Source organism: Lagenorhynchus albirostris, chromosome 2 (genome assembly GCF_949774975.1).
Source record: "Lagenorhynchus albirostris chromosome 2, mLagAlb1.1, whole genome shotgun sequence".
Lineage (NCBI taxonomy): Eukaryota > Metazoa > Chordata > Mammalia > Artiodactyla > Delphinidae > Lagenorhynchus > Lagenorhynchus albirostris.
Window position 1 is genome coordinate 35,743,645 of NC_083096.1, and position 72,089 is coordinate 35,815,733.

At 36.6% G+C, this 72,089-nt stretch overlaps 1 protein-coding gene and 1 pseudogene across 7 annotated transcripts; one reads left to right on the forward strand and one right to left on the reverse strand.

Moving 5' to 3' along the window:
- The first annotated feature begins 24,319 nt into the window (after positions 1 to 24,319).
- On the forward strand, positions 24,320 to 51,718 carry CD55 (CD55 molecule (Cromer blood group)). 7 transcript variants are annotated; one of them, XM_060130387.1, is made up of 10 exons: positions 24,325 to 24,884; positions 25,720 to 25,902; positions 27,315 to 27,506; positions 27,898 to 27,997; positions 29,941 to 30,026; positions 34,062 to 34,250; positions 38,045 to 38,713; positions 42,863 to 42,883; positions 44,331 to 44,371; positions 50,411 to 51,718. In XM_060130387.1, the coding sequence occupies exons 1-10, from the start codon at positions 24,785 to 24,787 to the stop codon at positions 50,423 to 50,425; spliced, it is 1,596 nt and encodes a 531-aa protein (XP_059986370.1). In that variant the 5' UTR covers positions 24,325 to 24,784; the 3' UTR covers positions 50,426 to 51,718. The 7 variants fall into 7 exon arrangements, 5 of the variants coding, with proteins under 5 accessions (XP_059986352.1, XP_059986370.1, XP_059986334.1 ...); XR_009536962.1 differs by having other exon boundaries at positions 24,327 to 24,884; positions 42,863 to 43,702; positions 50,411 to 50,438; XR_009536963.1 differs by lacking the exon at positions 50,411 to 51,718 and having other exon boundaries at positions 24,327 to 24,884; positions 42,863 to 43,702; positions 44,328 to 44,369.
- On the reverse strand, positions 29,086 to 29,733 carry LOC132516422 (DNA-directed RNA polymerase II subunit RPB11-a-like; annotated as a pseudogene).
- Positions 51,719 to 72,089: the final 20,371 nt, after the last annotated feature.

A 72,089-nucleotide genomic window follows, 5' to 3' on the forward strand; every position in this document is an offset into this window, starting at 1 on the left:
ATAGGACACTCCATCCAAAAACAACAGAATACACATTTTTCTCAAGTGCTCATGGAACGTTCTCCAGGATAGATCATATCTTAGGTCACAAATCAAGCCTTGGTAAATTTAAGAAAATTGAAATTGTATCAAGTATCTTTTCTGACCACAACGCCATGAGACTAGATATCAATTACAGGAAAAGATCTGTAAAAAATACAAACACATGGAGGCTAAACAATACACTACTTAATAATGAAGAGATCACTGAAGAAATCAAAGAGGAAATCAAAAAATACCTAGAAACAAATGACAATGGAGACACAACGACCCAAAACCTGTGGGATGCAGCAAAAGCAGTTCTAAGGGGGAAGTTTATAGCATTACAAGCCCACCTTAAGAAGCAGGAAACATCTCGAATAAACAACCTAACCTTGCACCTCAAGCAATTAGAGAAAGAAGAACAAAAAAACCCCAAAGCTAGCAGAAGGAAAGAAATCATAAAAATCAGATCAGAAATAAATGAAAAAGAAATGAAGGAAACAATAGCAAAGATCAATAAAACTAAAAGCTGGTTCTTTGAGAAGATAAACAAAATAGATAAACCACTAGCCAGACTCATCAAGGAAAAAAGGGAGAAGACTCAAATCAATAGAATTAGAAATGAAAAAGGAGAGGTAACAACTGACACTGCAGAGATAAAAGAGATCATGAGAGATTACTACAAGCAACTCTATGCCAATAAAATGGACAATCTGGAAGAAATGGACAAATTCTTAGAAATGCACAAGCTGCCAAGACTGAATCAGGAAGAAATAGAAAATATGAACAGACCAATCACAAGCACTGAAATTGAAACTGTGATTAAAAATCTTCCAACAAAGAAAAGCCCAGGACCAGATGGCTTCACAGGCGAATTCTATCAAACATTTAGAGAAGAGCTAACACCTATCCTTCTCAAACTCTTCCAAAATATAGCAGAGGGAGGAACACTCCCTAACTCCTTCTACGAGGCCACAATCACCTTGATACCAAAACCAGACAAGGATGTCACAAAGAAAGAAAACTACAGGCCAATATCACTGATGAACATAGATGCAAAAATCCTCAACAAAATACTAGCAAACAGAATCCAACAGCACATTAAAAGGATCATACACCATGATCAAGTGGGGTTTATTCCAGGAATGCAAGGATTCTTCAATATACGCAAATCTATCAATGTGATAAACCATATTAACAAATTGAAGGAGAAAAACCATATGATCATCTCAATAGATGCAGAGAAAGCTTTTGACAAAATTCAACACCCATTTATGATAAAAACCCTGCAGAAAGTAGGCATAGAGGGAACTTTCCTCAACATAATAAAGGCCATATATGACAAGCCCACAGCAAACATCATCCTCAATGGTGAAAAACTGAAAGCATTTCCACTAAGATCAGGAACAAGACAAGGTTGTCCACTCTCACCACTATTATTCAACATTGTTTTGGAAGTTTTAGCCACAGCAATCAGAGAAGAAAAGGAAATAAAAGGAATCCAAATTGGAAAAGAAGAAGTAAAGCTGTCACTGTTTGCAGATGACATGATCCTATACATAGAGAACCCTAAAGATGCTACCAGAAAGCTACTAGAGCTAATCAATGAATTTGGTAAAGTGGCAGGATACAAAATTAATGCACAGAAATCTCTGGCATTCCTATATACTAATGATGAAAAATCTGAAAGTGAAATCAAGAAAACACTCCCATTTACCATTGCAACAAAAAGAATAAAATATCTAGGAATAAACCTACCTAAGGAGACAAAAGACCTGTATGCAGAAAATTATAAGACACTGATGAAAGAAATTAAAGATGATATAAATAGATGGAGAGATATACCATGTTCTTGGATTGGAAGAATCAACATTGTGAAAATGACTCTACTACCCAAAGCAATCTATAGATTCAATGCAATCCCTATCAAACTACCACTGGCATTTTTCACAGAACTAGAACAAAAAATTTCACAATTTGTATGGAAACACAAAAGACCCCGAATAGCCAAAGCAATCTTGAGAACGAAAGAAGGAACTGGAGGAATCAGGCTCCCTGACCTCAGACTATACTACAAAGCTACAGTCATCAAGACGGTATGGTACTGGCACAAAAACAGAAAGATAGATCAATGGAACAGGATAGAAAGCCCAGAGATAAACCCATGCACATATGGACACCTTATCTTTGATAAAGGTGGCAGTAATGTACAATGGAGAAAGGACAGCCTCTTCAATAAGTGGTGCTGGGAAAACTGGACAGGTACATGTAAAAGTATGAGATTAGATCACTCCCTAACACCATACACAAAAATAAGCTCAAAATGGATTAAAGACCTAAATGTAAGGCCAGAAACTATCAAACTCTTAGAGGAAAACATAGGCAGAACACTCTATGACATAAATCAAAGCAAGATCCTTTCTGACCCACCTCCTAGAGTAATGGAAATAAAAACAAAAATAAACAAATGGGACCTAATGAAACTTCAAAGCTTTTGCACAGCAAAGGAAACCATAAACAAGACCAAAAGACAACCCTCAGAATGGGAGAAAATATTTGCAAATGAAGCAACCGACAAAGGATTAATCTCCAAAATTTACAAGCAGCTCATGCAGCTCAATAACAAGAAAACAAACAACCCAATCCAAAAATGGGCAGAAGACCTAAATAGACATTTCTCCAAAGAAAATATACAGGCTGCCAACAAACACATGAAAGAATGCTCAACATCATTAATCATTAGAGAAATGCAAATCAAAACTACAATGAGATATCATCTCACACCAGTCAGAATGGCCATCATCAAAAAATCTAGAAACAATAAATGCTGGAGAGGGTGTGGAGAAAAGGGAACCCTCTTGCACTGCTGGTGGGAATGTGAATTGGTTCAGCCACTATGGAGAACAGTATGGAGGTTCCTTAAAAAACTACAAATAGAACTACCATATGACCCAGCAATCCCACTACTGGGCATATACCCTGAGAAAACCAAAATTCAAAAAGAGTCATGTACCAAAATGTTCATTGCAGCTCTATTTACAATAGCCAGGAGATGGAAACAACCTAAGTGCCCGTCATCGGATGAATGGATAAAGAAGATGTGGCACATATATACAATGGAATATTACTCAGCCATAAAAAGAAACGAAATTGAGCTATTTGTAATGAGGTGGATAGACCTAGAGTCTGTCATACAGAGTGAAGTAAGTCAGAAAGAAAAAGACAAATACTGTATGCTAACACATATATATGGAATTTAAGAAAAAAATGTCATGAAGAACCTAGGGGTAAAGCAGGAATAAAGACGCAGACCTCTTAGAGAACAGACTTGAGGTTATGGGGAGGGGGAAGGGTGAGCTGTGACAGGGCGAGAGAGGGTCATGGGCATATACACACTAACAAACGCAGTAAGGTAGATAGCTAGTGGGAAGCAGCCGCATGGCACAGGGATATTGGCTCGGTGCTTTGTGACAGCCTGGAGGGGTGGGATGGGGAGGGTGGGAGGGAGGGAGACGCAACAGGGAAGACATATGGGAACATATGTTTATGTATGACTGATTCACTTTGTTATAAAGCAGAAACTAACACACCATTGTAAAGCAATTATACCCCAATAAAGATGTTAAAAAAAAAAACCCAAAAAAAAAAAAAAAAAGGACACCAAATAATGATCAAGGCATCAATCCAAGAAGAAGATATAACAATTGTAAATATTTATGCACCCAACATAGGAGCACCTCAATACATAAGGCAAATGCTAACAGTCATAAAAGGGGAAATCGACAGTAACACATTCATAGTAGGGGACTTTAACATCCCACTTTCACCAATGGACAGATCATCCAAAATGAAAATAAATAAGGAAACACAAGCTTTAAATGATATGTTAAACAAATGGAATTAATTGATATTTATAGGACATTCCATTCAAAAACAACAGAATACACTTTCTTCTCAAGTGCTCATGGAAAATTCTCCAGGATAGATCATACTTTTGGTCACAAATCAAGCCTTGGTAAATTTAAGAAAATTGAAATCATATCAAGTATCTTTTCTGACCACAATGCTGTGAGACTAGATATCAATTACAGGAAAAAATCTGTATAAAATACAAACACATGGAGGCTAAACAATACACTACTAAATAACCAAGAGATCACTGAAGAAATCAAAGAGGAAATCAAAATACCTAGAAACAAATGACAATGAAAACATGACGACCCAAAACCTATGGGATACAGCAAAAGCAGTTCTAAGAGAGAAGTTTATAGCTATACAATCCGACCTCAAGAAACAAGAAAGAACTTAAGTAAACAACCTTACCTTACATCTGAAGCAATTAGCAAAAGAAGAACAAAAAACTCCCAAAGTTAGCAGAAGGAAAGAAATCATAAAGATCAGAGCCGAAATAAATGGAAAAGAAATGAAGGAAACAATAGCAAAGATCAATAAAACTAAAAGCTCATTCTTTGAGAAGATAAACAAAATGGATAAACCATTAGCCAGACTTATCAAGAAAAAAACGGAGAAGACTCAAATCAATAGAATTAGATATGAAAAAGGAGAAGTAAAAACTGACACTGCAGAAATACAAAGGATCATGAGAGATTGCTACAAGCAACTATATGCCAATGAAATGGACAACATGGAAGAAATGGACACATTCTTAGAAAAGCACAACGTTCTGAGACTGAACCAGGAAGAAAAAGAAAATATAAACAGACAAATCCCAAGCACTGAAATTGAGACTGTGATTGAAAATTTTCCAACAAACAAAAACCCAGGACCAGATGGCTTCACAGGTGAATTCTATCAAACATTTAGAGAAGAGCTAACATTTATCCTTCTCAAACTCTTCCAAAATATAGCAGAGGGAAGAACACTCCCAAACTCATTCTACAAGGTCACCATCACCCTGATACCAAATCCAAACAAAGATGTCAAAGAGAAAGAACGCTACAGGCCAATATCACTGATGAACATAGATGTAAAAATCCTCAACAAACAGAAACACCAGCAAACAGAATCCAACAGCACATTAAAAGGATCATACACCATGATCAAGTGGGGTTTATCCCAGGAATGCAAGGATTCTTCCATATATGCAAATCAATCAACGTGATACACCATATTAACAAATTAAAGGAGAAAAACCATATGATCATCTCAATAGATGCAGAAAAAGCTTTCAAGAAAATTCAGCACCATTTGTGATAAAAACTCTGCTGAAAGTAGGCATAGAGGGAACTTACCTCAACATAATAAAGGCCATGTATGACAAACCCACAACCAACATTTTTCTCAATGGTGAAAAACTGAAACCATTTCCACTAAGATCAGGAACAAGACAAGGTTGTCCACTCTCACCACTATTATTCAACATAGTTTCAGAAGTTTTAGCCATAGCAATCAGAGAAGAAAAAGAAATAAAAGGAATCCAAATCAGAAAAGAAGAAGTAAAGCTGTCACTGTTTGCAGATGACATGATGCTATACATAGGGAATCCTAAAGATGCTACTAGAAAATTACTAGAGCTAACCAATGAATTTGGTAAAGTAGCAAGATACAAAATTAATGCACAGAAATCTCTGGCATTCCTATACATTAATGATGAAAAATCTGAAAGAGAAATGAAAGAAACATTCCCATTTACCATTGCAACAAAAAGAATAAAATACCCAGGAATAAACCTACCTAAGGAGACAAAAGACCTGTATGTAGAAAACAATAAGACACTGATGGAAGAAATTAAAGATGATACAAACAGATGGAGAGATATACCATTTTCTTGCATTGGAAGAGTCAACCATGTAAAACGACTATACTAAACAAAGCAATCTACAGATTCAATGCAATCCCTATCAAACTACCAATGACATTTTTCACAGAACTAGAACAAAATATTTCACAATTTGTATGGAAGAACAAAAGACTCCAAATAGCCAAAGCAATCTTGAGAAAGAAAAACAGAGCTGGAGGAATTAGGCTCCTGGAATTCAGACTATACTACAAAACTACAGTAATCAAGACAGTATGGTACTGGCACAAAAACAGAAATATAGATCAATGGAACAGGATAGAAAGTCTAGAGATAAACCCACGCACATATGGTCACCTTATTTTTGATAAAAGAGGCAAGAATATACAACGGAGAAAAGACAGCCTCATCAATAAGTGGTGCTGGGAAAACTGGACAGCTACATGTAAAAGAATGAAATTAGAACACTCCCTAATGCCATACCCAAAAATAAACTCAAAGTGGATTAAAGACCATAATGTAAGGCCAGACACTATAAAACTCTTAGAGGAAAACATAGGCAGAATGCTCTATGACATAAATCACAGCAAGATCCTTTTTGACCCACCTCTACAGAAATGGAAATAAAGAGAAAAATAAACAAACGGGACCTAATGAAACTTAAAAGCTTTTGCACAGCAAAGGAAAACACAAACAAGACGAAAAGACAACCCTCAGAATGGGAGAAAATATTTGCAAATGAAGCAACTGAGAAAGGATTAATTTCCAAAATTTACAAGCAGCTCATGCAGCTCAATATCAAAAAAACAAAAAAACAATCCAAAAATGGGCAGAAGACCTAAATAGACATTTCTCCAAAGAAGATATACATATTGTCAACAAACACATGAAATGATGCTCAATATCACTAATCATTAGAGAAATGCAAATCAAAAGTGCAATGAGGTATCACCTCACACTGGTCAGAATGGCCATCATCAAAGAATCTACAAACAATAAATGCTGAAGAGGGTGTGGAGAAAAGGAAACCCTCTTCCACTGTTGGTGGGAATGAAAATTGATACAGCCACTGTGTAGAACAGTATGGAGGTTCCTTAGAAAACTAAAAATAAAACTACCATATGACCCAGCAATCCCTCCACTGGTCATGTACCCTGAGAAAACCATAGTTCAAAAAGAGTCATGTACCACAATGTTCATTGCAGCTCTATTTACAATAGCCAGGACATGGAAGCAACCTAAGTGTCCATCAACAGATGAATGGATAAAGAAGATGTGGCACATATATACAATGGAATATTACTTAACCATAAAAAGAAACGAAATTGAGTTATTTGTAGTGAGGTGGATGGACCTAGAATCTGTCATAAAGAGTGAAGTAAGTCAGAAAGAGAAAAACAAATATCGTATGCTAACACATGTATATGGAATCTAAAAAAAAAAAAAGTGTTTCTGAAGAACCTAGGGGCAGAACAGGAATAAAGACGCAGACATAGAGAATGGACTTGAGGACGTGGGGAGGGGGAAGGATAAGCTGGGACATAGTGAGAGAGTGACATGGACATATATACACTACCAAATGTAAAGTAGATAGCTAGTGGGAAGCAGCCACATAGCACAGGGAGATCAGGTTGGTGACCACCTAGAGGGGTGGGGTAGAGAGGGTGAGAGGGAGATGAAAGAGGGAGGAGATATGGTGGTGTATGTATATGTATAGCTGATTCAGTTTGTTGTACAGCAGAAACTAACACCATTGTAAAGCAATTACGCTCCAATAAAGATGTTAAAAAATAAATAAAAAAGAAAAAAAATACTACAGTACTACATGATGGTTGAGTCTGCAAATGGTTGAATCCATGAACCCTACAAGGTCTGTCTGGCCATCGTTAGGGTCTGAGCTGTTATCCTGGGAGAGACAGGAACCTGGTGGTACGTCTGAGCTGAGAGGGTCTGTGCTTGCTATGCTGAGAACATACTTCTACAGAGTCAGGACAGACCAGGAGACCTGAGCGGAAGCAGTCATCCAATCTAGAAATGAAGCCTACTCAGACAAGACTGTAAAGGGTGGAGGTGGGGAGATGGAGTCAGATTTGGGATGTATTTGGATGTAGAGACAACAAAATTTGCTGATAGATTCTACGCAGGATGTGCAAAAAAGTGAAGCATCAAATAAGACTCCCAGGATTTGTGGCCTGATCTGGAAGGATGTGGTTTTCATTAACTACGATGGGGAAAACTGATGTTGGAGGTGGGGTAAAAAATAGGAGCTCGGTTTTTTACCTGGTAGGTTTGAAATGCCCATTAGATCTCCAAGCAGAGTTGTCAATTAGACAATTGGGTAGATATGTTTAGAATTCATGGGAGTGATTCAGACTGGACATATAATTTTAGGAATCATACCAACCATTTAGACTAGATGTCATCAAGGAAGTATGTGTTGATAGAGAAGGGAACAGGTCAAAGGACTGAGCACTAAAGCACTGTCTTTAGGACTGGGGGAAATTGAAAGGAGGCAGCAAAGCCAACTGGGAAGACACAACCAGAGAAATAGAGGAAAAACCAAGAGAATGTGATATCCCAGAGAAGAAAGTACATTAAGAAGAAACAAGTGGTCAACTGTGCCACGTGCTGCTGCCAGTCCCAAGAAATGACCATTAAGAAGTGTGAGCATCATTAATGACCTGGATAAAAGCAGTTTTAGTAAAGCGATGAGGGGAGGGGCAAAATCCTGATTGAAATAAGTTCAAGGAGGAGAAAAATTAGACCCAGAAATTATTTACAAATCTTTTGAAGAGTCCTAAGGGAAATAAAAAATGAGGCAGGGGGGCTTCCCTCGTGGCACAGTGGTTAAGAATCCACCAGCCAATGCAGGGGGACACAGGTTCGATCCCTGGTCTGGGAAGATCCCACATACCGTGGAGCAACTAAGCCCAAGTATGCCACAACTACTGAGCCTGCATGCTGCAACTACTGAGCCCGCATGCTGCAACTACTGAAGCCCACGTGCCTACAGCCCGTGCTCCGCAACAAGAGAATCCTCTGCAATGAGAAGCCCACACACTGCAATGAAGAGTAGCCCCTCCTCGATGCAACTAGAGAAAGCCCGCACAGCCACAAAGACCTAACGCAGCCATAGATAAATAAATAAATAAATAAATAAATAAATAAATAAATAAATAAAAAAAATGGGACAGTGGCTGAAGGGAGAAGTGGGTCCAGAGAGGACTTCTGTTTCTTTGAAAATCAGAGAAATAAGAGTATGTGTGTATGTTTGCAGGAAAGATCCAACTGAGAGAAAAAACTGATGGTGCAGGTGAGAGGTGAGACAATTGCTGGAAGAATGTCCTAGAGTAGGAGAGGTAAAGATGGGATCCAGGGCCTGAGTGGAGTCTTGGAGCCTAGACAACAATACACACTGAGTCCTGGGTCCAGCATGCAGGCCGCAAGTTTGCAACATCGGCACATTATATCTGCTTATCCTGAAAATATACTAGACATTGTGGGTCCTTCACAGCAGAAAAAGCTTTCTTTGGAAACATCACCAACATTCAGATTTTCCTCATTGTAAACATTGCCAAGATAAAGCTTCTGCCCATAATTGGTGGGACTTTGAGGGAATCATGTGCTCTGGAAATAGCTGAATTTGGGTTTGAAATGAATAAATAAAGTTTGAAGTGATTTCAAATTGTATCATCCACACTAGAACTACTTACATTTCTTTTTAATATTTTGGTCTTAGTTCACCAGGAACAGATAGCCACATAATTTCAGCCCCTAGATTAAAACAACTGACATCTCTCCAAGAATCTGATTTGCCTTTTAAGTGCATGTTGATATCATCACAGAAAAAATTCTTAGTTTGGGGACCTCCTCTTGGAAGCTTGGACTTGTCACATATTTGAAATGATAAAAACTTTATAACTGAAATAGTACTTCAGTTAGAAGTAAAAATATTAGTGCTCTGTGCACAGATTGAGCTCCTGTGATCCTTGGCCGCCCTTCCGTATTGGCTGCTTTAGAGAAGGAAGGCTCTCCTTGGGTCAACATGCCCCATTACTTTATCCATGGTGAATAGCACTTTGTCAAATGATTTTATTAAGAAACGTGACTAAAACCTGAAGATTTTCTTTAGTAACTCACGATTGGCTTAGGAGGCCATGTATTGACGCACTTTGCTGCATTTGAGGTAATATTTTGGATAAGAAGAGCCTACTCTCTAAGCCATTTAAAAGGAAACAACTAATCCACAGTTTGCCTTACTTGCTGGATGTTTCTGTCCTAAGGACAAAGAAGATTTTTAAACTCTTGACCCTTTTCTCTATTTTTAATTGATATATCTAGTTTTCTCAAAGTTCCTACCCAGATGCTAAAATAAATATTGGCTGATAAAGATGTTTCTGTTCTTTAAGTGATAATAGCATCACACGAAATAGTTAAGTGGTAAATATATATATATATATATATATACACACACACACACACACACACACACACACACACACACTCACACACACACACTGACTTCTGGTTTAAAATGATGAAAAATGAATATTCATGTTTATTATACTCTTTCCCAAAATGCCACTAAAGTGATAGGAAAGGAATTTTTAAAAATAAATTTATTTATTTATGAATGATTTATTTTTGGCTGCATCGGGTCTTCACTGCTGCGCGCGGGCTTTCTCTAGTTGCCGCGAGCAGGGTCTACTCTTCGTTGCAGTGCGTGGGCTTCTCATTGTGGTGGCTTCTCTTGTTGCGGAGCACGGGCTTTAGGCACGTGGGCTTCAGTAGTTGCAACACGCGGGCTCAGTAATTGTGGCTCACGGGCTCTAGAGCGCAGGCTCAGTAGTTGTGGCACACGGGCTTAGTTGCTCCGCAGCATGTGGGATCTTCCCAGACCTCGGATTGAACCCGTGTCCCCTGCATTGGCAGGTGGAATCTTAACCACTGCACCACCAGGGAAGTCCAGGAAAGGAATTTTTTTTAAGGCAGAAAAACATAAGAGAATGACCATGGGTGAGGATATGCACACGGGTGTCCGAATGGTAACTAATTTAGCAGAGAGTAGGAAGTTAAAACCTAACTGCCTGCAGAGGGAGAAACTGGTCTGTTTATGCTGAAGAACCTCAGAAAAGCTGAGAAACTGGAGGCACCAAGAACCTCTGAAGATGGGGGAAAGAGGGTTTGAACTGAAATTAGGAGAATGGGTTGAAGATATACGTGAAGTATGTAGACCTCCAAGGATCCTTCTCATATCCAGAGCATCCAGGTGACTACCTTGGCAGGAGGAAGCAGGTATTAAGTGGAAAAATCAAGACAGAGTAATTCTCGACTCTAAGATAACAGAAAGCAAAAGAAGAGGGGTAGGAAAGACAAATATTAAGATCCCAGGATGTTAGTAGCCAGGCTTATACCTCTCTGTTCCATCCCAGGCAAGGCTTTGGAGGATTTCTTTCTAGAGAAACAGATAGACCTAAGAGAAAATATTTTCAGACAATAACATATGGGGCTACTTCCTACTGTCAATAACTCTACAGTCAAGCCAACGAGGAAACCAACCTGGACCATACACACACAGAGGGATTTGTACCAACTTTTTGGAGCCTTACTCTTCAATATTAAAGGAAAATTACAAATCATAAGAGAGCTGAGAAGAGCCTCCAGCATGAGAAACAGAGGCCAAAACTAAAAAAAACAGAGACAAAAAAAAAAGGAACTCAGAAGACACATGCAGACAGTGCAAACAGTGGAAGAGTTACCCACCACCAAAACCAAACCAAACCTGCATAATTAATATCATCATCTGTAAAAAAAGATATTATATCTATGAAATGAGAAAAGGATGCTGGTAAAAGCAAAGGAATATTCAGAGACTAAGTAAGAGCTAATGGTAACTGAAAAGATCATAGCAGTAATAAAAGTCCAATAGAAGGACTGAATGATAAAATTGAGGACATCTTTAAGGAAATACAACAAAAGGACAAAGAGATAGAAAAAAAAAGATACAAAGTTTAGAGAACTAATAGGAATCTTAGGACTAATGGTCTAACTAATAGGAGTTTAAGGAAGAGAATACAGAAAAAAAATTATCAAAAGAATAATATAAGAATACTTCCCAAAACTGGAGGATATGAATTTCTAAATTGACTTGTCCAGCAGAGCGAATGAAAAAGTCTAATACAAGGCGTATTGAGATAAAATTTCAGAGTTCCAAGCTCAAAGAGAAGAAAGTATAGCTTTATAGAGAATCAAACTGGGCCAAACATAAAGAATTTGGGGTCAGAATGACATCTAAATTCTGGAAGTTAGTAATCCTGAAAATAGATGACAATAGGGAAATGCCTTTAAAATTCTAAGGAAAAGAAATTTCAACTTAGATTTAAAAAACCTAGACAAACTTTCAGTCAAGTTTGTGGGTAAAACCAAGATTTTTCAAACATTCAAAAAATTTAGAAAGAGAAAATTATCCCCAATGCTCCCCCTCCCCCTTTCAGGAAGCTATGAAAATGAGGAGAAACTCAAGACAAGAAGACAGAGGTGCAGGAAGCAGGAAATCCAATAACAATAATAACAAAAGAGGCAAAGTTAATTCTCAGAATCATGATAAAAGGAAGTCCCAAGATGACAGAGGTACAGATTGGTATAAAATAATGAAATACTACAAAAGTTTGTACTCCGAGAGGAAGAAAAAAATGGAACTCATAGTTTATTTAATGTTTGACCATATTTTAGGGAGTTTTACAGTTCTGTGTAAAGTTAGTTAGAGGTACATAGTTAGAGGTACATAGAAAAGTGAGCAAACAGTAGAATGAGGCAATTATCAATGGAAAGAAATATTTTAAAAAGTAATGCAAAAAGAAAAGTTAATAATAATGTACTACATACGAATCTGTTAATATTTATAGTACTAATATATAAATACTGAATTTTACTTTAAGTAAAGATTGTTATATAACTATATTGAGAGCATGAGGGAGACGGGAAGTATGTGGGGAGAGTAGGGGTGTAAGAGAGTTAAGTTCTAATCTTCCATAAGAAGAAGTCAACAGATAAGGTCTAAAATTGATAAAGAAATAGTAAGACATGAAGAATAGAGTTATGGAGGTATATACCTGAAGATATAGTTAAAAGTGCTGAAAATTGCTACCTTTTAGGAGGATGCTGGGTCAGGGAACTACTGCTTCATGCCCTTAAAAAGTACTGTTTGGATTTTTCTTTTTTTTTTTTTCGGTACGTGGGCCTCTCACTGTTGTGGCCTCTCCTGTTGTGGAGCACAGGCTCTGGACACGCAGGCTCAGCGGCCATGGCTCACGGGCCCAGCCGCTCCGCGGCATGTGGGATCCTCCCGGACCGGGGCACGAACCCGTGTCCCCTGCATCGGCAGGCGGACTCTCAACCACTGCGCCACCAGGGAAGCCTGTTTGGATTTTTAAATTGCAAGTACACACACATATAATCTAAAATTTATATTAAAAGTCACATATAAAGCCATGTAGGGAAAAAGATTTATTGTGAATATTTAGTAAAATAATGGGTGTACAGCACATAATATAGTGTTGATACATCATAGATTATTAATAAATTCCTAAGATTTACCAATTTGTAATATAAAGGTGGTCTCATTAACAGAATAATCAGCAAATACATGTACATCTTTACTCATCATTCTCTAGTAAAACATTGTTTTACTAAGAGCTGTGGAAGATATAAAGAACTATGAAACATAATCCTCACACTAAAATAAGCCATGACAGCTAATATTTAATTGGTGTAAAATGCACACCAAGCATGGTTCCAAGTACTTTAAATTAACTCACTTAATTCTATGAGTTAGATACTATTATTATCTCCATTTTATAGATGAGAAAACTGAGGCCCAGTAAAATGAAGTAACTTATCCGGGTCATGGAGCTCATAAGAGATGGCGCCAGAATTCAAACCCAAGTAGAAGGCTTGAGAGTTGATGCTGTTATCCACTGTGTCAGGCTGCTTTATGTCCTAGTTGAGAAGAACAAACAGAACTAAATGACCTTATGAGATTTAAAAGAGTTCAACATAATGCTAGAAGAGATGTCTCAAATGCATGTAAGCATTATTTTAGGGAAAATACGTGTATTACTGTAAGATTCAGAGGAGAGTGAGAATCCTTCAGGCTAATGGTCAAGGAAGAATTTACTTGGACCAAGCTGGGCAGCGAGGGCATTCCTTGTGAGTAAGTCAGGATGTGGAGGTGGGAACTGGATGCCAGAGGTCAGCAAGGAAGGTGATTTGACCAGGGCATTGCAAGTTTTGTTCATCCACACACGAGACCAGTGAGAACAAGGCAGGAAGGACCTAATGTCAAATTACAAAGGGCCTTGACGGCAGGCTAAGAAAACTGAACTTGATCCTGTGGAAATGGGAAGTCATCACTGAGCAGGTGGGAGTTTAATCTGGACACGGTACCCATGATCAATGGATAGGAGAAGAGGAAGTGGGAAGAACACGGAAGGGCTTATTGTGACAGTCTGGATGAGAGTTTTCAAGATCAGACTGGGGTTAGCGAGAGTGCAAAGAAAGGGCTGGATTCTGGATGGGAAGAACCATCAAGACTTGCCAAAAAATGTTGGATTTTGTCTTCTCTACCAAGGAGAAATTTTTTTCAAACTAGAAAGGATGGAACTGATATGATCAAAATGGAATTAAATTGCAAGAAATTCAAATAAATAAGTTCAAATCACTAGATTCAAACAAGTTACAACCCAACACAATCAAATACTGAGCAATTATGATCTTGAATCAGCAGATAGGATTTCTTTTAAAATGAGAGTAAGGATTTCTAGAATTAATAGTAATGTATGCTCAATAGAGAAAATAAATTAAAATAGAAAGAAGAAAAAAATCAGTAAGCATACTCCACAGATATATCCTTAGTTGACATTTGGGTTTATTTATTTATTTATTTTTAACATCTTTATTGGAGTATAATTGCTTTACAATGGTGTGTTAGTTTCTGCTTTACAACAAAATGAATCAGTTATATACATACATATGTTCCCATATCTCTTCCCTCTTGCGTCTCCCTTCCTCCCACCCACCCTATCCCACCCCTCCAAGCGGTCACAAAGCACCGAGCTGATCTCCCTGTGCTATGCGGCTGCTTCCCACTAGCTATCTACCTTACGTTTGGTAGTGTATATATGTCCATGCCTCTCTCTCGTTTTGTCACAGCTTACCCTTCCCCTCACCATATTCTCAAGTCCATTCTCTAGTAGGTCTCTGTCTTTATTCCTGTCTTACCCCTAGGCTCTTCATGACATTTTTTTTCCTTAAATTCCATATATATGTGTTAGCATATGGTATTTGTCTCTCTCTTTCTGACTTACTTCACTCTGTATGACAGACTCTAGGTCTATCCACCTCATTACAAATTTTTTTTAATCTCTTTTATATATAACTTTGTTTTCATGTTGATACATAGATTGATGATCATAATATGTACAGAATTTATAATTTTTATCTTGCTTGAATAACATTGTAATAAAACATTTCATATTCCGTTACAAATTTATTTGTATATATAACTCAATCACTACATAACGTTCAGTATTGTGGGTATACATACCAAAAGGTATGTAACCAAATATCATTGGATATTTAAGTACTTTAAAAAAGTTTTTTTTTATATAAGTATAGTATCTTTTTGCTTAAAGTCTTTTTTTTCTGAATTGTGAATTACGTCCTTAGGCTAATTTTCCAGATAAACATCTTTAGGAGAAACAAGAGAGTATGAAATGAGCAGCCAGTTTAAACATAACTTCTATTTAGGTGGAGGTGAAAGAGTTAAACTGCAAAACCTTAGTGAGACAACAAAATGACCGTTTGTTTTAACCACACTGCTGCCCCTGAAGGACAACTGATAATGACACATGGGAAATAGCTGATAGAAAACGTCCAAGTAGGCACAACTATGGTCTGATAATTAACATCAGAAGCACACTCTAGTTATGTCTATATTTATGTGTTTTTATATTGCATTTACCTTTACAGGTATTTTCTAAGATAACTGGGAAAATGGACATAGTACGTTCTTAAGTGTGGGTACAGTTATTCTCCTAATTCATCCTACTGTTGTTTAAAAATCCTGAATTCATGGAAACAGTAAAGATTATGGGAAAGAGATATCTGATCCAGTTAGTACCCACTGACACTTAGAGTGAAAATCATGTGCTTGGAGTGGTGCCTGCAGGAGTTGCCGTTTCATTTTGCAGGACATATATTGTGAGGTGTGAGTGGTATGACGGACCAAGTGAAAAATCTGTAGTCAGATGATTTGGGTTCAAGTTTCGCCCTGATCATTACCAGATGTATGACTCTGGACTAGTTAGGTAATCCTTGAAACTCCCTTAGGGGAGGATCATAGCACCTATCTCAAGGAGAGGATGGAGGACTAACTGAGATATCAGTATAGGGCACCCTAGAGGCAACGAGATCCTCCAAGCATCTGAATTGTTGTTGTCATCACATCTGTCCCCCACATTATGCTGGCACAAGGTTTAGTGGGGATTCACTACATGGGAGAGGTCATTGGAGGAGAGCCAGAAACTCTCCTCACTAGCTCTGAGAAATCAAATTAGTGGCTTGTTCTCGCAGCTCCTCAGATGGAACAGTGAGAACAAGCGGGGGTCAAAACTATACAGTTAATGGAATCTTCCTGGTTTCCTTTTGATGGTAAGTCACGCTGGAAGTTCCCACGGATGTTCTGGTAATGGTGAGCCCTCTGATTTGGCCCCGGGCCTCTCAGAATATAGTAAACAACCAGGATTGTACTACCCAAATCAGAAGATGGATCCAACATGCTTATAATTTTTTGTCATGTTGTCAATTTTCTCATATATAATAACTCAGTTTTTTGGAAGTCAGCAAAGGCCACTACTGTTGTTCCTTATAGGCTAAGATTATTGCACAACCAAGGTTAACACTACTTAATTAAAACTGTTCTACTAAATTAGGGGGCAAAAAGGGAAGAGGTACGTTTGATTGTGCTGTCCTCGACATAATGATTTACTTGGTCCTTTGCAGCTAAAGCCCACCAACTCCAGAACTGAAAACTTTGATCTCATTTTATGGTTCTTAATCAACTTTATGGAGGTGCACTTGATATAAGCCAAATGGAAACATTTAAAGGATTCAGTTTGATGAGTTTTGACAAATGCATACATGCATAACCACCACCCTGATCGATATACAGAGCATTTTTGTTGCCGTCAGAAGTTCCCTGTTGCCCTTTTACCAGTCCTCCTACCCCTTCGCACTGCCCACTCTAGACAGCCACTAATTTGATTTCTATCACAGTAAATTGATTTTGTGTGTTCCAGAACCTCACACAAATGGAATCATATGGTATGTACTCTTAGGTGTCTAGCTTCTCTTGGCTCACCATGTTTTTGAGGTTCATTCATGTTGTTGTTCGTACCACTAATTTGTTCCTTTTCAATATTGAGTAGATATGGAAGTACCAGTGTATGCAGGCACTACAATTTGTTTATCCATTCCGCTGTTGATGGACATTTGAACTGTTTCCAGTTGTGGCTAATTAGGAATAAAGCTGCTAAGAACATTTATGTGCAAGTCTTCTGTAGACTTATTTTTATTTTCCCTGGGTCAATACTTAGAATTGGAATTGCAGGGTCATAAGGTATCTGTTTTACTTTATAAGAAGCGACCAAAGTGTTTCCCAAAGTGGTTGTACTATTTTACATACTCAGTAACAGTGTATGAGAATTCCAGGTGTTCTTATCCTCACCAATGAAAGGTCTTTTTAAACTTTAGTCATTCTAATGGGTGTTTAGTAGTAGCTTATTGCCTTGTTGCTTTTCATTTCCTTGATGAATAATGATGTTGAGCTTTTCTTCCCCCGTGCTTATTTTGGCCATTCCAATACCTTTTTTTTTTTTTTTTGTAAAATGTCTTCAAGTGATGAAAGCAATAGATGGCGAGGCACCTAAATCTGGGTGGATAAAGATACCATTCTTTGAATGAAGCAGGTTTGAAGTAGAAAGAGAGGTGATTGATCAAATATAAAACTGAGCTCACTTCCATATAGTTCTCAAATAAATTCAAAATCTTCTTTATAGTTCTTTTATCCTGGAAAATTCTTTCCTCTCTTTTCTACCTAGTGAAGTTCTAATCTGATACAGAGGTCAGGGAAGGTTTACCTAAACTATGAATTACGAGGGGGGAACGGCCAAAGGTTGAAATAATGTTTTCAGTCCTAATCTTACTTAATATATCTGCAGTACTTATTAAACAAGTCAACAAATTCCAGGGTCATAAAGAAGATAGACTGGTAAATACAACTTAACGACAATTTATTCAGTGCCTACTCTGTGCATGGAATTGCACTAGGGAATAAAAGATAAAATGGTAAATTAGATCTTATACTTGCCCTCAGTAAGTTCAAATCTCCTTGCAGTTTAGACTGGTCCTACAATTAGCCCATATGTGGCAGAACAGACTAAGAAAGTACCAGCAGGGAGAGGCCAAGTGCTTCGAACCACAAGGATTAATGTGTAGGAGAGGGGAAGAAAGGATACCATGGAAGTCTTAGAGGAGGTGGTAATAGATGGAGACCTTGAGGAAAGAGCATTTTCAACAGTGATTGCAGTTAATGCTTGTTTGAGGTAAATTGCCTTCTTTATAGCAAACTATTTGGCTTTATATGAGAAAATACAATTTATCCCAAGGAAATGCTCATCTTTAGGTAATTGGGTTTTATTTGACAACTAAAAGAGAAGTGGTAGGAAACTATTTACCCACTAATGAATACTTCTGAGAAATATCAAGGAACAGTTAGCTCTAATTATATACCAACAACTATAAAGTAATGTGTAGTGGAAGTAGCATAATTTTTTTTTTTTTTTTTTTTTTTTTTTGCGGTACACGGGCCTCTTACTGTTGTGGCCTCTCCCGTTGCGGAGCACAGGCTCCGGACGCGCAGGCTCAGCTGCCATGGCTCACGGGCCCAGCCGCTCAGCGACATGTGGGATCTTCCGGGACCAGGGCACAAACCCGTGTCCCCGGCATCGGCAGGCGGACTCTCAACCACTGTGCCACCAGGGAAGCCCAGAAGTAGTATAATTTTAAAGCTACTTAGACCTGGATTCAAATCTTGGCTTTGCCGTCTGTATCCTTTGGTCTGATCATTTTCTCCTCTGAGCCTCAGTTTTATCATGTGAAAATGGACATAATAGTAGTTTACTCATGGCACTGCTGTGATGGTTAAGCAGTTAGGTTAAGCCTCAAACTAAGAGTAGCACATGTTATGTGATCCTTAAATACAAATTTCTTTCTTCTCTTCTCACCCTTGTGCAATTCCAATGAGCTCAGATTGTAGTTCTACTTTTTAATTTGCAAGATCATAAATCAAGGCAAACAAAACACAGATGCGACTACAGGGGAGGAAGGGAAGGAGGACAATGTTTAAACAAATCTGGATCTTTGTAGATGACGTAATCTTTGCCAAAGAAGAAATTCTACTGGGTGGGGAAAGAATAAGGAGAATAACTGAATGATCTCAACACTATTAGCATCTCCTTTATATTTCTTTTATAGATTTTTCAAATTCTCTGTCATGACATGCTCTTTTTTATAAATTACATGAAAAGTGGGCACATCCTGGTATATGAAGTGTTCATTCGTGCCTGTCATCGCCATCAATTGTTGCCAATATTTATTGAGTATTTATTGTGGGTCAAACAATATATCAAATGCTTTACATACATCATCTCATTTGTCCATCACAAAAACCCTATGAGGTAGGCAACATTATCACACCTGAGTTATAAATGAGCAATTTGTGTCACAGAGTGGTTGGATACCAGCCCACACAGAAAGTAAGGGAGCAATAGAGTCAGTATTTGAGACTAAGTCAGTATGACTTCCAAGCCTGCCCACTCAGTCTTTGTGCTATGTTGTCCTCCATCACACACTCATACATACACGCTAATACACATACACATATACTCACACACACATGAACATACATACCTACACATGGATGTGCATACACCCACCACACTCACACATCCACATCCTCTCAGATGCACAGCCACACACACATTAATACACATAAATACATGCACATAGACATACACTCAAACACACACACACCACACACAAGTTTCTGGCTCCTGCCACCACCTCCACTTTGGCAAAAATTCATGCTGTCTCACAAAATTAGGGCTCGGCAAAGAAACATTTGCTTATGTGGGTCAAGCATCACGCTTCCATTTGGCTGCTGAGCCCTTCCTCACACACAAGGAAGCCAGAGGAAGGGCAGGATGCCATTGTGCCAGGTGAAAATGTCTCACGGTATTAGGTCACTTTTACTGGGTATTGCTAAACCTGCACCCAGTGGAAAAAAAGAAAGCTATATCTGATGTAGTAGACTGATGCCTTGATTAGTGAATTCCTGGAGAATAAACTCCCTTTATAAGAAATGGGAGTCTGCTCATTTGTTTTCACTTACTTTTTAAGAATACACTTTACTTATTCTGTACAGCACAGCTGCTCTGGTTTGCAGCTGCATGACAAAATACCTCAATAAAAAGGTTTTGTTGGCCATTTTAAGACTGATTGGGGATAATTCTAGGCTGAGTTATGAAGGCAAATATGAAACAGACTGATTTTCTAGAATTGAGGCACTGAAAGACATTGAAAGACTGGGGTACTTTGGTACTAGGTCTGACGTCATGGTCAGGGAGGTTTCCCAGAGGAGGTGATGCTGAGCAGTGTAACAGGAGTTAAGATCCTAAGCCCCAGCTCCACCCCTCATAAGCCAAGTGATTTGAGGCTAGTTACTTCCCTAAACACCAACTGTCTCACTTATAACTGCGGTGATAATATTTGGCTCATGGTTTTGTGTCTCTAGGCTTTCAGGAAATTACGTTCTCCTCTTCCCTTTCCACTATGGTCTCCTTCCACTTTATTATTTGTACTCTAATGTGGGGGGTGGCAGGGAGGGGGGGTAGCAAGGCTCACTCCTCTGGCCTTTGAGCTTCTGTTTACACTCCTTCCCTTGGTTACCTCGCCTTCAAGCCAAGTCTCATCCACGCTTCAGCCTAATCTCTCCTACATTTTCATCTCATGCTGTACATCTCCAAATGGACACCCTGCCCAGGCATTTTGTATTCAACAAGTGCTCAGCCAAATTTTTATTTCTTCCCTAAATTACCTCTTGACTTTGGAATAGAAAATTCTTTCAAATAGGGCCTCTAGTCTCACAGACACCAAACCACTGAGCCGGCTTTAATGCTTTTTTCCCTTGTTCCTTATCAGTCACCAAATTCTGAGTTCTTCCATTGAAATGTATTTGGTCGGAACAAACATAGAAACTCAAATGGCTATAATAATTGTGTCAGGGGATTTTAAGGGAACAAGATTGTGTCCTTAATATAGATTTATTAATTTAAAATTAAAGACGTTTCTGTCCTCCAATCTGAAGTCACTGGACCATTGCATAGTTAGCTAAATTGAGTCTTTACTCACAGTCATCCCCACTGCAACATCTTATACACAACTGCCAAATTAACCTCATACTTCCTGCTTAAAATCTTCAACTGGCCTCCAATGCTTCTGAATAGCATAAAATGTGGAAGCCTTCTGTTTAAGGCTCTCTCAAGTCTGTTGCCAGCCTATCTTTCAGCCTCTTTTTCCATGAGTCCAATTCAGTTCCCCAAGCTCTCCCTAAAGGAAACTCCTTACTATTTGTGGAATCAAATGAGATATTCCTGACCCCAAACCTTTGCTCATACCATTCTTATCTTTTCTCATATTTTCCCTATTGCACTGATATTCATTTTTCATATTTAGCTGAATCACTAGGCCGTTAGCCTCTTCCACCCCAATTGCCATGTTCCTTTTTCTCTTTTCTGAACCCCCATACTACGTTGATTGTGGCATGTTCACAGTATTTATCGTGTAAAACCTCTCTCCTAGGTTACAGATTCTGGAACACAAATATTGGCACCTTTTTAGTGTGCTTCTGAGTACTAAGTGGCCCTCAATTTATTAAAAACCTTTGATGTAGTCATTGGATGCTTCCTGGGACAGCGGTGGGAGCCGTGTTTTCTAACCTCTGCCAAAATCATAGATCTATTTTCTATTTTGTTGAATGTTTTTCAATTTAGTTATATAAACACTGTTTTGGAATTGGAGAGCTCTATAGAGACTATTTTAGTCCCAAACTCTTTCTTAATCAATGGGTACATGAGTCCCTGAGAATACATAGCTGGTTTTTGGTAGATCAAGTATGAAGGCTCAGCACCACTGCTGACACCAGATGCAGCTGGGTCTCAGATCACCTCCCCAAATTGCCTAATTCAGTGTCCTCCACACAGAAGAAACCTTTGCTGACTGATTCCAACAAAAAGGATGTAGTGTGGTAGGGTAAGATAGGTAAGTGTACTTTTGGGAATCAGACAAACTGGATTTAGATTCTGGCCTCGTCACTTAGTAGCTGCACAGATGTGGGTAAATTGTTTGCCTACACAGCTTGTTTCCTCATCTATAAAATGTGGACAGTTGTCTCCACTTCATGAAGTTGTATTGGAAAAATTGTATATAATGTATATGAAGTGACTGGAACACAACAACTTGAGGCCAAAACAATCTTCAGTAAATTATGAGTTTGCATATTTAATTTTTCTTAATCATGTATAGATTTTTGTCATAGAACCTTTTTCTAAATTGAATAAATGGATACTGGATTTCTTTTTTTTTCTTTTTGCAACATTCTGAGGAAATGTTGAAATTTCCTGGGAGTGGTATTACTAAAAGTGTTACTAAAGAGTCCACCCAGTTATTTCTCATAAAAGTTCCTTTAAATAATGTATTATCAACTAAGTAGTTTGGAAGGTAAATGCTTAGAGCATTTAGTGTGGCTAAGCTGGGTGAGAGACATTTTTTTTTTTTTTTTGCAGACCTCATCGTTTTCTTAGGATAACAAGCTATTATATTCACTTAATAAAAACTTAGAGAGCTCTAAGTTAAGTCTTAAGCCTCAAAGTGAAGTCTTCTAACAGTTCCATAACTGGACTTGACCTTCAACTATTTTTTATGATGCCACCTTGCCTTTCACACGAATTCTATGAGCTCTAGCAGGAATGTACATTACCTGCCTATGATGATGTGGCAGAAGGGAGTGGTAGTTAAGGTCATGGGAGGCTCTTTGGAAGAATAAATGAAGACCTAGTATTACTTCTAAAACACTGCTGGGCCCTGATATACTTTGTGTTTTTATGTCAAATATGGGAGTAAAAATAAGGTGTTTTAATATCAAATATGAAGATCATATTAGATGGTTTTAAAAGCACCTCCCCTACCCCCCTTCTAAACTCTAGAATGTTTTAATACTGATAGGTCATGAAAGCCTATAGGAGTTCCTTTCCTGGAATCTGTACAGGACTGGAACGCACTGGGTGACACAAAGTTCCATTCAGTACAGTAAGCATGAGTTAGAGAAAACGCTGTTGTCAAAACTGTTGTTTTCCTCCTTATAAAGCTCATACAAACCAATAAAGAGTGATCAGAAAGCATTTTGGAAAGGATAGGGGTCATGGTTTCCACAGCTGGTCTGTGGAACAAGGCATAATTCCAAGTCAGGGATTCCATTTAATTAGGTAAAGTGTTTGAAGGGCATAGGAAACCTAGGCTAGGACTCTGCTAACCAGATCAGGTAAATTACTTAAGGGAAACATATACTTTGAGTTACTCTCCTTGAAGATGAGTCAGTGGCCTTCTCATCAGTGTCCTTTAGTGTTTTTGACAGAGACAGTCCTGGGCTGGGTGGATCTTCACTCTGACCAGCACCATATAGCTCTGTGGTTCTCAACCTGGCTGCAAAGTAGAATTACCTGGAGCGCTTTAAATAATCCTGATGCCCGGTCCTATCTCCAGAGATTGTAATTTAACTTGTCAGGTGTAGCTTGAACATCTGGATTTTAAAAACACCCCCCGCCCCCGACAAACCCCATGCGATTCTAAGGTGTGGCCAGCCTGGCAAACCCCTGGCATATACTTAAGGTCTTCTAACAAACCTTCCTCTTAAAATCCACCATACTACCATTTAGCTTTCTGGCGCTCAGTTTTTGTTTTGTCACCTTTCTCCCGGCCCGACACACACGCATACTCCACAGGATGGTGACTTTCTATCTGCAGTCACACTACAATAGTCCCTAAGTTGAATTCAAGAGGTGTCCTTGGTATATAAGGAAAACCCTGGAGAGGAATGCGATTCTCATGCAAACACGGTAAAAACAATGTTCACTCCCTGTTGTGTTTCTTGACCTGTTTTCTGGGGTGGTTTCCCACTTGCTGTTTTCATATTACAGAGTTTCCTAGGAGACAACACACTGTGGTTTTTATTCTCCCATCCTCTTGTTGGCATTTGACAGACCTCCTAGTTGAAGACACCATGTCCCTGGGTGGGTCCTATTTCTCAGCTCCGGGAGCAAACTCAAAATCCAACGCACATACAGCTAAGCTTTGTAGCACTCAAGTGCGCTTAATTTCCACTTAAACTAATTCAGACTCCCGGGGAGCAAAGCCTGCGCCTCTTAACCATTCCGCTCTCTCTTCAGTTCCCCCATTTTTTTGTTTACTTAAGAAAGCAGATATTTACATTTCCACTTGGCGACTCATTGCAGCTCCCCCCGCCCCACCAGCGTCCAGCGCCGGAGAGCTCCTCTCCTTGCCCAGGATCCCTCTTTCCTCTGCTTGGGTCCCCAGAGGCCACTGACGATGGAGCCCCCGCCCTTACCCAGCCCAGCACCTGGTGTGAGCAAAGCCCTTCTCCACCCATCTCTTTCGGAGATTCAGAGCCCTGGCCCCGCCCAAGGCGCTAATTTAACTCAAATTGAAGAACTACCGGGCGCTGCTCCTACTTCCAGCTCCTGGCTCGAGCCTGCTTGGTCTTAACTTCAGAGACCGCGGAGCCCCAACGCCGGATCCCCGTCCCCGCTCGCCATGAGGCCCGCGCGGCGGAGCGCCCCAGTTGTGCTGTGCCTACTGGGCGGGCTGGCCCCGCCGCTTCTGCTGCTGCTCCTGCGTCCTCCGGCTGCTTCGGGTGAGTGGGGGTCGGGGACCCCCCAGGGACCCCCCACCCCACCCTACCCCTCAGGCTAAACCTTTAGGCAGTGTGGGAGGGGCAGGGCCCGTCTCTACAACAACCGGAAAGTCGGCGGACCAGGGTCGCTGAGGAATGTCGGCATCCCTAATTGTTCCCGTAATCCTCTACCTCTATCAGCGCTCCTACTGGCACGATCTCTGGGGACGGGAAGAGGCTCTCCGCTGCTAGCCGGCAGTTAGGAAGCTTGCTGCGCTGGACCGCAGCTGGCAGGGTTTTAGGAGTGAGGCGTGGAGGGTACAGGGAGCAAACACCCGGAAGCCAAAAGGTAGGGCTCGAATAGAGCGAATCCTCAGCATCTCCTTAAGGGTGGAAGGCCAAATAGTTGACCACTCTCACCTCTCAACAGGGTCCAGTCGTGTACAGACTTGGCGCTACAAGTTTGCGCTGTCATCTCCTCCAGGTGTAACGTTCCAAGGGGGCGTCTGTCTTTATTGTGTGCCTAGCAACAGTATGTATGTGAAAGTCTAAAGCACTATATATATATTATATATGTACATATGTGTATATATATATATGTGTGCGTGTGTATATATATATATATATGTATGTATATATTAGATAACGAAGGGCAGGAATTTATTTTCGACTATTTTAGTTTTGAATTAATTGACACAGGAAGCCTAGCAAGTTCTCGGTATGTCAGCTGAGCATTGGATGGGAATGTTATGTGGGCATAGAAAGCCATTGCTGCTTCCCTTATTCGTCTTGGGAAAGGAATGCTGCAATGAATTGAAAAGTTGTATTTCCTTCAGTTCTGTTTTTTCCTCCCTAGGTGACTGCAGCCTTCCCCCAGATGTACCTAATGCCCAACCAGCTTTGGGAGCTCTTACAAGTTTTCCCGAACAAAGCACAGTAACATACAAATGCAACAAAGGCTTTGTAAAAGTTCCTGGCAAGGCAGACTCAGTGGTCTGTCTGAATAATAAATGGTCAGAGCTTGCAGAATTTTGTAATCGTAAGTTTTTCATTTCATTTTAGAAAAGTTATGGGAATGGAATGTTTCTTAAGTTTAATTTTATCCCTGTTTGGAGTGACTGGTAATCGATAGTTTTCTAGCATTATTAATCGCCAGGGTATACCTGTTGGCACTCCACAATCTAGCTAATTGACAGCATTGCTTTCTGGAATAGGTCCTGCACTTCATTAACGGGTTTTTTCCCCCTTAACACTGTAACTCTTGAACTGAGTAATAGCAAAAATAAACAATAGGTACTGTTTAGGGAGTAAATTATATATAACTACATTTGGCAATTACCTTGAGACACATAACAGAGATCCTCTGTTTTCTTAAATTTCATTTTGTAAAGTAGGACTTACCCAATACAACTCTGTAGTGATATTTTTAAAAATTCTCAATTTTTATCTCAAAATCTATCATTATAGGCATAGCCCTAGATTAGCTTTGACATATACAAGTAAAGATAAAGGTAAGACTTGATTCCTGCCTTTGAACAACTTGGAGCAATGGAAGCTACAGTAAAGATAGAAACTGCCACAAGTATTTTTTGAAATTAGGTGTGAGATCACCTTTAACTTTTTATCTATCCATGATACAAAGCAGGAGGTTGAAGTACATAAGTCTTTGCACATGTATCATGTTTTAGAGTTTATAACTCCTCTGCATATAGTACTTCATCTAATCCTTCCGACAACTCCCTGAGGTTAGTTAGGGACTTATCCACATTTTACAGTTGAGAAAGCAGCCCCCAGTTAAACAACTTCCTTGAGATCAGGAGCTCCCTTATGCAGGAGAGCCAGGGTGGAAACTTGAGTCTTTTGACTATAAATCCAGTGCCCCTTCCACTATACCGTGCCACTATAAATTCACATTTGCCTGGATGTTTACAGTTTGTAAATACTTTTAGGTCCACCATTGGCTCATCTGATCCTTGTCCCCATAGGTTGTTCTGAGGATTAAATGAGTTTATATGTGTAAAACATTTAGAAGCACTCAATAAATATTAGCTATTATTGTTAACTATTATCGTTGTCCAGGACACTAGCCCAGGGATCTGGAAATACCAGTTATCATCTACCCCTGTGCTACATGGGGCAGGATAAGGGAACTGGCATTGAGTCAGTTCCAGAACTATGCCAGGCAACTTAAATGAGTTATATTTTCTAAATTGTGGGCATAGTGACTTCTATGTACCAAATCTACTTCACAGGCCTCTAGTAACTAGGAAATGAAAATTTATATGTGAATACGCTTGATACACTGTCAATGCCATAGTGACATTAATATAAATACCAAATATGTACAAAGAAGTATAGAAAAAGGAGTGATAAAGGACCAGATAATTAAACATAGGTTATAAAATAAAGTGATATTAATTTTTTTGTTGTTGCTTTTGTTAATACTTTTAGGTAGCTGTGATGTTCCAACCAGGCTACTTTTTGCATCTCTCAAAAAGTCTTATACCAAACAGAATTATTTCCCAGAAGGTTCCACTGTAGAATATGATTGCCGTTTGGGCTACATGAGGGACCATTCTCTCTCAGGAAAACTAACTTGCCTTCAGAATTTTACGTGGTCCAAACCTGATGAATTTTGTAAAAGTGAGTATAATTTTTAAAGAGTATTCTTAATCATATGGTGTTTGGGGAAAATAGTGTTTCTTCCTTCACTCATAGTGGAACTCTATGTGTACATGTTATTATTTAGAATGATTCTTAAATGAACCATTGGAACCATTTTATTTTAAATTAGGGAAACTAAATACCTGTGAGCTAGAAATATTACTTTACTCACTGATTTCTCATTTAATTAGTTTAAGGTTACCTAAAATCAAATAGTGTATAGTCTAAATATGTTGCTTTCTTGAAACTGATAAAATGAAGGTACGATTTAAATAGTCTAAGGATAAGTAATATCAATGGTTCAGATGATGAATTTGCATAGATGTGCCTGATAATTTAATTTAAAAAATCAATTTGTATTCTCTTCTAGAAAAATCATGTGCTAACCCTAGAGAAATAAAAAATGGTTATGTCAGTATAACACATGACCTATTATTTGGATCGCCCATCCATTTTTCATGTAATACAGGGTAAGTTTGGGTATATGAAACACTATATTTAACAAATGGAAAAACAAATTAGGATTTAAGATGGAAGCTTTTAGATTTGTAGCCAGTGTTTACAAGCTAGTAGCAATAAAACCACCCCTCTGTTCAAAGATCCTTTATCATGAACTCATCACAGTTAAATTTAGTAAAATGGGGCAAGAAAGGAAGATTTCTTATAATACCACCAAAATTCTCTCAATGGTTAGATTTCAGTACATATGTGATTCACTATAAAATTTTAAGTGTGATATGTATAGGAAAATACTTGTGATAAGTTGATGATCCTTGGAGAAATTAAATCCTTTCAGTGTTAAATATGAAACCATTCTTTACCTAAATAATGAATTTGCATTTGTTTTTTCTATATACGAACAATCTGTTATAAAATATCATGGGTTAAAAACAATTATTCCTAGTGTGAAAATATCATTCTGACCTAAGATCTTTTATAAGTTCTCTATGCAGGGAAAAGGAACTTACTCACTGAGTATTGTCAGTGTCTCAGGTGCTGCTAAAACCTTTATACTCATTCTCTCAGTTAATATCTGCAAATTGAATTATGATATTTTATTCTCTGTGTGTATCCCTGTTCTTTATAAAACTATCATTATCACTTGTCTCCTGTACTAAACATAGATGTTTGGATCACTAATATCATTAATATTAAATCTGGGGGTACTTTGAACCCTTTAAATAGAAGTACATTGTATTATTCTATGGTGTCTGTAGTGATCTTTTAGAACTCAGAAATATAAAATATTTAAGCATCTGTATCTTTTAAAAATGTTTTAAAACACTTTACTATTTTCTAACATGTGCCCTACCCAAATCAAAAATATTTTGCCTGTCTTATACTTTTTTCTTTTTTTTTTCGGTGAATATTTTTATTAAACTCTACTATGTAAGAGAAGCCTGGGGAGAGCTGCTGGGAGGCAGGCCTGGCAGCTGAGTCTTCTAGAGCAGAGACTCCTGGAAGCACATGGGTTTTCAGTTTCCTTCTGCTTGAGACGCTGCCTGGCAGCCCCAGGTTCCCAGGTTTTGTCCAGAATGAGTTTGTTCCTGCCACCTCCTCAGACAGAAATCTGGGTCTCTGGACCAGTCCTGAAATGAGGCCCCTGCGTGGCTTTGGAACAGGTCCGCAACCTCCACTGAACTGATGGTCCATTTGCTTTGAAGTCACAGCTGGGTCTTTTCCTGCCACATTTTATTAGGAAGATAAAACTATGTACAGGACACGTTGGTGTCGGGGGTGAGGGGCTCACTGGAATTTCTACAAGGAGGCCCACGGCTGGAAGAAGTTCTCTTGTCCACCTGGTGCCTGGAAAACGGCCGGGTGCGGCCCAGTACTCAATTCCTTCTTGCTTGTCTTTGATGGCCACCCAGAATCGCTCTTCCAGCAGGGAGAGCTCACTAATGAGGTCTGTGATGGCATTGGTGAAGGCCTCCTGGGGGCTGTAGTCCCTCTGCATGCGGATGATGATCTTGTGTTCCAAGGTGGGGGGGAGGGGTGTGCTTTGTAGCCAGCAAACAGCCCCTGTGGGTCCATCAGCAGCTGCGATTTAATGATGTTTCCTAGAGTGGTCTGCCTTGTTGACGGTGAACAAACAGGCATTGGGTACCTTGGTGTCCTTGTTAATGGTGATCTTCTTTTTGCCCTCAAAGAGCGAGAAGGACTCGAAGGTGGGAGGGGCGTTCATCCTAGCGTCGCAGCCGCCTCCAAAGCCGCCCTTTTTTATTCTTTAATGTCACCCTTTTAGATATAATTTTTTCTTTTCCTTTAAACTGCCACATGGACTTTTATCAACTATTGTTTTGTCTCTATCTACTGGTGTCATAAATATTTTAAGATGATAATCTGGAGAATTTAAGGGAAGTCAAATATATGTGAATGGAACTTAATTTTTTTTCTTCCCTTATTGTTTTAGGTACAAATTAGTTGGTACAACTTCTAGTTACTGTTCTCTTGCGGGAAATACTGTGGAGTGGAGTGATCCGTTTCCAGAATGCCAAGGTAAGACTGAAAAATTCTAAGCACTCAGGTGTGGGACTGAATAATTAATAATAAATTGCTTCCCGCTCTTTAAGAATAACCCACAGTATGTATCTGTAGTACCCTCACCTTCCAATGTGTGTGTGTTTTATGTAATATAAAGATCTCTATTAGTAATGCTTCTTAATTTATTAACTGTGCGGATAAAGGATTAAAAACAAACTAAGGTTTATATTGTTCTTGGTCATCTTACCATTCCTTCTAAGAATCAAGTAAAATAGATATGTTTTTTTCCCCCATAATTTTTAATTTTATGGATTAAAATGCCATTGATCAGAGGGTCTGTATGACTTGATCCTGTATGCCAAAATAAGTGGCAAAAGAAAGCATTTAACCCAGATCTCTTGATTTCAAACCCATAAGTCTTCTAACGCCTAGTGTTACCTATGTGTTCCTTTAAGGATTATTAACTGAGGTAGTTATGTAGAAGTGTTTTAAAGTGTGGTATATTATTTTATCATTAGAGAAATAACCTTACATAATAAAGAAGAAGTATGGTTTCTGTACTTGAAAATCTTATCTTCTCAAGGGGGGAATAGGACACAGAGATAATTTCCTAAATGGATATATCAAGTTAAATGTATGTGCATTAGAGACATATGTCTCCTGAAAATTGAGAGGAATAAATATATGTAATATTCTAAAAAGTTGGCTTTATTTCTCTCATTGTCATTAAAATTATTGCTAAGTGCAAGTTTTGGGGGTTTTTAGGAGCAGGAGACTAGAGCAGATGCAGTGTAATTTATCAAGCATTTATTGACTGACACTCTATGGTAGGGAATGTGTGGGGTCAACTGATATGAAGACAAATAAAATGAAGCCTTGCCAACCAGGAGTTTACTCCAGCCACACCCATGTGGCGCCCTGCCCTCCCATAGCTACTATTTCTCCCTTTTTCTCATTATTATTTTCAAATATCCATCACTACTACCCACCATCACCTTTCCTATTTCCACCATCCATTAAGGGATGCTGTAAATGATACTGAACCACATATGGAAAGCAAGCAGGGGCTGGACCATATCTTTTTCTAACACAGGCAACAACTTGTCACAAAGCCTGAACAAGTGGTTTCCCAGTTGAGGCCAATATCTTTACAAGCAGTTGCTGTCATGAGTGTCACAAATGTGGACAGCAAGCACGTATTCCAGCATAGTAGAGCTTTTGCACTGCAAACCTACTCTCTTTTCGTGCTTGCCCATGGCTAGGCCAGGTCCTACTCTCTGTCTGGTATCTTCAACTCTGTGGTGAACATCCTGATGTTCATATTTTCCTCTTTGATTCTTTTATCTGTCTCTGCAACTCAGCAAGCACTGACATCTGAACCCTGCAGGAAAGAGCCCTTTGTCCTCAGCAACCCCAGTATCTTCAATTATCCCTATTAAAGCCCTACTTCTCCTAGGGTTGATTTTCCACATAACTTTTCTGTTTTGACAGTACCAAAAACATCAAGTGGAAAGTATAAATTCTTAAGCAATGAGCTGTTTTACCGCAAGTATGCAGCCCTGGCCTCTATCAACACATGAGACAGCATTGATGTCCATGTGTGGATGTGGATATGGAGGTGTGGATATACAGAACGAATGAACAATGGACATATTCAAAAATTATCCTTGGTTATAAATCAATCAAGAGTGATAGTTGTTTACCTCTGAACAAAGCCCCAGTATCAGAAAGATCTGTTTTCTTCTCTCTCTGCCAGTATTTTCTTTTTTAAAAATAATTTTAGTAGACTGCTAGTACATGCTAGCCTGGAATCAATCCCTGCTAGATAATATCTGTCGTCCCGGGCCCCTCTCTTTATCTTCTCACTTCTAATCACTAAATCATTTTCCTTTACTCCTTAATCTATTTCCCAAACCTGTCTTTTTTTTTTTTTTTTGCGGTACGCGGGCCTCTCACTGTTGTGGCCTCTCCCATTGTGGAGCACAGGCATCCGGACGCGCAGGCTCAGCGGCCATGGCTCACGGGCCCAGCCGCTCCGCGGCATGTGGGATCTTCCTGGACCGGGGCACGAACCCACGTCCCCTGCATCGGCAGGTGGATTCTCAACCACTGCGCCACCAGGGAAGCCCTCAAACTTGTCTTTTATCTTCCACCTATGACACTTTTAATACAGTTTATTATCCCTTGTCTGGACTATTGCGATAAGGGTCACCCCTAACATTTTCAGGGTCCAGGACAAGGGTATAAATGGAAGTCGCTTGGCCTAAGACACAGACTTTCTCAAGTCAGCGCCCCCTTCTTGCACTGTGAGGGGTCTCTGATGTGTGTAAATGGATAGCTCGGCCTACACACCCAAGTCACGTCCCCTGTAACCCTTATCCCTACTCCATTGAACTTTGGCCTAAAGGTGAACACATCCACAGTATAGACCACCCTCAAGAATATGGACCAGGCGAAGACTTGAAAGGGGTGTTGGCACAGGGAGTTCTGGCTGCCAGTTCCTGGAGCATGATTTAGAATGGGGTGGGGGAAGCGCTCTCATTGAACATACCCCCTCAGCCCTGCAGATTCCCCATCTAGTAGAGAGAGGCACAGCCAGAGGAGGGCCAGAGCATGGCCTTTTAAGCTGTGGGAGCTAAGGCAGGAGTCTCATTTGCTTGAGTTCACAAGTGATACTGATTGCAGTGGCCTCCAGCCTCCATTCTTACACTCCATTAATGTTTCATCTATACTCTACCTAGTGATCCATCTAAAACACGAATGTGACTTGTCTCTTTCCTTCTTAAAGCTTATTAGTGTCTCCTCATTGTGTACAAAGTCTAAACTCCTCCATACAGTGTTCAAGGCTAGACATGATCTACCTGCTTCTCCATGCTTATGTCTTGCCCTCATCCTTTGCAAACTTCTGTAGTTGTCCAGATACCTCAGACTTCTTCATGCCCTCCCATCATTCCTTGTGACACTGCCTCTGCCTGGAATGTCCTTCAGCCCGTTTTTTGCTTAGTTTTTTTTTTTTTTCCTCTTAAGGGTCTGCTCTTGTAGTTCTCCTAGAAGCTTTCCCTGACCCCCCAGGCTGGTTAACTGTCCCTCTTCTCTGTTTCCACACCACTGTGCATGCTTTTGTGATAATCCTCACCATTTTGTATTGAAATGATCTCTTTGAATGTCTTTTTCCACTGTATTTTAAGACAGAGGAACTGTATCTTATTCGGTTTTTCGCTTCTATTTATAGAACAATGCCCGGTATGTATTAGGTGCTCAGAAAATGTTGGAACTGAACTGATGGTAATATGTGTCGTCATCGCCCACCCAGCCCAGTGTAAATCAGATTAACTTGTTCTTGTTCCTTGCTTTGATCAATGGCCTAAAAGTAATTCGTAAATTGCTAGTATTCTCTGGGTACTTAAGAGTAATTGTGTAATATAATTTGATGTTCACATGTGATCACATTGCTTTCCTGCTTAAAAAAAAAAAGAGAGAGAGAAAGAAAGAAAGAAAAACAACTTCATGGCTCCAGAGAACATGGAACCATTGAATTTTTTATCAGGGCAACTGCGAGGGAGAGGCTTCTTTTTATAATATAACAAGCAATACTCTGCTTGTATTTGTCTTACAAATTCAGCTGCTCAGTAAGATTTACTTTAAATAAAAGGCCAAGAGTTAACACATGCTTAAAAAATTTTATCCTGAAAGTCAAAGTCTAATCCTGACATTTAAAATCTTTTGCTCTATCCAAAATTCCTGTTTCCCAAACTTGCCACTTAACATTCCCAACTCCTTTCATTTGGCATCTTTTCTCCTTGGAATGAAAAGCAGAGACCTCTTCTCTGCTCTAAGAAGAAGGGTACATCTTAGGTTTAAACTCAAGTCCATTTACTCCCTAAATGGAAATCTCTGCCCTGCTTCATCTCACTTCTGAGATGAAATGCTTAATTTAGAAGAATACATTTTTTTCTGTAAATAAAATCTTTAACAAATTTTAGTCTTACTTGTTTATAAAAATACTTTGCCAGTTTAATTAATTTAAAATATGTTGGAATTTTTTTAAAGAAATTTTATGTCCAGAACCACCAGAAATTGACCATGGAATGATTGAAAAGAAACAAAACAGTTACGCATATAGACAATCTGTAACATATAAATGTATTAAAGGCTTCGCCCTGCATGGAGAGAGCTCTATCAATTGTACTGTAAGAGATGACCAAGGAGAGTGGAGCGGCCCCCCACCTGAATGCAAAGGTAATCAGTTTGCAGAGTTATATTTCTGATTTATTCTTGCCTTTAGGTCTATATATGGGCATCTGAGAATCTATGAACTCCCTGAGAAATGAATGTAAAATGTTGTACATATGCGTATTTGCATTTTTCTGGGTGATACAGTTTTTCATCAGAATCTACAAGGGGTCTATGACTTCCAAAAAGGACGAACCACTGATGTGGAGAACATATGGTAACATATAAATAAATAAATACACACATGACCTTTATGAATATACACACACACACACATACACACACACACGTACACATACACATTATATGTCTCATGTTTTTAGTGAATTAGCTTAAATTTGCTGTTTCTTACCATGTTACTTTCAGTAAGTCAATATAGATATCTCTTTGTTTATACAAAGAGTGTATAAAGTGGTTTATTTTATTTAATTGGGAGAGAATCTTAGATTGAACTAAGGGATCTAGATGATGATTATATATGTTGTGACAACGAAGAGAAACTCTTGCCTACCTGTTGACTTCATTGAATTATATTATATTTGTTTTCTGCCTCTAGAATTTCTCTCTTATTGAGAATGCTCTCTTCTTCATCTTTCTAGACCTCTTCTTCCCTCAGTGCTTTTTGATACTCAGGCTGTACTCTCAGAATCTTTAGAACTGCTTTTTAAGTATATTTTTGAAGAGATATTTAGAAGATCAATGAAGCTGGATTATAACATTGCACAGGACCAGGAGGTGGCATTTATTTAAGCAGTGTCATATTTGAATGCCAATATAATTCAAGCAAATACTACTTTTATAATTATACTTGAATTCTATGAGATACTATTCTATTAGATTCTATTAAATTAGATTCTATTAAATTAGATTCTATTAAATACTATTGCTTGTTAATAATAGTTTTTTCATATAAATGGTATACATAAATATAGTGAGGTAATATTAAAACCATGTCGATGATTGTATAAAATGAGAAGTAAAAGTCTCCTCTAATCTTACTCTCAGAAGTAGCCACTGTTTACGAATTTTTGTGTTTTATTCTAGAAAATAAATATACATATACATATTTCTTTTTTTAAATCATATTCATTGTATGGATATATTATTTATTTAACCAGTCTCCTATTGAAGGGAATTTAGTTTTTGTTCTAGTTTTTAAAAAAATATTTTACAAAAGGTGCTACAGTAAGTGTTATTGTATATCTGTTCATTGTACATGTGTGCAAATACATTTTTTACAATAAATTCCTTGCAGTATAATTACTGTGTCAAAGGTATATGCATCTAAACTTTTGAAACATTAACAATATTGTTTCCAAAGAAATTGTACCAATTTACTGTCCCACCAATATTGTATTTTTGTTCTCTGTACCATTAATGAAAATGGTTATTAAGATATGGAGATGTGATAGTATAAGTGGTGAAAATTTCATTTAATTGTTGAATTCATTTAATTGTGAGTAAATTTTGATATTTTAAAATTTAGCCATTTGATCCACTTCATATTTACTTTCCCCTGTTTTATTAAATCATCAGTTATTTAGAGCTTACAACTCTATGGCAATGCCCAAGGAAGTCATGGCAGGCCAGTGCTCCCATGACAATGACTGCAAAACTGGGTAGATTTTTTTTTTTAAATCATATTTTAAAGGCATAGGTTGTTCCCTCAGGGGAACAACTAGGGCTGAATGAGCTAAAATTCCTGGGGGTAGGGAGTGAAGGCAAACCATTCTGAGGCCCATCTGGGCTGAGGATCCATCTTGACACAGATAAAAGACCATTGCCAGGAAAGAGAGACTCTAGCAAAGCTTTCAATAGTTGTGGTAAGCTAGGATAATGCACTGGAAATTGGAAGTCCTCAAATGCTGACCCAGTTTTTCCCAAGAGCCATTTGCTGATTTCTGGGAGTGCAGGTGAGACTGGGGAGCTAGACCCCAAGCTTCCAAAGTACAAAATGAGATCTCCCTGAACCTTATGGTATTTGGACAACAAACCCATCACAGGAAGAGGCTTGTATCAAGCATACAGCCAGTGTCCTCCTTACGACATTTAAGCTCATTTTGAAGCTGTGTGGGCAAGGAGGCTACGTTGCTGGACTGGGACACTGCTGAAGGACAGACTTGGCTCTCCTGCAGTCTCTCAGGGCTGAGGAAACAAAGATCCACCAGGCTGTCAAATCAAAAACCCAGAAGGTCCACTTCCAAGGAGCAGAGACAAGAGCAGAAGTAGACTGAGTCTTACAGAATCAGTCCCTCATAGGCTGAGTCCCTCATAGGCTGAGGATGTGATCACTTCAAACCAATCTGCCTATCAGAAAAGGAGACCCTCCCTTTGGTGGATCATATCATCTGAATTGTATGGCATATAATAAAAAATTATTAGATATGGAAAGAAGCAAGAAATTATAACCAAATTAGGAGAAATGAAAATGAAATAAAAAAGATCTGGATAATTGAGTCAGCAGACAAGGACTTTAAAATAAGTGTTTAATATATTGAAGATACTAACAGAAAAGATAAATAGAGAACTTCAACAGAGAATTGGAATCTATAAAAATGGTGTAAAATAAACATTCTGCAATGGGAAAATATAATATCTAAAGTTAAGGGCACAATAGATAGGTTTAACAGTGATTTGGATGTAGCAGGAGACAGTATTGGGAACTGGAAGAAAGGTTAATTAAAACTGAAGAACGAAGAGAAAAATGAATGTAAAATATAGATCAAATTTAAGAGACATTTGAGACATGTTAAACTCTTCTAACATATGATAAAAAAGAAGGGAGAGAGAGAGAGAGCGAGGGAAGCAGAAGAAATACTCTAAGAGATAATGACTGAGAATTTTCCCAAACTGATGAAATACATCAACCAACAGATTCCAAAAGCTCTCAAGACTCTAAGCAGAATAAAACCAAAACCACTTCCAGGCACCTCATAGCAAAACTTTGGCAACTTAAAGCAATGATAAAAGCACTAAGACACATTGTTTTCAATTCTCATTTTACAAATGAGAAAACAAGCTTAGAGAAGTTGACGAGAGTCTCTAGTATGTGGTCAAACAGGCTTAGGCACTGCTCAGTACTGCCTTATGATGGAGACTGCATAAGCAACCCAAAATCAAACAGGCACGGAAGGCCTAAAATTTTAATGTTAGATTTGTGACTCTCAGAATAGGACCTTCACATAATTTGCACTTGAGATATTTATTATCTCACCTAAAATCCAAAGAGGAACTAAACTAACCTATGTAAAGTTGGTAACCAACACAAGAGGGGAAAAAGGGAGTTATTTTATTCTAATTGAATTTATTGCTTTAAAAAAGAAGTGAAACAAAACAAGTTCCCAAGGTCACTAACATGTCCTGAAAGCTTTGGAAAAAGTAACTATGTTGTGATTATCTTTGTTGGTTCAAGGTTGCATCCTGCTGTTCTTTGGTCTTGGCATGAGGTAAAGAAGACAATTTATGAGAAAAACTATCTTTATTTGGGGTGTGTCACTGAATGAGATCACTGCCAACTCTGACTTTGGTTTCCTTTTTCACATAGAAAACAGTTTTAAGAACCTCAACACTACTTGGGTGTAAATTCACTTTAGTTGCCTAAAGGTATAATTTATTTCAAAGCAAAGACAATATAACATTTTAGTTCTTTGGGAAATACATGAGAATACTTGGTTTCCTAAAAATCATATTTAGTTGTTTGTGAGGAAAGAGAAGAGTCATACAGAAAACAATTGGTTCCTAAATTTTAACTTGGACAACATTATTTAGCTAATTTTTTGAATAACATTTTTCCTCCACAGAAACCTTTCAAATTGACAAAGTCACACCAGCAGTTCAGAAACCCACCAGAGTACATGTTCCATCATCTCCTCAGAAATCCACCACAGTGAATGCTCCAGCTACAAAGGTCCCACCAACTCCTCAGAAATCCACCACTGTAAAGGTTTCAGGTACAGGAGCCCCACCAACTCCTCAGAAACCCACCACTGTAAAGGTTTCAGGTACAGAAGCCCCACCAACTCCTCAGAAACCCACCACTGTAAAGGTTTCAGGTACAGAAGCCCCACCAACTCCTCAGAAACCCACCACTGTAAATGTTCCAGCTACAGAAGTCTCATCAGCTCCTCAGAAACCTTCCACAGCAAATGATTCAGCCACAACAGCCCCAAATTCCCCCATATCAAACACTGTCTCTACAGCAGCTCAGAATCCCATCATGGCAAATGCTTCTGCATCACAGGCCACACCAACAACCCAAAGATTCACCACGGCAAAATCTTCACTTACACAGAATCTTAGAGCAACACAAAAGTCCACTGCTGTATATACCCCAGTGATCAAGAGTCTCCATGCAACACAAAGATTGACCTCTGCTCATGTTACAGCAACAAGGAGTCCAGCTGGTCACAGGGCAACCACACGTTTTCATGCAACAAGCACACCTAAAGGAGGAGGAAGCTCTACTTCAGGTCAGTTGACTACTCTGTTCAGGTTTCCAAGTATGGATTTTAGGTGCTATGGTGGAAATTTCAAATTGATTGGGATTATAAAATTAAATAGTCTCTGGTTTATTGTAGCAGAGTGTCTTCATACTGATGTTCTGACTTTCTTCAGAGGCAGACTTGGATTGTGCTAGGGCACACCTTTAAGAAAGAAACATTTTGCAGTAATATAGAAAAATGTTGTGGCTCCATAAAAGCAATGCTAAATTAAGGTCAGTGAAGAAATTCTGTTTTTGATGTTAGCTTTAGGGAGTCACTGAATTCCTCAAGACCCCTCAAAGATTCAAATATGGATAATCCTTAAGGTTTATTTCTGGGTCTGATTCATTGACAGAGACCCATCCTTCAAGCATGCTAACGGAACTCTCCAGATTCCCTAGAGTTGCTAATTTGGTAAAGCACCTTAATAGTATCTTCTAAGTAATTAAAAACAGAGTTCTTTGAAATAGTTCATATTAACTCTTTAAATGACCGTTTTCATGAAAGCAGAGTAAAATATGCTGTAGGTTTCAGAAAAACCTGTTGAGTGAATGAAACCCCTCTTACTAATTAATGCTGTTTCAGACCACCCAGATGTCTTCTTGTTTTACAACTTGCTTAATGTATAACTATATTAATAGACATTCTTGTTCTCTAATACAGATATGTGGTTTTTGTTTGTTTGTTTGTTTGTTTAGTTTTTTGGAAAATCTCAATAGGACTGAGCCAAGAGATAATTTTTAGAATTATTTTCATTCTTCATTGACGTCAACACACAGAAAACTGTGTGAAATATACATATAAGGCTTAATAACTTTTCTAAAGCAAATATTGGTATAACCACCACATATTTCAAGAAATAGAGCATCAGCAGCCCCTCACTTTCCAGATGCCCTGTTGATTCTGAACTCTATTCTCTGACTTCTCCAACCAGTGAGACTGTGGCTTTCTGCTCCCTGCACCAAGTGGCCTAGGGATTTCCCCCTGCAGCATCCATGCAAATCTCACTCCCTGCAGCTTAACCCCTGCCTGAGCTCTTCAGCTTTGATTAGTTTCTGTCTGAGTTAGTTTGCTCTTCCATGCCTTCAAATCATTGTTATTGTTGTTTTTAAAATATTTTGTCCAGATTTCGTAATTGCCATGATCAAGTTCATTTGGCCATTACCCAGAATCTTTAAGAACTTAAAACATTACAGGTATTATTGTTGAAATTTCCTTTGTATGTTTCTTTATTCCTTTAGGTAAAAGGCCAAATACCCACAAATACACAAACTCTCACTCCATTTAGTTCCCCTTTTTAAAAGGGGAACTTCAATTCCTGCCTTCTTAAAAAAATTTTTATTGAAGTATAGTTGATTTACAATGTTGTGTTAATTTCTTTTTTTTTTTTTTAGTTTATCTTTTTTTTTTTTAACATCTTTATTGGGGTATAATTGCTTTACAATGGTGTGTTAGTTTCTGCTTTATAACAAAGTGAATCAGTTATACATATACATATGTTCCCATATCCCTTCCCTCTTGCGTCTCCCTCCCTCCCACCCTCCCTATCCCACCCCTCCAGGCTGTCACAAAGCACCAAGCCAATATCCCTGTGCCAAATATCCCTGTGCCATGCGGCTACTTCCAACTAGCTATCTACCTTACTACGTTTGTTAGTGTGTATATGTCCATGACTCTCTCTCGCCCTGTCACAGCTCACCCTTCCCCCTCCCCATAACCTCAAGTCCGTTCTCTAGGAGGTCTGCGTCTTTATTCCTGCCTTACCCCTAGGTTCTTCATGACATTTTTTTTTCTTAAATTCCATATATATGTGTTAGCATACGGTATTTGTCTTTTTCTTTCTGACTTACTTCACTCTGTATGACAGACTCTAGGTCTATCCACCTCATTACAAATAGCTCAATTTCGTTTCTTTTTATGGCTGAGTAATATTCCATTGTATATATGTGCCACATCTTCTTTATCCATTCATCCGATGATGGGCACTTAGGTTGTTAATTTCTTCTGTACAGCAAAGTGACTCAGTTTTATATATATGTATATATACATATACATATGTATGTTTTCTCATATTCTTTCTCATTATGGTTTGTCACAGAACCTGCCCGCTTTTGATCACTCTTCAGTGGCATCAGATAGTTGTGTTTTTTAGAATCGTGTTTTATACATTATGACCATACTTTCATACTGATTTCATACATTTAATAATGGTTATCTTGAGGCCTATTTTGCCATTACCTGAATATTTTTAGGAACTTAAACATTACAGATCTTACTGTTAAAGTTTCCTTGCACATTTCCCTGCTCCCATTTCTCTTGCTCTAAGGCAATCACTGCAAGCTTCCTCTCTGTTTTTATTCTTATGCTACATGTATGTCACCATAAGTAGTATATATTATTGTTTTTTAAAAAAATTTATTTTATATTGGAGTATAGTTGATTTACAGTGTTGTGTTAGTTTCAAGTGTACAGCAAAGTGATTCAGTTATATATATACATATATCTATTCTTTTTCAGATTCTTTTCCCATGTAGGTTATTATAGAGTACTGAGTAGAGTTCCCTGTGCTATACAGTAGGTCCTTGTTGATGATCTATTTTATATATAGTAGTGTGTAAATGTTAATCCCAACTTCCTAACTTATCCCTCCCCCCAACCTTTCCCCTTCGGTAACCATAAATTTTATGTTCTAAGTCTGTGAGTTTGTTTCTGTTTTGTAAATAAGTTCATTTGTATCATTTTTTTAGATTCCACATACAAGTGATATCATGCAATAGTTCTCTTTCTCTGTCTGATTTACTTCACTCAGTATGACAATCTCTAGGTCCATCCATATTGCTGCAAATGGGATTATTTCATTCTTTTTTATGGCTGAGTAATATTCCATTATATATATGCACCACATCTTCTTTATCTATCCATCTTTTGATGGACATTTAGGTTGCTTGCATGTCTTGGCTGCAAATAGTGCTTCAGTGAACATTGGGGTGCATGTATTTTTTCGAATTAGAATTTTCATCTTTTCTGGATCTATACCCAGAATTGCTGGATCATATGGTAACTCTGTTTTAGTTTTTTAAGGAACCTCCATACTGTTCTCCATAGTGGCTGTACCAATTTACATTCCCACCAACTGTGTAGAAGCGTTCCCTTTTCTCCACACCCTCTCCAGCATTTATCATTTGTAGAATTTTTGATGATGGCCATTCTGACTGGTGTGAGGTAATACCTCATTTTGCAAGCTTCCTCTCTGTTTTTGTTCTTATGCTACATGTACGTCACCATAAGTAGTACATATTATTGTTTTGTATATTTTTTATAATTTAAACAGTATGCCATATATTTCATTACCTAACTTGACTTTTTGCACTCAATGTTGCTTTTGTGGCTTATATTGATATATTTAGATTCAGTTCATTAATTTTAACACATATGTGGTTACTGACTTCTTAAAATTTTATGGCATCTCTGGGCCTAAAAGTTTTAGGTTGAATACATCCAATTTTTAATAGGGCAAGGCAAAGAAACAATATAAATTATATAAATTTGTTATAGAGCTAAATTTGTTGAAATATTTTTTTCTGCAAGAATACAAGATAATTTAACAAATTTAACCTAAACCTAAGTCAATTATTGTGATAAACAAATATTTGGGATCAAATTTCTCTCATATACAATTAATTTACCTTTTAAATATTATTTACTATTTTTGCTCTTATTGAAAAAATAATAGTAGCTACTACTTACTGAGTGTGTTCCATAGTGTCATGTACCATGCACCTTCCATTTGTTAGTATTAATCCTTACAATAACCTTGACTTGCCATCAAGTCATACAACCAAATTTACATGGTGTTTGTTTCAGTATTCAATAACTCATTATCGTATTTTATGTTTATAGTGTTGACTCTGTTTAATAGAGATAGCACTGCTATATATGTTACTTGATTAAGTTAATAATGTGTAATTGTTTTCATCAATTTATTTACAATTATTTCTTTTAGTTATGAAAATCTGAGTTACTTTTGAACTTTCAAGTACTGTTGTTGATAAATTTATATATTTGTGAAATTGCTAGCAAATCAATGACTTTAAAATATTTTTAGTTTTGTAATTCTTTCCTTTTTGTTTTCTTTAGTTGCTAGCATCATTGCATCGGGTAAGTGTGGCTCTCTGGCAGTTAACAGAACTTGTCCTCGCTTTCGGAAGTGTAATCTATGTTCCTGGAAAATTATATTGTCTTTTAAGTGTCTTAGGAATACTATTAAAACACAGTGTTTACGGATGCCAAAGAGAAAACAGGTAAATGCATTTTATCGATGTGTTTTGTACTACCATCAGGTGCTTGGTACGTTCCTAAGTATTCCCCACCATGTTCTTGTTCCAAGATAATTTTAGGACAACTTCAAATCATTTGGCCAATTGATCAAGTATTATTGTGTGCCTGTTGTCTCAATACATCTCATTCTAGTGGCTAAAGAACCACAAGAGGAGAGAGTTATCAATACAGTTTCTATCATCAAGTATTTTATAATTAATCATAAACTACTCCTTGACCATTTCTGGATGTCTGTCTTATCCCAAGTAAAACAAAGAGTCTTACCTTTGGCTATATCCTCTTCATTTTCCCTTCCCTGTCAATGGTTTAAAGTTATCTTTAAAAAGTATTCTGTTTCTATAGGCATGAGGCCAAAAACATACCTGTGTTGCAGTTTCTTCTAGCATTTGGTCTAGTCCTTTTCTTGTTCGTAAATAAATTATTTGATGTTATGCATTAACAAGAAGATTAATAAACTCCTAAAGAAGATGGTAAAATAAATGTTTGTTAAGAAGCAATACAGCTAAATAGGCATATATTGATAAGTAATGTCTAATGGAAAATATTAAAAATGAATTTTTTGATTTATGTGTTAATAAGCTGAAGTCTCCTATCTTATGCATGCGTGAATTAGCCAAGGGACTATAAAACTGAAAGCAGGTACTTGTTTTATTATTTTCATTGTTATTTATTATAGTTTTTATATTTTAAATGAACCTCTTTTAAGCTAAAAGATTTATGTTGAAAGATTCCAACAGTTAGAATTCACTTTGTTCATTCTATATTTTAAATAAAAATAAATGTATTCTAAATGAAAATCTCATGATTTAATGATTTGATGACATTTTTAATAGATGAGCTTAAAAATTTAATAGGTGAGCTTTTTCTTACAAGCTCAGTGGCATTCAATGAAGGTTTGAGGTGCTTATTATTTTCTCTGAAATTCCTTAAGTGTATACTGTGTGTTTTCCCAGAAACCTTCCCTTAGGGTTAGTTTTAATTCCTACATGTGCTCAAAAATAAAGAGGAACTCCTTCCCTCTTCTATCAGACATATGACAATATTTTTCTTTAGGATCCTATACTTGTAAAATATAAACCTGAAAATTATTGATATTTTTACTTCTTAAATGTATTCTGTGAATGAGGTCACTTTTCTCATTTTAAAGATAAACTCTATAGCAAGGAAATTGCTTTTATTGATTACACTGCAGTGCACATGAATGATACAAATGATATTAGAACTTTGCAAGTATTTAATATTTTTCCTATTTAATTCTGCTAAGAAGTAGAGACTGACGACTCTTCCCAGAACTTTCTAATCTGCTATGTAAGTGAAGCCTGCATTTTGATTTTTAAAGCTATTCTCTGCTGGCTCTGTATCAGTGTTTTTCAAAAAAATTTTTTTTCATTATTACCCTCTCCCCCTCAAGGAGCTCTTAAGGCATTTTTTCTTAATCATCCCTATGAAATAGTAATACTACAGATGTAATATAAATCTATTTATGTACTGTATGCACATTTGTACTTTATACATAAAAAAGTGAGATTTTTTTCCCCTCTAGGGATGATACTAACCCCATTGAGAATACATGCTCTATATATTTGTGGGGTTTTTGTTTTTGTTTTTGTCAACAGTGTCATATAGAAGGAAGACTTGTGCTTTGGAGTCAGTCAGACCTTGGTTTCAATCATCTTTTGGATTTTTTTTTCCATTTAGTAATAATTCAACCCAAGTGATTTGCTTAATCTCTCTGACTCCCAATTTTCTCATTTATGAGATGGTGATAATGATTCCTATTTAAAGTCTTGGAAGCTTAATGAGATAACAGATGTGAAAACTACTAGCATAGTGCTAAAAATTGAATAAATCCTAGCTTTAAGAATTCATTTTTATTTTATCACTATTTTCCTAAGATGGATTTCTGATAATTTTATCATTCTCTCTGGCCACACCAAAGAATAAGAACAGTCCTTTATTAGAGCAATATTTGTGTGTTTGGTGTGTGACGAGGACTGTACTGAAATATGCCTATGTATTATTTCATTTACTTCTCACAACAATCCTATAATGTAGCTATGTTCCACTTTTTAGCTGAGAGAACTGTGGCTTTGCAAGATTCTTAACTTGCTCAAGGTCACACAGCTATTAGGCTCTTAAATAGACGCAGATGACTAGCTTCTTCAGCACTAATACTTGAAAGGATAGAAAAATTCTTCTCCTAGAGCTGCAGAACTCAAATTTGACAATTAAGATAGTCCTGATTCTTTACAAGTATTGCTTTTTTCCCCTCCATTGCTGAAATTCTATATTGTGACATTCATATATCCCTTGTGGGAATTAATAGGTCAGTTGGAGGAATATTAAAGAAAAAATTAGAGAACGCTCAGTGAAATATCTAAAATACTTTTTCTTTTAAATATCACATGCTTATTGACTTATATCTTTATGTTAAATAGGATTATAAGGAAGAACAAAACCTATTCATAGCTTTCTTAGTTTTTCATAGTATATAGACTGCATTTCCACTTTATGAGATGTATAAGTGAGACCTTTCGAAATGACTGGATGAATCCACATTTCTTCAGAAAAGGAGACAAGCCTCATTTGATAATACCAGATCTTGTAGTTAGGTTCTGACTTGGGTTGCTCGGGAATGGAGATGATACTCTATATATTAATGTAATACCCATCTAATACAAATTTTGTTTGAGTAATCTCAGGTATTTTTATTGAGAATATTGTGAACAGTTAAAATCATGCCCTGAACCAGGGGTTAGAAATAGGTTTTCTCTGGTGATAAACTGTTTGTCTTATTCATTTTCAGTCTCAGTGTTCTCATCTGTGAAAAGAATATCATGCAATGCAATTTAATAAATATTTACTGAACACTCTTTACTATTTACAAGTACCATGCCAATTATTGGAGATAATGAGATAATAGGTGACAAATTGCCTTGCAGTGTTTTAAGTACTAGGTAAATATAATTCTACATAATGGGGAACATTACTAAATTACTCCTTTTACATTTTCTAAAATTATGTAGTTTTCCTACCTATGATCTCTTCAATGAATAATTAAGAACATTGGAATCGTAATCGTAGTTTCATTTATAATTTTATAGTTTCATGTAGCTCAAGTTGTGTCAATCTTAAATTAACACTGATTCACCTTTGGGTGAATGCTAAGATCATTGCCTTTATACTTTAAAGTTTCCTTTGTTTCTAATTTGCAAAATAATACTCTCATTAATTATTAATTATTGAGGAATCATTTATTTAGAATTATATTTCTCAATTTCTGTATTTTGCACTGGTTTTCTGTTAAAACATCAACCTCCACACACTTTCTTCCTGAATCACTTATATGTGCTGATCAGTGTTCTAAGAATATTCCTAAGTTATGTCATCCAGACATTCTGGATTGCTTTAAAATTTTCTATTTTCATTTATCATTCAAACTGAAAATGGGATCTTTCTGCATCATTTGAAAATGGTAGGATTAATGGGAAGTGGTGAAAGGAAAAGAAACCCCAAATTTTTGAGGAGCCATGATTTATTTTATGAGCACAGTCTTTTCAAACTAATGCTATGGTGCTAAGGGATCAATTAAAGAAATTGATTGGGTAAAATAGTATAAAACCTGTGGTGGAAACAGCTATTTTTAAAATTATGTATCGACATGGCTGTTCAGTTGTGCGACATCTGTAGTATTTTGCTGATTTGGAACCAGATACACTTGTTAGTCATATTACCTTCAGTTGCTTTTCTAGTGTCATCTATAATTTTCTTTGTAGTACAGATCAAAAGAGTAGAGTTCAAGGATTTGGAGGGTGGAGTGGGGAGGTAAAGGGAGACCCAAGGTGGTGAGAGGAAAGGGCAATGGGTGGTTTTAAGAAAGTTTATGTGTAAAAGTCAAGGTATAAAAGTTTTTTGCTGTTATTTAACTTATTTAACCAATTATTTTCTGTTGCTCAACTCAAAATAGTGCATTGAATCTTGAAAGTAAATATTAGTTTTCCTAAAAGAAATTTTATCTGCAACAGACTAAACACTGAAAAGCGTTTCTATAGGCAAAGTATGTTTTACTCTCGGTGCTGAGATGATGATACCTTTCCTATGATGGGAAAATACCTACATCTCTGTTACCTTTATAAACTAAGTAAATGGCCTTCCCATTAACCACATATGGACGCGTCACCTTTCTGAGACTCAGTTTAATTATCTACAAAATGAGCGTGAACTCTAAGATGCCTTCTAGTGCTGAAATTATATAATACAGTCATCATATTTAAATCAGTGATCAAATCATTTAAAATTAAGCATGGTGGGGTTGAAACACTTTAGAATCCTCTCAAACCTGTCAAATTTTATTTGAGCATTGTGATAATTCATTCTAAATATTTCATCTTTCCTTGGAAGAAAACAAGATAAATAACATGCAGTATTTACTGTCAGAGTTGTGACATAAGCAAGCAAGCAAAATATAATTCATGTCTCCTATTTTTTAACTTGCCTCATAATTAATATGTTTGTCACTGTGAACTACTGTATATATAATTGTTCATGTTTCTATATTAACTGTCTTATCAAATTCTTTCCCCCTCAAGGATGTGTTGCTGGTACTCTAATAATTGGTACCATGATTCTAGTCAAAATTTTCTGGGGCAGTGGAAAATCAGGGTGAGCAGGAATTCTGATGATTTTTAAAAATTTATTCTTAGCTTCTTTCCAGTAAAACTTGACAGTATGCCAGTAAATAATTTTCTTAGCTTAATTGCGTTTTTTGATATGCTGTCTCTTTATTCCTTTTGTCTATGATTACTATCCTGGATGAACAGACTCTGTGTCTTAAAACATTTTTAGATTTCTCAGTATATACGAGGACATTAAGTGATTTGAAAGCCGAAGTCTCATTGCAATCTATTAATCAACTCACCTTTTTCTCTACTCAGTACAATTTATGAGAGTATCTGTGTGTGCACAGAAGCAAAAAAATTTAGAAAGAGAAACTCTAACATATTGTTAAATTGCCTGTGACTAGGCCTATTAATAAATTGCATTTATTAACAGATGCCAGTCTAGCCAAAATCAGCCCAGTGGTTAAGAGGGCAGGCTCTGGAACCTGACTGCTTGGTTCCAATTCCGGGTCTACTATTTAAATGACATGTGGCTGTGAGCAGCTTAACCTCTCTATGCCTCAATTTTCTCGTTTGTAAAAATGGGGGAAATATAGTACCTGCTTCATGGGATTGTAGTATCTATTTCATGGGATCAAATGAATTGCCATCTGTAAAGAGGTTAGAACCTTACTTGTCACATGGTAAGCACTCAGGTGATAAAACAACAACACACAGAAAAAAAGATCAGTATTTGAAACATCTGACCTGCATTGAATTTACATGTGTTAAGTATAAAGTCATGGTTGGCTCTGATGTATCCTGTAGACAGAGTATTATTTAAATTGACTGTCTTCTGTTTTGTAGATTTTGTTGTGCAGAAAACTAATTGTGGAGTTCATATAAACTTGAATTCTTTCTGAAGTGCCCTAATACCTATTTTTTCATTACTTAATTAAGAACAACTATATTTTAATGCTGTTACTAAATTGCCTATTTCAATTCTTTGGATGATGTGAGGTGTTAAGTTGGTACAGAAGTCTCAGCAAAACTACTCTGGAAAAAAGAATAAACCACCAATCTTCTCTACTTTCTTACATTTGGTCCAGTTCTCCTTTTGAATTGGAGCATTATTAATTTACTTCTAAAACCATTGCTCTGGGGCTTGGTAGATGAGGGGAGTGGAATGTGATGAGTTGTCTCTCTCTTGGCTGTCTCTTGGCTATCATTACTTTTTTAGGTACTTTGGTAAAATAATAGACCATCATATTTTTAATAGAATGAAAAGTGCTGAAATGTAGAAGGAAGGAATATTTGTTTTATATTTTATTGGGATTTTGCAGTAAACCTAATTCTTCTATTTCTGAATCAGAGGAAATTCATGCAAACCTCTAAGAAAGAATTTGCCTGTTTTAATGTGCACTTAAAAACATTCCACTTGCCTTATTTTGGAAGTATAAGATGTTGAGGGTAAGAGCTAACTCTATACATTCCTGGTTATTCTCTGAATTTCATACTGATTTAATTAAAATTTGATCTTAATGAGACAGGAGAAAGAGTTAATGCATGTGATGGTGTGATGTACCTTCACCTGGTGATCCTTTGTGTTTGCCTATCAAAGGATTTATTTGCATCTTTTAGAAGTGTTGGATATATATGATAAATTTTAGTTTATGAAAAGAATGTGATTGTAAGCAAATGCTGATACTGCTTTTTGAGTGAACTTAAACTTTTATAATTCAATCAGTATTTTCCTTCTCTACTATTCAAATCTTACTACACACATGAGAACAACAAAGCATTTAATGTTGTTTCATGATTTGTGACTGGTGATGCTACGAAAGTAAGACCTTCTATTAATTTACAACAGGTATATGGTTCAATAAAATCAACTTCTGTATCTTGGAAAATGCCCATTAACACAATTAGCTTGATATCTATCTGTGACTATTAAAGGACAATAGAGGCTTAAACCTCTGTTATTGTCAGAATTGTTTTTCTTTGTTGAACGAGTGACTAACACAGTAAATCTTTCATTAATATGACGTGTCTTCAGTCTTTCACTCTTCAGCAGTATACTCATCATCTCATCCTGTGCTTTATACTCAGTTTATTGAAATGATTAGATGCTCACAATGCTACAAATATCTGGAAAAAACAAAAGGTTGATACATTAGGGCTTACAAATAGGAATGCCTTCATTGTGACTACTTGCATCATGAGATGATTGGCCCATATTGTGTTTGCTCCTCCGTCTTGCTTGGTGACTTTTAAAGTTTCCAGTGTTTAAGAAATATTAAATCTATTTTAACGTGTCTTTTCTAAGTCAAGTTTACAGATCTTATCTGTTTTATGTTGTTAGGCAAAATTATCACGCAAAACTAACTTAATATGTATGTACCTGTGAAACCTTCTAGGTATCTTCTTTTGATTAAACTTTCTTCTGTTCCAGGGAGTTTTCACTGACTTTTAATCTGAAAGAATCTTAGTTGAATCCAGCTTGGCCACTTAATCTCAAGAAACTAAAAACTCAAGTGTCATGTTTTAGTTGGTATTGCTATAACTACCAAACTCTAAACTATGCTGGCTGAGGTTGTCCATACTATAACTTACGAATTTTGCATTTGTTTTGCACCCCAAATTAACCAACTAATTCTTTTTCATGGTTTATCACATAGTAACTAAAAAAATAATGTTTATCACCAGTAAATAAAATTATTTTGATTTAAACTTTTTTTTTAACTTTCAGGACATATATGTATGACATTGACAGTTTTGCTTATGATGCTAGTAACTATTGGCTAACTGAGCCAAAGAAGAGTTGAGAAGAAAGTGCACATGAGTACACAGAATATTTCTAATTTTGTAGAACTTTCTGGTGGAGCGAACACAGTATATGTGGTAGTGTTCTTCGTTTTGCATGTTACCTTGTCTTTAAGATGCATAAGAATGTCCACGAAGCAAGGAAAAACGAATCTGTCCTGGAATCACATTCTCAGCACTCTTAAGACTCTTGAAAATAGAAGAACTCACAAGATTGAGAGTGATTACTTTCATAAAAGTGTGGGGAAGTGGAGAGATTTGTTGATACTTAGAATGTGAGCAAGAAGAAAAGGAAAAAAAGTGAATTTTTTTTCAACAAATGTGTAATGTTATTTTTACTTACAAAGGACACAACAAATTAAAAACATTAATTGGATATTGAAACCAAATAAACCACTCTCTTCTAAGAAAAATTGCCAAAGACTGATGAAAAATGTTTCCTTTTATTCCTAAAATAATCCTTCCTGACTAAAAGGCATTTTCATCTTTTCTTATTCCATTAAAATGAGTCTGAATCAGCTGGCAAAATTTTTTAAAGGAAAAACATGCCAATGACCCAAGAGTGTTGAGTTTCTTGGGTTATTTGGTGACAAAGGAGGAATACAGAATGAAGGAATAATTCTTCCTTTGTCATACAAGTACAGATAGTGAATTAGCTCCTTATTTGTCAGATAGATCAGCTATAATTTTGTTCTTAAGATAATGTAAAATAAAAAAAACAGCCCTGTGAAAGGGTGCAAGGTGTCTTTATTGACTTAATGTCTTTAAAGGTCTCCAGAGATTTATAATATTAATATAAGAAAAGATTCTGTATTTCTAAAGTGAGATGTTCATATTCAAATTGTAAATCTTATTCTTTTGTAATATTAAGCTTAATTTATATTTATTTATATTTTACATGTATACCAAAAAAGTTCAAGAAGATACGTAAAGAAATATTTGTTTTCCCTAAAAAGAAATAATTGATCACACTTTTGTCTCAGGTGGTATTTGACATTTATTTTCTTAAATGTAAATAATTTACTTATAAATAAGAGAGTCCCTTCCTTCCTTTCATAAGTAGTTTAGAATGCCGCCCTTTGGTTATCCTAGGGTGAATCATTTTCAGTTACTTTTAAGGTATCACTTGTTATTGATTTACCTAACTGGCAATCACATCAATTTCCAGATTCTCAATATGTTCTTGTCATCTTGTCAATTACATGTTAAGTGTTGGAATAGACTAGAATATATACATAACTAAATTTAACAATAATTATTTTGTCATATTGCTTCATCTTCTTTGTTGTTAAAGTATTTTAAAATAAATTCCATTAGCATCATGGCATTTCACTATAAATACTTAAATATGTATTTCTAACAATAAAGACTTTTTTTCCTACCTAACCACTATCATCACAACTAACAAGATTAATGGTAATTTCCTAATGGCTTCTAATTCTAGGAAATTCTTTTAACTTCCTTAAGAGTTCTGCAAATAGGCTCACATCCATCTATTAATTCGTTCGTTAGTTAAATAGGAGGACCTACTCTGCTTACTCTGTGACAATCTGCTGCTTCCTGGGGTAGTAGCAAGGATAACACTGATTCAGTTACTCATAAAAATACATGATGGGCTTCCCTGGTGGCGCAGTGGTTGAGAGTCCGCCTGCCGATGCAGGGGACACGGGTTTGTGCCCCGGTCCCGCAAGATCCCACATGCCACGGAGCGGCTGGGCCCGTGAGCCATGGCCACTGAGTCTGTGCGTCCGGAGTCTGTGCTCCACAACGCGAGAGGCCACAACAGTGAGAGGCCCGCGTACCGCAAAAAAAAAACCCCAAAAAACAACAAAAAAAACTCATGAGAGCCCACTATGTGCAGGTTATAGTGCTAGGTGGTGAAGTTACCAAATGACTACCACACAGTATCTACCCACACGTTGCTTATAAGACTAAAACGATAACACCTATTGAGAGAAAGAATGTAGAGTTATAAGTGTTACACTTGTACAGAATATACGGAGTGCCTAAGTTGTCTTTGCTAAGTGGATGAGTGGTGGGCTGAGAGCCATTCAGGACAGGATGAAAATTAAGAAAGGACAAGTAATGAGATTCACATGGCAGGATTGGGGACTGAAAATAGTGCAGCAACCTCAAAGTAGGAAAGGCTTGGAGAGAGGACTATGGTATGTCATGTGTTTAGTGTAAAAGTAAAATTATAAATTCCAAATAGTTTATTCTGCTGTGATTAAATTAAAAGTTGGAATCAATGGTCACAAGTTTATGGTAGCAAGAATTTTAGATATTGGAAAACATTGAACTTTGACAATAAAATACATTGAGTTAGCCTTTGTATCTTACTACTTAGATAAAGGTAAAAGCTGAAAAAATATCTAACAACCAGTTACCTTGAAGAAAATAATAATAGGAACAGGTATGTTAGGGGTAGTGGGATTTTCTTGTAGGACTTACTATTTGTATCCTGTTATCATGAAGTTGAATAGTTTTATATTTTCCCAAGGTAAGCTCTCCTATAATATTATACTTTATTTTAAAAAATATATTTATTTGGCTGTTCTGGGTCTTAGTTGTAGCACGTGGGATCTTCATTGCCATGCATGGGATCTTTAGTTGTGGCATGCAGGATCTTAGTTGCAGCATTCGGGATCTGGTTCCCTGACCAGGAATTGAACCTAGGCCCCTTGCACTGGGAGCATGGAGTCTTAATCACCAGGGAAGTCCCCTAAATATTATACTTTAATTGCCAAGATTGTATTGCCTTTACTCTCGAGACTGATAATTATTTGTTGTAAGAAATTATACTTGCTCACCACAGAAATTTGCATTTTATAATAGTTAACCCACAATTACTATCAAATTTCTTGGAAGACTTGAACATTAGTAGTTTTTGTCTTATCACACCCTGAGACTGTTTTTTGGTTAATGCCCAAAGTGGAAATGCCTCATTTTCCACTCGCCCACCTTGAGTGTTCCCTCCACCCCCTTGCCTAAATTAAAAACAGCATCTTCCCTAAAGTTGATTCTTCCTTTGCAGCCCATTCCAGTGGTGGCTGGTTCATTTTCAGGCTTCAGACACTTCAGTGTTGAGAGGTGGTGGTGGTGTTTTCCTTGCTTCCCCTTGTCACTACTTCCATCTCAAGTCTCCTATATATTCTTTAAAAAGAGTAATTGTTCTTTTACTCTGGTAGGGTAATTAATTTACTAAAATGTTAAAATTTTTTCCCTGTAGTTTTTCCTCTCCCAATTCCAAGCAGCTAGCCAAATTTTGGTCTTCCTTGCCATGGGAACCTCATGACAAAATGGAAGCAGAAAACTTAAAGAAGCTTAAAGACAGCTCTCTTCCTTGTTTTTTGTTTTCTCTCTGAAATCCTAGCTTTCATCATAGACTAATCTGTGGGGAGGGAGGTAGAAGCAGAACCAGGAAGAGAGAAGATTCCAATAAACAACAAAGAAGACAGATGTTGCTCACAATCTCAAAGTCTCCAAGCCAAGCATCCTGAGGGTTTCTGGGGTGGAGAGGTAAGGACCCAGAGATGAGTGATGGGAATGCATCTTTTGAAGTTGCATATTTTGAAGTTAAGTTTAGCAGGATTTGCTAAAGCATTAGGTGTGCAGTTAAAAAGAAAGGAGTCAAGGATGACACCAAGATTTTTAGCCTGAGCAACAAGAAGGAAGAGGTTGCCACTTACAGAGCAGGGGAAGACTTTGTAAACGAAAGATCAGGAGTTTGTTTTTTGTTTTTAGACATGGTAAGTTTGAGATACCTTTCAGACATCAAAGTGGACATGTTGTACAAATAGTCAAAAATACAAATCTGGAACTCAGAGAAGGTGTCCAGTCTTGATATACTTGGGAGTCGTCAATAGGAGAACATGTGTCAGGGAACCCAAGAAAGAAAGATGAAGATGAATATTCAACTTTCAGGTTTATAATATGGAGGCTATTGGAGGCCTTGTCCAAAATTCTTTCAGTACAGTGGTTGTGGGTAAATGCCTAGATTGAACCTTACTGACACTACGTTAATCAACTGATCAAAAGTAACATTACCAATAATGGGAAAAATAACATGAAGTTGATACTGATAGAACACCTTGAGAAGAGCTCAGCGTCATCTGGGTGTGGTATTCCTGCTAAAAATATATACTCTAGATCGAGTTATAAGGAAGCATCAGAAAAACAGTTTGAGGGACATTCTACAAAATAGCTAGCCTGTATACTTCCAAAGTGTTAAGGTCATGAAAATCAAGTCCAAAAAAAAAAAGATGATAAAGATAAGTGCAAAAATCTTTGAGATAGAAAGAAGAAAAATAATAGGAAAAAACCAATGAAATCAAAAGTTAGGTCTTTAAAAAAATCAATATAACTGATAAAATTCCATTTTGACTGATAAAGAGTAAAAGGAGACAAAAATTACCAGTATCATAATGTAATAGAATACATCACTCACTACAGAGCCTGGTCATTAAACGAAAAATAATACCAATAAATTCAGCTTTATACCAATAAATTCAACAAAAAATTGGATGAAATGAACAAATTAGTTGAAAGACACAAATTATAAAGTCTGACCCAATAAGAATACAAAACTTGAATAGTCCTATATTAATTCAGGAAACTGGATTTTCATTTAAAATCTTTCCCAAAAGAAATCTTATGCCCAGATGGCTTCACTGGTAAATTCTAACATTTAAGGAAGAAATTATACCAATCCTACACAAACTCTGTCAGAAAATAAAGGAAGAGAGAATACTCCCAAACTCATTTTATGAGGCCAAAGACATCAGAAAAGAGACCTATGCACCAATATCCCTCATGAAAATAGACACAAATATCCTTAACAAAATTTTAGCAAAACAAACCCGACAATATATAAAAGAATATGGTGCATCATGATCAAATCGAGTTTATACCAGGAGTAAAAGGTTGATTTGGCATCCAAAAATCAACCAGTGTAATTCGCCATATTAATAAAATAAAGAAAAAAACATATGATCATTTCAATAGATGCAGAAGAGAGGTTTGATAAAGTGCAACACCAATTTATGATAAAATCTCTCAGCAAGCTAAGAAGAAAAGGGAAATTTCTTAATCTAATTAAGGGCATCTTTAACAAACCTACAACTTTCATTGTACTAAACAGTGAAAGACTCAATGCTTTCTACCTAAGAAAAGGAACAAAGAGTGGATATCTACGCTGCTACTTCTATTCAATATTTTACTGGAGGTTTTAACCAGTGCCATAAAGCAAGAAAAAGAAATGAAAGTCAATGAATTGGAAAGGTAGAAGTAAAGTTGTCTTTATTGGCCAATGATATGATTATGTATATAGAAAATACTAGAACTAATAAATGAATTTAGTAAGGTCACAGGATACAATGTTAATATACAAACAATTATAATTTTATGTACAAGTAATGAACAATTAGAAAAAGAAAATTTAAAAATAACCCATTTCCATTAGCAACCAAAACATGAAATATTTAGAAATACATTTTACAAAACATATGAAAGAACTCTACACTTTGCTGAGAGAAATTATAGGTCTGAAAAAATGATATATCATTTTCATGAATTGGAAGACACAATTATAAGATGTCAGTTTTTCACACATCAATCTATAATTCCAGCAGGGATTTTAAGAAACTGATCCTAAATCTATATTAGAAATATACATTTCCTCTCTTAACCCTCTTTCAAAGTGTTATTTTTAAAAACAGGTCAGAAAACTAAAAACTGTATTTCTCAGATTCCACTGAAGCTGGGAGTCTGGAGGCAAATGACGTCTACCATGTAAAAGCAGTATTTGGAGGTCAGAATGAAGGCATAGGCCAAATTCCTGCTGCTTCTACTTCTAGAAAGCTAAGAGCAGACAGAGGTAAATGTTTGTGGTGGCCATTTTCCACTTTCCTTTATCTAGTCACAAACTTCATGGGAATAAAAATCTGTTGTGAAAGATAGTGGTATAGCAGTAGCTTCCTGAGCTCCAGCTCATGACTTCAATGATGTGGCTTTGAAGTCAATAGTCCAAAAATGGTTCTCTGACTTCTAGCCTTCCCAGCTTTCTTTTTTTTTTTTTTTAAAGAAACAAGGGAATTTCTGTTTTCTGCACTGAAATGTGGCTAATCCAATGTTCCACAAGTCTGAACTATTTTATATTAATCTGTTTCTTCTTCTTTGCTATGAAGTATGGTCTTCCAATCCACTGATTCTCTCTTAAACTGTGTCAACTATAGAGGTAATACAATTAATTGAGATTGCAATTTGAAATGATTTCATTATTCATTTCCAAGTTTTCTAGTTGTTTTATATCTAACAATCTGTGCTTCATACCTGCCCTACTTTAGTTTAGTTATTAATGCATGTTTATACTTCATTAAATTCCCAAAATACTTATTTTGGTGTTTTTATCATAGTTTTTTATTTTAAAAAATTTCACCCACAGTGAATTCCTGTCTAAATGTTGATTTCCATTGGCTGTTTCCTATAACATTACATTTTTTAACATATGTTACACTTGTGATTTGAAATTTTTTAAAAAAAGATAGCCTCCCTTGATCTAACAGCAAGAAGGAGTTTCTCTCTCTAATTTTCTGAACACTCTTTTTATGGAAAGTTAAAATGCATTTACTTTTACTATTTTTTTACTTTTTAGTTGAAGTTCACAGCATGTATAACACCTTAAAATACAATTTATAAAAGTTGTTAGATAAATTGAAACAATAACAAATTCTGCATACTACTTTACAGCATACCCAATGTCCTTTTAGATAAATACTAAATTTGATATGTTACTCTATTTTTTTAAATTAAGGTTTTTATTTTGAGATCATTGTAGATTGACAAGTTTTTTGAAGAAATAACCCAGAGAGATCCCCTGTTCCCTTTACCCATTTTCCTCCAATGGTCACATATTGCAGAACTATTGTACAATATCACAACTAGGATATTAACATACAATCTAATACATCTTATTCAGATTCTTCAGTTTTACTTGTACTCATTTGTTTGCATATTTATTTAGTTCTGTGCAACTTTATCATATGTGTAGGTTCACATCTTTAACACAACAGTCTAGATATAGTACAAGTTTCATCACTACAATGATCCCTCCTGTTGCCCTTTTACAACCACACCCATCTCCCTCCTGCTACCCCTCCCTGCCCCCTAATCCCTGACCCATGACAACCACTAATTTACTTTCCATTCTACAACTTTCTCATTTCAAGAATGTTATATAATGGAGTCATTCAGCATGTAACGTTTTGAGATTGGCTTTTTCATCTGAGTACTTTCTAGAACTGCAGTCTATGTTTGAAGACTGCTTCTAGTACTTTGTCAAGTTACTTAAACATTCCATGCCTGAGTTTTCTCACCTGTACAATGGGCACAACAATTTCTACCTCATAAAGTTGTCTGTAGCATGGAGTATTATCTGTCCCAAGGCAAGTTGGTCCCACCATTGTTGTTGTTCACTTGACTCATTTGCTACGTTGGATTGTGGGCATTACGTTTGCTTGTAATTCTAGATTTTTCCTGGTGGGCAAGAACCTGATTTCCTGTGGCCATGATAGTTTATTGATTCCAGGAGTTCTGTATTGTGAATAAAAGAGTCAATGCTTTGATGTCACTTCTCTAATTTAATTTTTTGTTTTCAAGATTCACATATCTCATGAGAGAGAAAAAAGGGATATAAGAATTTATTTTTGCAAGTTAACACTCCTTTTAATAAAATATTAATTTCAGTATACAATTTTATTTTTTTAATTTCAACTGTATGATCCAAATCCTTATTCATAATGGAGGCATGTGTCTCTCTGAGCTTATTATGTGCAAGACGCCCTTTGTTCATTCCTTCATTCAATGAACCTATCGTTGATTAGTTACTATGTAACCAAATACTGTGAAGAATAGAAAGAGGGTGGGAGAGAGATAAAACCAGGATGATAGAAGAAAGACTTCAGCTTTTGTATCATAGAATGCAGCTAGTAGTTTTAATGGTAGTGCAATTTGTTCATGCTAAACACTTTTATAGCTAAGAATAAAATTTTATTGCAATCTCAGTATTAGTTCAGCTGCATGTAACATAGAACAAAAATAACAAGGGCTTAAGTGTGATGGAAATTCATGTATTTCTTAGATAAACTGACTTCCAGCGAACTGACTTCCAGGTTGAACTCAAACCTGGTACCAAAATCATTAGAGACCCCAGCTTATTTTGCCTTGTTTCTCTGTCATTCTCAAACATAATTTCCACTTATGATCCAAGATGGCTGGTGAAAATCCAAAGATTATGTCTGCATTGCGAAGACAAGAAATTAAGAAAGGACAGAAAAGGTACACACCTCTTCCTTTTAAGGTCACGTTCTGGAATTAACACATACTAGTTCTCCTTATATGCAATTGACTTCTACTTATTCACAAGTTTGGTAGATACATTGTCTATTGCAGGTGGCTCTGAACTGATGCAAAAATAGAGAATTCTACTGAAAAGAAAAAGGAGGTAAATGGTTATCGCATCCGTCCTGCATCCAGTTGCTTTCACGAGTGTTTTGAACTTTAGAATCACATATTTTCTTGAAAGCTCTATTAATGTTATGCTATTATTTTACTGTGTTTAGAGTTGCAGAGGCGTAATTTGATTATTGGAGGATAACACAATTAATTTGCCTGGATGTTTATAGTATCTTTTTTTTATTCTGCAAATTTGAAAATAATGTCACCGTATGTGGTTTATTTTCATTAAGCTTTCCTAAAACACAATGTCCATTACTAATTTTCATAATAAGGAAGTGGAATTAGATATAAAGTTCACAGTGGTAATAAATTTGTCACAGAATGTGGAGGAATAATCTCTGTGTCATGGAGCTCTTTACTGTGTTTGGATGAATATTTCCAAGATCTTTGATTTTCTTCTAATCTTGGCCAGGCAGATTGTCTTCCTTTTCTATACACAGTTCTTCTCCAAAGAGCATAAAATTAGTTGATTCTGTTTCCATTCCAAAAATTATACTTAAGTTCAAGATTTGTGAGATCACAAATGTACACCTATGTGACATAGATAAGAGTTTTGTGGATTGCAAAATACTTTAATGATACATTTACAGACATTTTAAAGACTTATACCCATCCATTTTATATGGGTATATTTCTACCTTAAATCTGAGTCAAGCTTTATTTTCTCATTTTGAAGGGGGAGTCATCATATACTTGCCATTATGTATGACAATCTATAGCTATGCTTCATTCTCACCCATCTGATAATACAGAATTTTTAGGGTCTTGTCCTTTTTTTTCTTTTTGATTGTTTTAATGGGAATTTGGTAGAGGATTGTGAGGCTTCTGAAGTCTTGATACCACTTTACCTGGTGATCAAATAATTTTTTCTCTTTTAAATAAATGTAAATTTTATTAATAAACGTAACAGGTACATATGGTTATAAAAAGTAGTGTTATTTAAATTAATTAATTAATTTTTACTTATTAATTTATTTGGTTGCACCGGATCTTAGTTGCAGCCCACTGGCTCCTTAGTTGCAGAATGTGGGCTCCTTAATTGCAGCAGGCGGGCTTCTTAGTTGTGACATATGAACTCTTAGTTGTGGCATGCATGTGGGATCTAGTTCCCTGACCAGGGATTGAACTCTGGCCCCTTGCACTGGGAGTGCAGAAGTCCCAAAAGTAGTGTTAATACTTGAAATTATTTATTATTTAGGAGATAATGCATCACCAACATATGCATTCCTCAGATCCTTGTAATAATGTCACCACTGTGACCCTTTCACTGGCGTCTACTGCTTATAGATTAAGAACATAAACCAATCATCAAGGTTTATAAAAATTAATAATTTACTAAAGATACATTATCTTCTCCTGTTATCCAAGTGTAAGTTTGTAAAAATGTAGTATTTTACCTTGTGTGACACAATTAGAGAAAACTTGATATTTGTCATTAATGAAACTATACAATATATTTTACATAATTAAATATTTGTGGAAAGAACTGTCATATAACTGTATGTGATGGAAAAAATATCACCCTTGCACAATCACACAATGGCATGATTGCTTTCTTTCTGCCACAGACTCACTAAAATATAAGCTTTATGGGGGCATTGCACTGTTTCATTATATGTCCATTGCATAGATGGAGCCTGACATGTATTATCACTCAACACACATCAGCTTAAAAAATGAACTCTTTGGAAATGCAAATTTGAAATTTTAGGAAACCATTTCAGTAAAGTATAAATGACTAAAATTGACCCAAAAGGACAGAAGGCCTCAAAAATGACAAAAAATTAATCAGAAACATTGTTAAAGATCTGTAATTTCAAATGGCCCCAGTTTCAAGACTGGATCTTTTTTTAAGTGAGTTTTTATAAGATATTCATTCTATTATTCAAAATATTCCAAATCATATAAATTTGGAAAGCTTATCATTTTATTTTATAGAGTTAACAAAAGATAACCAACACATCATTAAGATTGCATGAAAAAAATCCCTGCAATTGTACTTTTACTTATGAATAGAAATGCAAAACATTATTAAAATAGAATAAACATTATTAATATAAGTACAAAATGGTATAAATACAGATGAAATTATTATTTAAGTACAAAATATTATTATTAATATAAGTACAAAATGGTATAAATACAGATGAAATTAGCATATTTAATTCTACACTGTATTAAAAGAAAGCTCAATCATGATCAAACACGGATTATTCTGGGGCATCAAGAATGGTTCCATAATATGAAGTCTCTCAAAACAAACCACTGGAAAATCTGGGGATTTGGAGACCTTCACTGGGCTTTCTCCTTCTTCCTTCCCAACTCCAACCTAGTTGCCTTGCCTGAGCCAATGGCTACTGTAAGCTCCAAACAGTTAACTATTATCTGAACTTGTGATTGCTTGAGGTTTTAGCTAGATATATTATAAACCTTTATTCCCTGTCTTGAGCAAGGTATTGAAGAAGATATTTGGTGCCTCGAGACAAAGGAACAAAAGTCATAAAACCCAAGGAAAAGTGTGATGTTCAGTGATCTAATGCAGGGGTCCCCAACCCCTGGGCCACTGACCATTACGGGTCCACACAGCAGGAGGTGAGCGGCGGATGGGCTAGTGAAGCTTCATCTGTATTTACAACCACTCCCCATTGCTCACATTACTGCCCGAGCTCTGCCTCCTCTCAGCATTATGGTGAGTTGTATAATTATTTCATTATATATTACAGTGTAATAGTAACAGAAATAAAGTGCACAATAAATATAATGTGCTTAAATCATCCTGAAACCATCCCCCCTCCATCTGTGGAAAAATTGTCTTCCACGAAAGCAGTCCCTGGTGCCAAAAACGTTGGGGACCGCTGGTCTAATGAACTTGCTTAGGAAGACTGATATTTGCTCCATGTGATTTTTCTAGACTCTTTAGATCCCCAAAAGGTCAAGAAGGCACTAAGGAGGTAGGCTGAATCTTCCCTGACTCTCAATAAATATAGACCATTTTGGAATGTAAGTTTTAAATAATGACTTTGTGAGGCTTTAAGGATTGAGGAAATCTGCAAAAGAACGAAGTAACATTATTCCCGATAGCCTCATCAGTAGAGAAGGACAGAGAATAAAGGAAGGAAGAAGAAAGAAAAAAAAGTGTTCCAGAGATCTCATCTAGTTTATGTAAGAAGAAATTTGGGCTAATGCAGCTGTATGGAGAAAGATACACATTCATATATTTCTGATCTTGAGAGCATCATGTGAGCAATGAAAGGGATGAAAACACACAACTAATTTTTGAAAGAACAAGTGAGATGAATTTATACAAAAAAAAAAAAGAAAGAAAAGAAAAAGTTAAAAAAGGAAATAATGAAATAAAATAGGTAACAACAAAAATAAGTTACAGGCATTATATAAAATGTGAATGGACTATCTTATCCTTCCATTAAAGCAAAAAGACTGATGCTCTAGGCTAGAAAACAAAACTTGTCTATAGGGACATGATTAAATCAGTAAAGAAAGATAGAATATAAAAAGATGGGCAAATATAAAATATTGATATAATAGGAAAATTTTACAAAAAACCCACTCATAAATATGTAGATATCAAACTACATAGCAGCTATCTAAATATATAAACAAAATTATTAGTAATTCACTAAATTTGATAAAATACAATTATAATGAGATTTCAATATACCTCTGCCAGAATCAGATATAGTAGACAGAAAGAGACGAAGGGCATAGAAAAAGAACCTTATATCATTCAAAGAGAGAATGTGATGGTTTTCCTTTACTCTAAGACACTTTGATGCTGGTGTTTTCTTGACTTCTTGATCTTAGCAGAATGTGTGAACTGAACGTTTTACACAATTGCATCACTATTTCTATGGGTTGACAGCCATAATTGCACCTCAATTCCAGAGAGGTAAAAATGTGGGAGAAAATGTGTTTCAGAATAAAAAATATTTTTTGTTTTTCATATGTCCATAAAACTTTTGTTCATGGACATCATATACTTGGTCATGAAGTGTGTTAACTTTTAAAAAAGGCTACAATAGTAAATATGAAATGATAAGAAGAAAGAAGGTGATCAGCAAAATCTTTACTTGGAAATTAAGAAACACACTCTTAGATCACCCTTATATTAAAGATAAAATTGAAAAATGAACAATTTAAAAAACAGTGAAAAGAACAATTTTCACCAAACCATGTGGAACACAGAGAAAACTGTTTTTGCAGGCCTTTGTTATTAAGAAAAAGGATAGATTAAAACTAAAGTTGGTGAACGTTTGGTAATGTGGGGAGAGTGGCACACCTGGAGAGGGCATGGAAGCTCCTTACACTTTCACCATCCCTTGTCCCATGCTTCTCTCCCATTGAGCTGTTCCTGAGTTATATCCTCTTATAATAAACCAGTAATCTACTAAGTAACACTGCTAGAGGTGAAGGAGGGTGAAAGTGGAAAGCAAAGTAACAATTACTATATCCCAATACAGGAAACTGTGAAAAAACAAAAAAGACTTTAGTAGGAGCCACAATGATCTCCATCATGCTAAAAACTGAGGGAAGAGCATCTCAGGCAGGGGACATAACAAACATTGTGGTAGGCTGTGTGAGACAACAGCCTGCTCCTCCCACCTTATATTTTGACAAGTAACTGGCCTCATTTAAAGATGGACAGGATCTCCCTAACAGTCCAGTGGTTAAGACTCCATGCTTCCACTGCAGGGGGCATAGGTTTGATCCCTGGTCAGGGAATTAAGATCCTCCACACTGCGTGGTATGGCCAAAACTAGGAAAAAAAAAAAGATTAGTAAAGATGGAAAGGAAAAGCAAGCAACCTAAGCCCTCCAACTCCATCAAAGAAAGATCAAGAAAATAGTGGAAAAGTTCAGATAAATATAATTCTTTTGAATCTTAAAGAAATTATAACGTGATCTCTGAAAGAGAGCTCAAAAAAGAGATTTTTAAGCCAACAGACAACATTTACAGAGAATGATATAAGTAAAATGACAGAGCTTTGGATAAAAAAGAAATGAAAGCCTCTTTAGTCATAGTAAAAAGTGGACTAAACACAATGAAAAATACAGTCATAATTGTAATAGTAGCTAGAATGGAAAAGGCATGTAAAACAACATAAAAAGGTCATAAAAAAGGTACTGTGATTGAAAAACAGTACCTGAGAGATGATAGACATGAAAGACAAAAAGAGATCTAACATATGCATAATTGTTGTTTCAGAAGAAGAAACAGAACAGGAGTAAACTTTTTTCCAAAGGTTTAACAGGAAAAAGAGAAACCCTAAAATAAAAACTAGTCTAGGGCTTCCCTGGTGGCACAGTGGTTGAGAGTCTGCCTGCCGATGCAGGGGACATGGGTTCGTGCCCCGGTCCGGGAAGATCCCACGTGCCGCAGAGCGGCTAGGCCTGTGAGCCATGGCCGCTGAGCCTGAGCGTCCGGAGCCCGTGCTCCGCAACGGGAGAGGCCATAACAGTGAGAGGCCTGCGTACTGCAAAAAAATAAATAAATAAAATATATGGCCTTGGCACCTGGAAAGGGAGTCTTATCATTGAAGGAGTACTTGCCTTGGCGTCCCAGGAAAAAATGCATTTAACCTTTAACATGGACATTATTTCTGGTCAATGTGCCCTTTTCCTAATAATTAAAGCAGATTGCAATACATGTTTGATAGACCACAACCTGGCTGTTTTAGTTGGCATAAAATTCAAGTTAACTCATGTATAATCCAGAATGTCTTGCCCATACCTCAATATGTGAAAATATCTTTTATCAGCTTCAAGCATAAATCCTCCTCTGGCCCCTCCCCATCTCCATTCATGTTGGCTTTCACAAATGGTAGGGAGGAAATGACCCTTAAACAGTGACTACACTTTTTTTCCACAGAAAAGAAAGAACTGTATATACTCAGAACAAGTTTAGGTAAGCAGATAAAAGGTCATCTTTCTGCTTGCCTGCTTGACACAGGTTCAAGAGTGAAGCACATATTCAGAAGAAAAAATACACACAGCTTTCCTTTTACGCAGCTCCCCTGAGCTTCCACTTCTGCTAACCAGATCTTCACCTGCGTTGCATTCTCACTCTCCAGATGGTGGCAGTTTCTTGTGGTGAGGAACAGCCTTCTACTAAAGATAGGAGTTCACCAGAGCTTCAGCTCTGTACTCCTAGTCTACCTGTAGTGCTAGAAAACTTTGTCTCCTGAAGCTATAGGTCTCACAAAGGAACAAACTTCTTGCCCCGAAGTAGATAATTCTAACCTAAACACAGAAATATCTATTCCTAAAAGACAGACATTAAACATTCGTTCTCTTATCCTGATGCTAGCAGATCTCTTTCACTTTGTTGGGGAGAAAGAAATTTTTCTCCATCCTTCTACTTTTTTCTGGCTGGTCTAAGAATTAAATTGACATGAGACAGATTAACAAGAGAAAATCACACAAAAGTTTAGTAGCATATATACCTGGGAGAGACCCAGGAAAACTGAATAACTCACTAAAATGCCTGACCCTCATCTTAAATACCATCTTCAGCTCAAGATCAAAGAGGATGTTGGGGTAGGGGTTTGGGGCTTCAAGGGGGGAGTGGGGAGGGAAGGCAATTTAGCAGAGATGGAAAAGCAAATGTTTGGTAAACAAATGTTTGCTGGGCCAGGCAAAGATAATGGGACACAGAGAGGGATTTTAACAAACAGACGTTGCTAGGTTCCTCCCTGTCTATCATGCCTAGTACATACCTAGTTATCTATGATGATAGCTCCCTTCCTGGAACAGGTCCTCTATCTACATTCTTTTAAGCAGTTAGGGGGAAGGTCAAAATTCTTCCTGAGACTTTTGGGCCTTAAAAACAATCAGCCTAGATTAATCCTTATGCCAAAGAGACAATTTGGCGTGGTGAACTTTGCTCCCCTAGGACTTCATTAAGTAAAGCAATAAATTAATTAACAATTGCATGCTGAATCCATCTATACTGTGGTTCCCTACAAGTAAATGGGTAGAAGCTACAAAAATACAATCTCTCAGTGCTTCTGCTTTCCCACAGCATGGTATCCATAGATTTTCTCAGCAGATACCTCATTTAAGGTGGTTCAGAATAGTTTACAGTGAAAAGTTAGAGGAAGGCAGGTTCTTTTAAAAGCATTCCCACTGGGTTTTGTCCTCTACTTCACAGTACCAATTGTTATTTTTTAATGGAAACAAGACAAAGACTTTTAAAAATCTGTGTTTGAATAAATCTAAAGCTATTGTCTCCCAGGCCTTCCCTAAGTCACAAAAGCCTGGCTCAAGAATTAACGATTCAAGGGATGTGAACATGTAGTGACAAAAATAACAGTTGGGCCAGGAGAATTAATGCTAAAACCCCCACCAAATGGAAGATGTTAACTACTTGATTACCATGAGCAAGTAGTCCCCAGACCGACTAGAGCCTGAAGATTGATAATGTTAATGCCTGTGACACTATTCTGTCACTTCACCATCAGCCAAACACAGAATGGTGCACAAGCTAATCACACACCCTCTGACTCCCTTCCCTCAGCTTGCCTTTAAAAATGCTTTCTTAAAACACATTGGGAGTTTGAGGTTTTGAGCTGCCCAGACTCCTTGCCTGCCTCTTTGCAGTAAATGCTTCACTTCCCTTCACCACAACCTGGTGTCAGTATATTGGCTTTACTGCATACAGGCAAGAGGACACCAAGATTGGTTCTGTAACATAAGGGCTTTCCTATGGTTCCACAAAAAAGAAGTAGAAATGGGATACTCTATAGCAGTGCTACTTATCAGCATGCTCTGCTGCCTCTAAAAGTAACTCCCAGTTTCTACCCTCTTTTTTCTCTACAGAAGTTCAAAGTTGTGGCCACTATCAAGATTTTAAATTCATTTTAAAAGAGAAAGAAAACAATAATTATTATCTAAATATTGGCATGGGTAGTCAATATTTTATTTGTTCTAGTCCAATAATATCATCTTATAAATTATGACTAAAATAAATTAGCAAAAACTACAATCCACTTAAGTATCTATTTTTTTAACATCTTTATTGGAGTATAATTGCTTTACAATGGTGTGTTAGTTTCTGCTTTATAACAAAGTGAATCACTTATACATATACACATGTTCCCATATCTCCTCCCTTTTGTGTCTCCCTCCCACCCTCCCTATCCCACCCCTCTAGGTGGTCACAAAGCACTGAGCTGATCTCCCTGTGCTATGCAGCTGCTTCCCACTAGCTATCTATTTTACGTTTGGTAGTGTATATATGTCCATGCCACTCTCTCACTTTGTCACAGCTTACCCTTCCCTCTCCCCATATCCTCAAATCCATCCTCTAGTAGGTCTGTGTCTTTATTCCTGTCTTACCCCTAGGTTCTTCATGACATTTTTTTCTTAAATTCCATATATATGTGTTAGCATATGGTATTTGTCTTTCTCTTTCTGACTTACTTCACTCTGTATGACAGACTCTAGGTCCATCCACCTCATTAAAAATAGCTCAATTTCATTTCTTTGTATGGCTGGGTAATATTGCATTGTATATATGTGCCACATCTTCTTTATCCATCTTAAGTATCTTTTTAGTTGGTAATAGATCTTGGTAATTTAGCATATTTGTGAATTAGGTATCATCTTAAAAATGACAAAGCTTACAGTATTTTAAATTATCACACACACATATTTTAAACATTTTCCTGATCAAGTTTTAAACATGTATGTATCTTCCAACAGAAGTTTTAAAATTATATATTTTTGTCCACTATACCATCCACTTGTCCCTGGAAAAATAGATACATAGATCTTAAGAAGCAAACAAGATTAGCACATTCTGTTTAAGAGTATATCATGATTATTTCTTTCACCAATAGTTTTTAATTTTCATAATTTTATATATTTTGTTGTATATGTGTATTTCTATTAAATTAATCTTTCATTTTAATAATGTATTTTTCTCATAAGGGGAAAGAAATTCTTAACATTGCTTTTATGCATTTAAGCTAAGTCTCATAAGAATTCATTTCAGATGCTTAACTATTCTCATTACAAACTTGTATCAAAGTGAATAGAAAAAGCGTGAATGACTTCTGAACTGCTTTTGCACCTCTAACATTATTATAGCCTGCCCACCAATGTATGACTCTTTGAGGTTTCATTATTTATATATTCCATCACTATATTTTCTTATTTTTTTTAATGTCTATTTGATGTGTAGTAGGGAATACCAATTTATTGAGAAATGATTTGAAGAGATTCACTTGATTTAAATCTTGTATTAGATCATTCCAAGATAATTAAATTTATTGTCTTTTAGTGGCAAATTCAAACATCTGGAAATTTTCTCAAATTTTGGCTAATAAGTTACAGACATTTTTCCTAGCATTACACTGGTATTATCTGTCCAGATTTTATTGAATTTTCAAATAAATGTTTCTAATGGAAACCATTTTTATCAAGAAATAAATATAAAATTTTATGTTAATTTAGATGTTATGTTAATTCTAATTCTACCAAAATTATTAAATTATAAGGAATTTTACATTTGAAGTAATTAAATAAAATTAAATAAAATGTCAAAATTTAGGAATAGACTCGGTTCTATGAGGGATCTTAATATATGATTAAGATATCATGTATTATGGTGTGGAAAATGTGGTTTATTAAATTAATAATGCTACAACAATGGTCGACTGATTGAAACAATAATGTTGCTTTGTAATTTTTCCTAAGATTTATATTCTCATTTTAGTAGAATATGTGTTGTGATAAGTGTTCCATAAACCTGGGTAGCAATGATAAGATCATATCAATATTTTTTTGAAACTGTATTAAATATTTTACCTGAAAATGCTTCATTATTTTTCTATTTAATCATAGTGTTAAAATTATGATGGTTTATTTTAACTTGTTTCATTTATTTTATCCACATACTGAAATAAAATATTTTTTCAGAAATTTTGTTATTTCAAATATTTCAAGGTAGATTTTATTTAATATGTGTTTTTAATTTTTCTTTCTGATGATCACAACTTTTCTTTGAGCATGAGTTTTAACAGAACATTTTAGTCCCGTTTTGATGAAATATATGAGTATTTCATTTTTAAAGACAAAACTTTTGAGTGACATTTTCTCTCAGTTCTTTTCCTCCAAAGAACCTTCACACAAGATGCTAGTTTTATTCTGTAGATTTCAGTCTTAATGACTGTCCTGTATTGGTTTTATATAATTTCAAATCCACTTATTTATAACTTAAGTGGAGTCGTTTTAATCCACTTGTTTATGACAAATATAAAAAAAGTCATTTTTAGAAGTAAAGTTGTTTTGTTATAAGCATGAGGTCAGGATGTCATCATCCCTTCTGTTGTCGTTGATAAGCACTTGAAGGTCAGATGTTGAGGGGCCCCTCAGGGGCGGCAGCTATGTGGGGAAGCAACTATGACGAGGGTACATTTAGACTGAAGATACAGAGATTTTGTGAGGAGTATCCTAAACTTTGGGTCAGGACAAAGCTACCCTTTGCTGATCTAGCTCTCTGAAGATCTTGAGACATTTGCTTCTGCTGTGACCAGGCTACTTTTGGTGGGCAGTGGTAGTAAACCATGCAACCGTTTCAGGGAGAGAAAGGACATCTGTTCCTGCCCGGCGAGGCACTTAGGCACTTAGGCTCAAGCCCGGTGACAGGTCCCAGTGAAAACCCTGGGAGCAGCTTAGGGGGCCGGCCAACACTGGTTCGTCGGTTCCCTAGCAACAGTGCTCTAGCAAGAGTTTTATTTTTTGCGCTGGCCGCTGGACGTCGGTTCTCGGTTAGAAACCAAAACTCTCGAACTAAATTTGGACTTTATTCCTCTTATCTCCCCTTGCCTGGAACAATAGTGTGATGAATTTATCATTGGTTTGGAGTATGTTATTTCTTGATTGACTCATTATTGTATGCTACTGGCTTGTGAAATTCCCGCAGTGAACCTGTGTTAGACTATTGGAAAAAAAAACGATCTCAGTCTCTGAGCATAATTTGCCTCTCACCCAAACAAAACAGAGACCTTTTATGATCTGCCTGCCTGCCCCTCTGTTCTAACCACACCTTTCACCTCTCTCTGTCTCTTAATTTATGCTGCACCAAAAGCACACTTTCACATCCCCCACGTACTGTTCCATACAACTTATCATTCTTTGTTATTGTAATTGTATGTTTTGCTTAATTTTATGTCTTATCACTCAACTGTAAACTCCTTGAAAGCAGGAACCATATTTATCCTACTGAGCATTGCACTTCCACCCCTTTCAATGTACTGATCCATTAAAGGTGCTTAATAGGTATTTATTTAAGAAAAATAAGTAAATAATGACAAAATGAACATATATATATATATTTGTGATGTGATATTTATCCTGCTTTATTGTTGACTGAAAATGATAGTTTTTGGTTGAAATTATTAGTCTATTTAAATTCTTACAGTGGTACGAATATTTTATAAGCTAGTTTTGTGAGTTATAAACAGTTATAGATTCTGAATTCTACTGCTGGTTTCCTGATAAATATTTCTTACTTTATTTTTAGGGTTATCATGCTTCTTTTACAATTTTTTCCTCAGATTTCCTCTCTTCCTCTGCTAGTATTAAGTGTTAATCTAGAGGGCAGAATCAATCAAACAATTGATGAGGATTCAAATGAGGTGCTCACAGAGCTATTAAAGAAGAAATTTTTGTTTCTTCCTAGCTTTTAGAAATATTCTACTTTAGAAGATGAGATAGTTCTCATTAAAAATATCACTGAGATGCATTTAACCTTTATAAATTACCTTTAAAGGAACACAACATAACACGAATGTTCAAAGCCCATTTGCAACTTCTGTGGAGGTTTCATCTCAAACTCTCTCTCCTTTTATCACACAGTGGCAAGTAATCCTCCAGCTTTACAGCAGATTTCCTATAGATGTCCTAGTATACCCATTAGTTTTATATTTAATAAAAAACCAAATAGAATCAATTGCTAATATTTTCTTTTTACACATAATGCTTGTATATTTACAAAATTATCAGACAGTGACAAAGAATTCTGTAAGGCAGTGGTCCCCAACTTTTTTGGCACCAGGGACCGGTTTTGTGCAAGAAAGTTTTTCCACAGACTGGGGGCGGGGGAGGGATATGGTTCAGGCAGTAATGCGAACAATGGGGAGTGGCGAGTGGCCGATGAAGCTTCACTCACTGGACCACCGTTCACCTCCTGCTGTGCAGCCCGGTTTCTAACAGGCCCGAGGTCCCGTAGACAGGTAGAGGTCCACGGCCTGGGAGTTGGGGACCCCTGCTGTAAGGTACTCAGTAATTCCATAAGTTGGCTGTTTATTAAACTCACCGCATCAGAAATACTGATGCCTTGTTATAGATCCAGATAATTTGAATTAGATTTTCCAGTGGTGAGGAATCCAGAATCTGAATTTGTAAAAGATCGCAGGTGACTCTTACACATAGCCAAGTATGAGAACCACTGTTTTAGACATAAGTATTCATATATGTACAGAATGAGTAGCTAGATGTTTAAGTGTCTTCTGTTAAAGTCTGAAATATTCTGGTACATACATCAGGGGTCCATCTACCCCAGTCTCTGGGTACCAAATGCTGAATTACAGTACATTAGTATTTATGAAGTTACTATAATTGAGTTTGAAACCAGATTTATTTAATTTATATTTTTCTAGATCATTTCCCTTATGAGTTTCCTACTTCTTTAGTTTTTGCAGAATTCTTTCTCGCCAAACTTTTGCAATTCTGTTTTTAACCTGGATATCCTAGCTAAGTGGCATAGAAGAAAATATCATCTTAAGCAAATTCATTCAATAAACCACAATCAAAATTTGAATAAAATGTCACTTTAATTGAAATAGGCTATTTTCTAAAATCCTACGTTTTATTAGTTTGCTTAAAATCTTAATGAAATAATAAATAAAAATAGCATTTTCAATCATAGAGTTTTTGGTATTTAAAAACCCAAGAAGAAATTACATCAGAAATTTACATATAACACCAATGCTTTACAATTATTGGGTTTTATTTTTCCTGACTTCTTCTTATAATAAAAGAAGCTTAATAGGTGATTTTGATTGTTTT

Bases quoted from the DNA above. Each gene is read 5' to 3' on its own strand.
- CD55 (XM_060130351.1), top strand. From the start codon at position 24,785: ATGAGGCCCGCGCGGCGGAGCGCCCCAGTTGTGCTGTGCCTACTGGGC. The intron at 27,998-29,940 runs GTAAGTTTGGGT...TTATTGTTTTAG, and splicing joins CATTTTTCATGTAATACAGG to GTACAAATTAGTTGGTACAA. The intron at 34,251-38,044 runs GTAATCAGTTTG...TTTCCTCCACAG, and splicing joins CCCCCCACCTGAATGCAAAG to AAACCTTTCAAATTGACAAA.